Raw genomic sequence first — 55,840 nt, 5'->3', positions numbered from 1 at the left:
TTCTTAATTTTAAAAAATACTGTTAGATAAATATAAAATTTCATATATGTATATATATATATATATATATGTATATATATATATATATATATATATACATACATACATACATTCATGTTTATATTTTTTATAATATGATAAAATTTTTACATATATATATATATATATATGTAAAAAAAAAAAAAAAAAAAAAAAAAAAAACTTACAAAACATATTAAATTTTATGTCTTTGTTGTAATTTTATTTCTAAATTTTAAGATTAATCTTTATTAAGATGTTCTATTGTTTTAATCTATTTATTTATAAAAATAATAAATTACATAATATTTAACTCAAAAAATAACTATTTTATAATAACTATGACTAATGAACAAAATTAGTAGCAATCAATCATGTATCTTGTTAAATAATAAAATTTTATCTATTAAATCAAGCTAATATTTATATTCATGAAAAAAATTAAAAAATATGTTGTGAAAAAATATAAATAAAGATTAGGTGTATTATTAAAAAAAATTGTTAAAGTTATGAATTTAGAAAAAAAATTAAAAGAAAAAACATTTAACTATTATAAAAGAAGAAAAAAGTAAGAAAATAAAATAAAATAAAATAAAATATTATCAAGTATAAAGAAGCTAGAAAGTCTTAATTCAAGATTAAAATATTAAAAAATCCTTAATAAGAGCAAAGATGGTCTCACTGTTATTTTTATATATAAAAACTAGTAAGAAGACTACATGGTATTTTTCTAAAAAAATATGTAGTTGGTGAAATAAGTAGCCAACATATATAATGCCTTGTAGTGCTTATAGATCAATATTACATCTAAAAAATATCTAGGATACTACTTGAAGAAGATATTATTAAATTAATGTAATTTTATCTATTTCTATATACTTCTATTTATATAGTCAAAATATGCATCCATTACATTATCTCAATTTGTAAGAACATGGTCTATTGGAAAAAATTAAGTGACATGGTAGCATGCTCTGTATCTCTTACTAAAGTGACAATAGTAAAAAATCAAGGCCCAAGGTCTTTAGCATTCAAATTTAACTCTTAGACAAGCCACTTGTCAATTATGACTAGATAAGCATTAGAGTCTATCATAACTTGTAAAAACATAGTACAAGTAGTATTGCTACTAATACAAATAACAACAAGCATATTGTTTTCATTAACCAATTGCATCACTTAAAGACACAAGTTTCAATATTCTTGATGTGATCTATGTACAAAGTTAAACAAATAAGCTACTCATGTAGCTAATGGTACATCAAATAAAAGATTTAACTTTGACTCTTATAAAGCACCTTCATTACATGTTGCAATGGTTTGAGTATGCATTTTAGGACTTTATAAGCTAAAGAGTATATTTTATCTTTAATAATAGTTCTTCTATCTAATATTAAAGTTAGAACATAAGGCCTTACTACAAAACCAATATCTATAGGGCCAAATGATAATAGCAACCAAACTTGACTAAAGAAATTTATTTTATTTTTTTCACAACTCGAATTAAATTTTTTTACTACAAAAATTAAAAGGGAGAATATTTTTATTGAATAAAAGGTAAAGTATCTAAATACAATTTAATCAAACTATCTTTCATGCCAAAAAAAAAAAAAAAAAAAAAAAAAAGAATCCAAGAGTACAAGTATTTAGAAAAACTCCTAAACTTTATTCAAGGGCTAAATCACCATATCTAAGCAAACTCTTACAATAAGAAGTTTTTTCTTTTAAAGACACTTATAAGACTTGATTTGGCATTCTTGTCAAGTTAAGAGGGCTTCTCTACTTAAATTTTCAAATCCTAATTAACACTAATAAGTTTACCTAACATAAAAAATTAAGTGGATAAAAATCTACTAAACTAAAGTAGATTGCATCTATATGACATGATTTGGGATCTAATGTGACATAACGCTTAATAAAAGACATGTAAAATACATGGTGATTCTTTATTTAATATGGTAATTTTAATAAATAATAAATTAATTTAATCTATTTTTTAATAATAAATAAATTAAATCTTTAATAATCCAACTTATTATAATGTCAATTAGTCTTGATATTACAACAAAGTAACCTTATCTTATTGCCAACTTTACATGTATGTTTTTTTTTTAAGAATATCTACATTAATTTTTTTTTCTTGTTTATAAGACTCTTTTAATTGTATCTTTATTGTTGTTTGTATTAATGACTAGAAAATCCTTGATTAATTACCACCATAAAGAATTTAGCCATAGCAAGTTGCTAATGGTCAAAAGGCAGTAAAGACTCAAGGCAAGTTACTAAGGTAGTTGTTAGGATTTGTAGGTAGTAATTAGGTTAAGAAGAATCTAAGATTTAGTAAGAATACAGAAGGGCATAAAGTATATATCAAAAAATATTTCAATGGTAGGTGAAAGCCAAAAGTTACCTTGGTAGTAAGTTAGGTGCCATGTACTACCACCTATAAATAAAGAGTCTTGAAAGTGAGAGTTATCTTACTTCATACTTCTCTTTGAAAGCTACCTTGCTGATATTAAGTGATGAGACTTCTTACTTTGTATTTCTTCAATAGATTATGGATCCACAGACATTCATATGTGTTTATTGAAGTTGATTGAAGCCTTCGTTAGTGAAGGGAGTAGATCATCTTGTTTTTACTAATATTAGGGTTTAAGATCTCCTAACTTTCAAAACTAGATTTTGAGTTGCTCTTATTAGTTGTTTAGTGTATATTTAAGTGTAGGATATATTTTACACCTAAAATAGACGTTTTAAAATACTTAGGTCGTATTCTCTTACTAAATTAGAAGTTTGATTCACTAACTTTGTAGTTTGAAGGTGAAAAGAATCCTAAAGTGTTAAAAAGGCCTTTTATGGTATAAGATTAAAAGCTGTGTAGCTGATTATATATCCATAATGATTTAGATATCAATAAAAATTATCTTCTTGTAAGGATATTATCAGTTATATTATGAGATATAAATAAAATTTACATTACATAAATAAAAATTAAGATAATGTTGACCCCCTTAAAGCAAAGTAATCAATACGTTATAATTTATATTATTCTTTCATATTTGCAATTAGTCATGTCAATACATTCCATATCAATGATAAAGTCAAGATAATTCTTTCAAAAATCCAAATATATATATATATATATATATATAATCAATCATCTATTATTCTTAAATAAATAGGATGGAATATAATATAATAAATATTTCATAAACTAAATGGCTTTTGGATCTGATTGTTAATCATGTATTGGTAATTAAATATGAAAATTGAAGTGGTCAAAGAATATTAGATCAAAAAAGCATATTTAAATGATTTTTTAAACTATACACCTTAAAAGGTAAAATGTTTTCTAATTTCACTATAGCACATGTCTTCCACGATATAAAGAATATAAGATTTCTTTTGATGTAAAAAAATAAAATTATTAAAAGAAATTATAATTCAACAATATATGTTTATATTTATATTTACATTTGGAAATTGGTTATACACTTGCTTAGCAAATATTATTTTCATATCTTGAATTTTGTAAATCATATCATTTTCAATAAAAATATTTCATTAAATTTAGTTTTACATCGTTTTGCATTCATAATTTTTTATAATTGGATAGAGAATATGTATGGATAGCATAAATTGATCACACAATGCTCTATCTTCAATTTGCATTGTGATGCAAATGAAATTACAATGTATCATATACAAAACACTGAATTGAGTTACTATGATAACAACCAATAAAAAGATATTTACTGAAGAAATCAATTTTATTGTGGTTGTAATATCTGAAATCCAATAATACTGCCTCTAATTGCATCCATGGCCATGTAAAGCCTAATGTTGTTCAAATCATTTTACAGAAATTGTTTCTGTTTTCTAATTAGTTTTCAAAAACTACGTATGTTGCACTACATGATATGATCCAAAATGTTCATTTTTATATTGTCATAATGTGAGTTGCTACTTTACAAAACAATCAAAATTGAAAGAGGAAATTCCAGTTTGATGGATATTCCACATGTTGACCTCACAAAATGTTAAGATATGCTACAAACCCCATAATTTCACAATTGAGATACTGCTTACACAATAAACACAAAAACGTATAAAGGAGTTCTTATATGTAAATGTTTATGCATTTACTTCTCACGTTCTTCAGCAGAGACATGTTCCAGTATCAAATAGATACGTGCATCAATCAATAGAGGTTTTACACATACAATTCCTTTAACTGATGGTACAGGTGTCCAACTTTGGAAGTTTAAGCAATAAATACAAGTGAAAACAACTTGATCCTCTAAAAGAAATACTATTTACAAATTATAAACCAGCTTTTTTGACAACCAGCAATCATGTAATCCACAAACGATATTTCAAGTTCAGATAAGGCAGCGCAGCATTGAAAACTTACTAAGCTCAATAAGACCAGACCATGAGGAATATATGATGGGTAACACGCTCCACACATGGTTCCTCGTTGCTACCTACTGAAGTCAGAACTGCAGAACTTCCAATTAAAACACTAGGTAATTAAAACTTGACCAGCATGGAGCCACAAATAATCAAACATAAAAAGTCCATGGCTAACCTCAAAAACTCTGAATGGTAACACACAAATAAAGACGGAACAACTCACACCATGCGACGTTTTTGAAATTGTCTAAAAAAATTCGCAGATCATGCTCGAAAATGCAAACCCCAGTAAAATTCTCCAGGGTTGCCAATATTGTCCGCTTCATTTTAGTATAACTCCAATGCGCAATTAAAGCCCACTGCAATGGTGTGAAACACCCTAATTGTACATGCTTTTACAATAACCCATCTATCCCTACAAAATCGTCACATGTAAAATATTATGTACGTGAAAAATCACTCCCGTCTCAATCTGCACAACAGTAGACAAACCACTTCTACGTCTTGCACATACGCTACGACCTGAAGAGAAAGAATCAAACATCTGCAACACAACCAACACATAAGCTCAGCAACTGGTGTCCATACTACAACTGCACCAATGGATGACATCAATGAAAACAAACAAAAACATGTAATCAGCCAAACCAACCATTGTCGACACCTGTGACAAAGAAAAGAATCGAAATATCACCCTCAAAACCTAAGTTGCCCAAAACTCAAATCAAAGCGCATCACAATACTTACATCAGATTTCGGCTCCAAATCGGGCAGACTCCCCCAGAACACAAGGTGCCGATCGAAGCTCGAGGCATATGGGACACATGCCAAGTTCCAATCCCAGTAAAGAAACCTCCGAATCTACATGGTGCTCCCATGTACTGCTATACGACCAAGCACCAACTGCAAAAAGACAAGGTCGCGAAATTCTTAAGCACTAGCTCATCACAAAACGATCTGAATCACCAACACTCCGCTTCTCTCCTCTGCATCGTGACAATTGCAGGCATAACTATATCCTCCCCCAACTCTCCACCAATTCACTGCTGCACCGCACTCGTCGGAGGCTGAGCACCCAGCACCGCTACTACTGGACCACTAGCTACCACGCCACCGCCCCCCATCGACGTTCCTGACGTTGCGTGACCTTGGTTCTGGCCTCCACCACCACCACCACCGCCTCCGTTCACTCCATGCCTTCCATCTCCTCCACTCTGTACATTTGGATTGCTGATGTTGCTCTGCCCGTTCGACATACTCCCACCACCCTGTGCCCCGCCGCTCGGGCTCGTCATCATCACACTCGTCCGTGACTGCACAATATCCCCGAAACTGTTCAACCCCCCACCCCCCGCTTTACTCCCACCTCCCCCAACCCCCTCCGCTCGCTGCGACGAACCCTGCATCCCCCCACCGCTTCCCATCGTCGACCCACCCCTTGCTTGCGCTCCACCTTTCGCCATCCGCATCCCGTTCGCCTGCTCCTGACCACCATCTGCATGTGCCCCCACCCTCAACCGCCTCCGTTAGCCCCACAAAAACCACCGCCTTCCCTACACAACTGCACCCCACCACCCCCTACCCTTTCACTCCGCCTCTGCACCACCTCCTACCCATACTCACCCGCCTACCCATACTCACCCGCCTACCCATACTCACCCGCCTACCCATACTCACCCGCCTACCCATACTCACCTCCCTTTCCATTACCTGCTCTTCCCGCTGCCCCCGAGTTCGAGTTCCCCTGTGAATACCCCGACGCTGCGCTGTTCCGAGGGCTCCCCGACTGCTGCTGACCTGACGACGCCCCACCGCCGCTTCCATATTGTTGCAGAAATCCCGGCCCGCCGCTCGCCCGCTGTCCTCCTGGAATACCGCCACCCCCTCCTTGCTTCGTAGACTGAACCGCCCTCCCATTCGGGGCCCCTCCCCCACCATCGGAGTTCGTGCTGCTCCGCCCACCCCCCACGCCACTGCCCGTGTTCCCCGCGCCCAGTGAAAGCCCGGAGCTTATTGCCAAGCTACCGTTCCCGCCGGGAATACCGAACTGCTGCTGTTGATGAGACGATGCTTGTTGGTGCTGCTGCAGATGAGATGCATGCTGTGGTGGCTGCATGTGCTGCTGCTGCTGCATTTGTTGTTGGGAATGAACCTGCTGCGCTTGAGAACCTGAACCAGGCTGCTGCTGATGCCCAGACTGCTGGTGGTATGATGGAGCATGTTGAGACACTTGGGAATGTGGAGGGCCAGCTTGGGAATCCTGTAGATGACCAGACTGTTGGTGATGCTGATGCAAGTGTTGATGTGATTGATGTTGCTGCGGACAAAACGAATGTATTTTCAAATTACGCATCATGCACGTATAAGCAGAGTAAGTTGAAAGTATGACCGTGTAAGAACATGACAGAGTCCCGTTTTGAAACCAAAAATAAAGAAACACATGACCTGAACACCCATAGCACTTAACATAACAGCGAAGGATGGTATTGCCAGGAACTCATAATTTGGACAAGCAATCCTCAAATCGTGCAGACCGCAATGAAGCGACCCATACCCGGACATGTCACTGATACTCATTTATGAAATGAAGCAATGAAACACGACGTTGCAGCAAGTAGAGACAATGAACGTACTTGTTGATGAAGAAATTGCTGTTGATACACGTGCTGGCGGATCATCATCTGTTGTTGTTGTTGTTGTTGTTGTACATACGACGACTGCTTGTGTTGCTGCTGAAGTAACTGCTGCTGCAATTGGGGAGAAGCTCCCTGTCCCTGTGTCGGTCCTTGAGACTGACCACCCACATGCTGCTGCAGTCCCTGACTTTGTCCTGGCGCTTGGCCTGGCCCTTGCCCTTGAATCTGCATGTGGGATTGCTGCGAGCTTTTACCGGACATGCTCTGGGAAAGAAGACTAGAACCCAAAATCGAGGGCACAGGAACTCCTGAGGAGGGAGAAGATGATCGCTTCCCCCCGCCACCACTTGCACCGGCATTTCCTTTCTGTGTCAGCGGGTAAGATTTCTGAGAAGAATTACTTTTTCCTGGATTTAGACCAGAACTCTTAGTTGGCAGAGCCATCGGAGACAATGGAACTGGAACAGTACCCGAGGACACGGAAGAAGCCGCCGCCGCTGGTGTGCCCATTCTAGGACTAGACCCAGCACTTGCATTACCACCCCCTTGCGTTGCCCGATGGGTCTGCTGACCTTGCGGATTCTTCGCCATCGCAGCCGCTAACGCTTCCTGCAGGTGAGTCCCTTGACCTGCAGGAACTGCATTCGAAGCAGACAGAGGTCCTGGTGCAGGCCTTTGATTAAGCTTCATCTGCATTTGCTGCACAGGAGGACCTGACTTCCCACCCTGACCAGATGGAATGCTCTGACCCGCCTTACCGGCAACTGATCCACTCACTGCGGCGTTACGCTCTGTAAAAGAAGGCTGCGTTGACATACGCGGCGCAACTGAGGCTGCTGGAGCAGACACTCCACTCCCCTTAGATCTACCACCTCCTGGCTTCAACCCCGTTATCAAATGCGACTGCATAGGAGAAGCTCCACTGATACCAGCGGATTGCCCAGTAGGTTTCGGTGCCATGCTAGCAGTAGTTGGAGCCATGAGGTTCAAAGAAGTGCCAACCATCCGAGAGGAAGCCATACCGCCTCCCCCAATTGAATGAGACTGCATCCCACCAGCGCTGTCCACATCTCTGGACAAAGTCGATGCTGATCCAGACGATCTCTTGCCATGTAACTTCCTCTCGTCCCCGCCCTCACGCTCGGGCAAACGGCTAACGCCACCAGGATAGGCCCCATCTGAGGCACCACGACTATCCTCCACGCCGCCAGCAGCACTTCTCGTATTTTGAACAGAACGCTGCTGCTGAGCCATAACAATTTAAATTAGCCACAACACACCAACTAAAAGCGACATACAACAAAATAAAGTGACAAATAATCAGAACTAAAAATATGACGGTGTATTGTATCAAAACAACAAACAACAACCAAACCACACTACTATTAACGCACCGAATATACTCATCACTTAGGGTGGGTGGGTCAATATCGTGATCCCTTAAGATTACCTGCTGCATTTGCGAATGTTGGGCATGCGCAAGCTGCTGCTGCTGCGCCTGATGCATCTGCATGAAATGCTGCTGCTGTTGCTGCTGTAGCATACTTGCATGACCTGAGCCTCCACCCATCTGCTGATGTCCACTCCCACCGCCCTGCCCTCTCCCACCCTCCGCCACCCCCTGTATCATCGCATGCCCTTGCGGTGCCATCACTGCCGCTACCGGAGCCAATCCCAGAGGCCCCGGCCCCACTGATGCCCCTCTGTTCATCGCTCCCCCCATGCTCATCCCATAACCCCCACTCGACCCCCCCTCCGCTCCTTTTCCAACCCCTCCCCCCTGCTGCTGCACCACGCTCCCCCCGCCCCCACCTGACCCTCCACCTTGACCATTTACCCCCTGCTGCTGCTGCTGACTTCCCGCCTGCGCCTGCGCCTGCGCCTGCGCCTGTGTCTCCCGTGACTTCGACACCTTCCCCAACCCCACCATCAGATTGTACTCCCCGCCTCCGTGACCTCCACCCCCGCCGTTCACACTCGGACTCGCCGACCCCGCCGACGCACTCGGAACTGCCTGCCCGTACATTCCCGACCCACGCACCATCGACGACCCGTTCTCCCCCAAACTCTCCCTCTCACTTCCCCGACCACCCCCGTGCCCGCCGCCCTGCTGCTGCTGCTGTTGCTGCACCGATTGCGAAGGTGACTGGCTCCGCGGACCGTGCGCTCCAGACCCCGCCCCTGGAAACCCACGACCCCCTTGTCCCGCCTGCTGACCCTTCCCCACACCCCCACCCGCACCCCCACCACCTCCACCGTTCCCCGCACTCCCGCTCCCCTGCCCTCCTTGCTGCGCTGCATGCGGCACCATGTGATGCGCAAAGTACGTCCCACCCGCCGCAAACAACTGTGCCGCTGCCTGCACACACCACCACACCCCTCGTCACACACATCCCCACACCCCCCAACTCTCCACCCATCCCCTCTCCTACCCGCAAACTCCAATCTCCCCCCCCCCTCCTCACCTGCTGGGCACCCATGTGAGCCGCCGGCCCATTGAACGCAGCCGGCCCAAAAGGACCCGGGAACTGCCCGAACGGATATCCCTGCGGCTGCTGCATTATCGCCTGCATGTACTGAGCTTGCACTGCTGCCGACGTCACCCCTCCGTTGCTCCCTGCACCACCCACCGCACCCGGCCCCAATATCACTGCCGAGTTGCTCCCTCCCACCGCGCTCGTCCCACCCAACGTTCCTCCACCCACCAAGTTCACATTCGCTCCCCCCACTGTCCCTGCTCCCGCCGCACCTCCCCCACCACCACCGCCCGCGCCACACGGGCTCGCGCTCTGAGTCACGGGGAACCCCAACATCAACCCACTCTGCATCCCCAAACAACCCCATTACCATCATTTCCAACCCAGACAACCGTGCTTCCAGACCATACCATCCTCTAATCTACCGTCTCCATCAATCACTACCACACCCAACTTCATCCCATCCCCCTCCGTCCCCTCCACCTCACCCCGACCCCTCCTCGCACAACCCCAATCCACAAAACCACACAACCGCCTCCTTCACCATCACCTCACCCTCACCCTCCTTCTCGCTACTCGCACCTGCAAAGACAATGCCGCTGCCTGCTGCCCGCCGTGTTGCTGCCGCCCCGGCGATTTCCGTCCCACCATCTCCAAGTTGTATCCCCGCTCTTTCGCTCCCTGCACGCTCGCCGCTGTTGCTGCAGCCATCGCGGCAGCATTCAACCCGCGATCCGTCGCCTCCATTTTGGCGCCGCCTCCTGCAGAGCCGCTCGCAACTGCTCCGCCAGCAGCACCCATCATGGGACTACCTCCAAATACACCATCCGACGGACCCAGAGGCACGTTCAAGTTGTACGACTTCGGGTACCCCTGGTTCGGCACCGAGAAGAATGTCTGATGCCGATTCAACTGCTGCTGCACGTCAATGAAGTGTGCAATGTACACGTGCAAAGCACAGCGCTTCAATTGTGGTCGTGGAGGCACGATGTATGGCAACTGCACAAAGACAAATTCGGTCACGTTGTGTATTCTAAACTGGATCCGTCCCTAAACGATGAACTGAACTGTGTCATTCTTATGAGTTGGGAGCAGAAACTAAGACCAGGCGTGCAGTGGATGTGTTTTGCTTTCCAGCATCGTACCTGAATAGCAGGAGAACTTTCCTCAGAAAGTGCCGCCGCTGCTGCTGCCGCTGCCGCTGCCGTAGGATAGTATCTGCATCGTTTATAGATGCTGTAAGATTACAAGTAATATTGAAAACGATTTAATCCAATATCCATAAGCATACTACCTAAGTCCAGATATCATGTGAAGACTTACCCTAAGCTAGCAGGGATGCTACCAGGCATTCCTGCAGGCCAGCCAAGCATTCCCATGGACATAGGGAGTGCCGCGACATGCGCGCCCAAACCAGAAGGACAAGTGGTAGGTACAGGAGGAACTGGGACAAGTAGTTGTGATGCGGTGGTCGCAACGGCTGATCCTGCCAAAATTAGACTTCAATTAAGCATTATCTTATGTCGAATCGTAAATCAGTTTTCAGTAAATAGTCCGTAATATGAAAAATCACACCGTGCCCAATTTTGAAGGTACCCATTGCTGAGCTACCCATCGAAATTGACTTATATGTGTGAGTTCAGTTATATTTGAAAACATTGAATTCAAAGATATTTAAAATCAATTGACTCCACACCAAGACATCCGCAAATAACTTAACTACCGACCCTTCTGTACAAATCAGAATATAAATGCACAAATTAAGCTTTAGTACACTAAAAGATGCTCCCGAACACGCATGTCATGAACATTTACAATTTTAGAAAACACGGTGACTTCAGACGCTATACACCCAGACACCACACACCTGCTCGTTCTGTCCTTGAAGTCCTTCCATTTTCACCCTTCATGACCTTACTCGATCTCTGCACACCCACCTTGCTAATTTCCGACCGTTCCCTTTCCTTATCTATTTCCCGCTCTTTTGACGTGTCTTTTGCCAACTCTCTCTGATTGTCAGCCTCGCGTCGACGCTCGTTTTCGTCACGATCACGTTCCAATTCTTGTTGCCTCTGTTTCTCTTTCTCTTTCTCTTTCTCCTGTTCTTTCACTTTGTCCCTTTCTGCTCGCTCGGAGACTTCTCTTTCTTGTTCTCTATCCGCCAGAGCATCACGTACACCTGGTGTAATAACCAAATCAACCTGCGAAAACACCAAAACACCACGTCTCAACACCATTGAAATGTGTCAACAATACACATCTATTGACGATGCTCCTTCCCCTTGTCGATCATCATCAGCTTTCAGCAATCCAACGTACCGCAGGTTTCTCTGTTGCATCCCGGACATCACATTCCTCACTGTCACCGTCCTTCTCAGGGCTCGACGCATCTTCCAAGTTGGTTGGAGCCACCTGGATACACGAAACCTACAAGTCAGAGGCTACTCCAACCACCACCACCACCACCGAACCAAACTGTCACTACCAATCCGACACTGCAAATTCCACTCTCAACGTACCATGAGGTCAATTTCTCGCTTTGGTGCGCGATCCACATCTGCTGGCGGCAGAGAAGGCCTGCCAATATAAACGACATAGGGTCAGTTGTGTACAAAATTCAATAATTCGTTCACCCATATTACAAGCTTAAACCATTAATGAACAGATTGACGTGGTACTGCAAGTTCACACCTCTTCTCGGGCTCCATCTTAGTGATTACTTCCTCCACAGCAATGCTGGTGCTCAGAATTGGATCCAACTCCACTTTCGCGATTGTTCCATGGCCTGCCGACTCACTTACCAAAATCTTCTTCTCCTGAACCGGAGAACTCGTAGCCTTCTCTTCTTGCGAGTTGGAGTTTGCTACATCCGCTTTTCCACCACCAGGCGAAGTCTTCTTCTCCAATTGCGAAACCTTCTTTTCCACAATAGACTTATCCGCACGTGGGAATGCACCACCAACTGCACCACCTTCAGTTGCCGTGGCTGTAGGACCAGCAGCGGCAACGCCACTCGGTACGACTGCTATACTGTGTGTGCTGCTTGACGAAATTGCAACATTGGTAGGGCTCGCAAACACAGCGGGTGTCACTGTGGTACTACTCTCCACTTTCGAAACAATTCTGTCCACAACTGATACTTTGTTTGAGCTTTGATCCGCATCTTTCACTTGAGCTGCGCCAGTTCCAGAAGGATTTGCCACAGTACTCGTTGTATTAGGACCTGTCTTAGACTGCGGCACGGAACCTTCTTCGGTTCGAGCTCTCACCCTAGGTCGTTTACGTTTCACAACTGCATAAGAAGCACCAGTAAATGAATTGCAAATTAGTAATCGTGATTCAATAATACCTAATATATTGCAAATAAAAAATTAGGAGAATATAAATAAATAAACACAATAGTTACATAGTGCCTGGCGCTTCACAACTAGATACAGCAACAGCGCTCGTCGCAACCACGTTTGATGACAGCCTGCCGCGATGTGAATATAGATTGTTGCTAATAGTAAGATTCTAAGAATTGCAAAACTGAGGACAATGCAATGTACGGCATACCCTCTGCGCTTGAAGCCGCTACTGGAGGTGAAGGAATGGGTGAGGCGGCAGACGCTGAAACAGGCGAAGTACCCTTGACAGTTCCAACAACAGCTGCACCTGAGGCGGGAGCTGCATTCCAAACTGATGAAGCAACGGCTGCAGAATTAGATGGTTGGGGTGGTAGACTGCTTCCGGAACCGGCTGAAACTTTCCTATCTAATTTTGCTTCAAATTTCAGGTCATTATGTATCACTTTTATCTCGGTCTTAGATTCCACTACGGCTGCAGCAGGTTGCGAGAACATTCTTGCCAGGTCGAACAAGGCCTCCGCCACTTCCACTTCTTGCTCCGACACCAAAGATGGTGCTGTAACCTGACAATTTCATTAAGATAAAACACCTATTCAGCAAATAAAACCGTGCTGCAAAAAAACAAGGATGCACCTGCACATGTGCGACCTCGTTCAAAACTGCCTGACTTTACAGAGAGGTAATGTTGAAAACAAATTCACAATGCTACCATCAACTAGCAATACAGCAAGGACCAAGATGAATTGAACAAGGTCACCATTATGTTATACTCCCAAAAACATCTGCATTTCCAGCTCGGTATGTCTGATCGGTAGACACAGTTGAACTCTAAGACGCAAGCACTTGGCTCACCGCTACCTTAATTCCCTGCACTCGCATTAACCAAGTTTCTTTACAATCTTATACAAAAGTGGAATAGACAGACAAAACATTTTTACCTTCGGCAATTTGTGAGCCCGCTGTTTCGATGCGCTTGGTTTCTGCACCACCCACCAACGCCACCCCCGTCACCACTTCCACCCCACCACCATTTCATTTCCCGCTTTCCATCAACCAACATCCCACACATTCCCTCCCACCTCATCCTATATCCCTCACCCTTCATCATTCCTACCGTCCGTTTTTCCGCCTTCAATGACGCTATCGATGACGATGACACCGTGCTCGATGGAGCCGCAGCCCCTCCCCCTACTCCTCCCGTGTGCCCCGGCGACTCCGCCACCGGTGGCGTCGATGCCTCGTGCGGACGCTTCCCAATCGCTGCAGTACCACCACTCCCCCCTGTCAGCACCGCTCCACCTCCTCCCACCACCCTCTTTCCCCACTCCCCTCCCCCCTCCCCATCCTCTCCAAATCACCTCCCACCCTCTCTTCACCCACCCATACCCACCTGTGCGCGCCTTCCTTGGCACCGCTGGAAGATCCACCGCATTCCCATCCTCCGCAAACTGCCACAATCCAACGCGTCCCACACGCAATCAGCCCACTGCCTCGCATACCCCCCTCCCCCAACCTCCACTCCCTCTCTTCCAACTCCCACCTCTCTCTTCCTCTCCCATTGCACCTGCGCAACCCACTCCGCCTCTACCTTCACCCCTCACCTTCGCCTGCGGCCGCGACTTCCCCGATCGTCGCGGTATTATGGGTGGCGGATGATCGTCGTCGTCCTCCGATCCACCCATCTCTGTATCTTCCGTCGTCTCTTCCACCTCCTCCGCCGGGCTGCTCCGACCATGCACCACCTTCTCTTGCGAACTCGGTCGCTTCCTTTTGTTCCTGCTGCTACCTCCTACAATGCTCGTCGCCGCTCCGTGACTCGACGTCACCCCGCTTCCGTCTTTCTTCGACCTCTCTCGTAACCGAGAATTGTGTGCATCGTCCATCATGTCGTCGCCATCGTCGCCGCCTGCGCACCACACACAATACGCAATACCCAACCCTGTCACCACGCACTTCACCACCTCTACCCGCTTCACGCTTCACTCTTCACTCTCCACTCTTCACTCTCCACTCTCCACAACCTCCACGGCTAAATGCTACACACCATAGCATCCTGCGCCCCTCCAAAAAAATACGTGTCTCGACTACTACAATCAGGGCCATTCCACAGTGCCTATAAATGAAGCGAACCGGGTATCCAGAACTCTCAGCTGCTGGATTGGTGATACGGCAATCCCAGGAAATCTAGATCGCAGATTGTGAAAACATGTGTTGTTTCGGATGGCAATTGTAAAAGGATGGACATTGGAACAGGATTACTGGAGCTGATTTGAATTAAAAGCCATAGAGCGACTCAACTATGTTGCCACTTAGCCACTTAGAACGAATCGAAAATGCAGGTTAGTGATGCATAAGGACGTGCATTGTTCGACGGAACAAAAAAAAAGTTGGGACTTGCATGGGATCAGAAAAATGAACAAGATTCTGCAAGTCAAAAAGACTGCATTTGCGTAACGTTGGGTAGGACCTTGACCACGGTATGACTCCGATTTAGTAGTACCTTGGTAATGTGAAATGATCTACACTGCAAGATCGTACAGAGCGTAATGAGTAAACTATAAACTGTTCAGTCACGGAAATGAAAGTGAATGGCTACTGAGTGACGACATTCACTGCAAGTCTCTCTCCAAGTTTCGAACTCTCAATCTCCACTTTCTTGCGAGTAAAGATGAAGGTCGCAAGAGACATCTGAAAGTCGATCGATGCAGGTGACTCTAATAATAATGGAGACATTACCTGGAATCTCAGACAACTAGAACGTTAGCTCCGCGTCTGAGCGAGACAGGAGCTGAAGAATATGTCTGTCCTAAAACTGTTTCGCTAATCCATTAAACTCTGGCTAGTCTACTCAATTCTGTTAAATCTAGCCAGGGAGACACCGAGAGCCACTACTTAAAATAAAAGGCGGCAAGCAAAATATCTGAAAAGACGCAAAGCGAGTTACAAGTCCCATCATTATACTGAACCTCACGCTCTCGGTCAGCATTTACATTTATTTAATCAACGCAGACTTCAAGAATTCGCTTACTCTCCTGTTGTACCCGAGAGAAATAGAATCAGAACCTACCAAAGCTGCCTGTGTGCGTTATTTCAACTATCCATCCTCTACTAGTCCTCACATTCGCTCCAGGTTACTGTACTCGCGAGGGTCACAGGCGATCCTTACTACTCAGCTTGCCGCATTCAAGCAATCTGTGTCCAGAATTGACCGCGACGACTCTCACTCATCCCTCTATATCTCCTGATTCTTTTGTTGCACATGCTTCCCATAACTGTATGCCGCAATCCACTGTGCACAAGCTCTTCCATAAAAACCACCCCTCACAACTGAACGAGGAGATTCCTCCAACATCGGAAACTATCAACGCTGTGGAGAGTCATAACCGCCGGGCACCGCCGCAGTCAAACTCAACCCTAGACCTGTCTTATCAATTGAAATAAGCACGGGTATATGATCCTCACGATCCCCCCCCCGCCAACAGCCCTAGTGCGCAGACACCTCCTATGGTTATTCTACGGCACGCAAAGGTAATCTTATAAGAGGCACCTGATTAGTTGTGTGGACATGACGAGAGAACGATTCAGAATCTGGAAGTGCTGACACAAGGCTGCTCCAAAAACCAACCGCCAGTGCTCCGCTGGGGAAAACGCAAGGAGGGACGTCTTCGAGTCAAGATGTACAGGGGAAGAAGGGAAGAGATGGGTAACAAGATCGGGATTTTAGACACGAAGACATGAAGAGAAGAGAGCCCGACGGGATCAGACCTGCAACGTCTTTAAAACCGGTGCGTGGCCGCCGAGCAACAATACCACCCCCACCGCTCCCACGCCGACCCTCCCGGCCGCGCTCCATAAGGGATGCAGAGGAATGCGCTTCAGCTTCGGTTCCTCCTTCGGTAACCCCTTAACCCTGCGGCTTCGCTAACAGAGCGGGCCAAAATAAACTCCCGACGCGTCACAGGCCTGGACCACAGTAGAGATTTGCCTGCCCCGAACGGCCCCTAAGATTGATCTCCGGGCACCACGACACCCCCACAACAGCAGCTGATACTTCAAAATAAGAGTTCCGACGTCGCTGCAAATTCTCTAAGCTTGCTGGATGCGTCGCAGAATTGAAGGCAGCGGGGATAAAAATTTGGGAATGAATAACTGACAAGAAAGGTAGTAATAAGCACGTTGAAGATCACCAGGACAAGCATACAACCATGGCATCCAATAACTTCTCTTCTCGCCGCACGGACAACAGCTTCCACGGAATATTGCTTCAAACCCCAAAGACGGGGAAAAGTAAACCAAAAACAACTTGAGGTCAAGCGAAAGGCGCCGGGCAAGCAGAGAAATCACACACCAATGTCACCAACCACAACACTTCCCATCGGCCAACACTACTGCCCGCCCAGGAATCTCCTCCTTCCAAGGAAAGAAAAGGACCTACAAGAAGAGGAAACAAACAGAGCACAAGCGCCACTACCACATCATCCCGAAAACTACCGGCGAATTCCCGCGGCCACGTCACGGGAGCAGAACATCCTCTCAATTCTAACACCATCTTCCCCAGACCGCAACCAGGACGAGCAGACACCAGGCCTCATCGGAGCTGCTCCCCGCGCGACTTCCATCCTAAAAATCAATCCGTCCTCCCTTTCTCACCACTCTCTTCCCAGAATGGACATTTCTCAGAAGCGACTCCTCGCTCTGTTTTCTGCAATCTACGTAGTCCTGCTCTTTCCATACTACTCTCCTTCACCTCTATTCCTCCCTCTTCGCCGAGCTTCTCTCCCCGGCTGAACAAAACGAAAGACCTGCAGGGACCGAGAGTGAAAGACAACGTAAACAGAAGAGAAACTGCGCCACGAACAACGACAACAAACCTCGCCACACTTTCCAGACTCTATTCCCATTCCCACCATCAAACAAAAGGTGGGAGCCTCTTACGTCGACAACTACAAGAAGTCCTTCCTTTCCCGTTCTCTGATTCTATGCCAGCGAGGGGACGACGAACACCACCACCACAACAGCAGCAGCAACAACAACAACAACAACAAGCATTGCGCTTGGAACAATGACCATGCTCAACCCTCTACAGCCAACAACACAGCGCACCACCCACACCTCCCAGCGCTTTTGCTACGGAGCCGAACCGGCTATACTCAAGCTAGGTACGCCCGCACCCACCTTGATCCCCTCTCCTATTGGGCGTCAATAGGGGGGCCACTGCCATGGCATCATAATTCCATTTTCACCCAGACTAAGCAGGTAGGTAACTTTCTGCACCACAGGATAGCTGCGTGGTGGTGGGACAAGCTCATAAAATTACTGCGAATAGTAGGTTTTGCCCCCAATCGGCCTGCCGTTGGTGAGTCATTGCCCCGTCGTCACTTCTCGTGAGGTCTGCGACTGAGTGCCGAGAAGCCCGGTAGGTCTGTAGGCATTTGCCCTGCCTGGAATGAGAAACAGAGAGAGGTAGGGGGAGGGGGAGACGGAGACGGGGGGACAGCACAGGTCGCAACCAAGACTAAAGAAAAGTCCATGAGCGGCGACGAAATACGTCTCTCATTCATTGGCGCCACTCCTCTCGCTTCGATCCTCCTGTCTCTCCCAGACCTAGCCCTGGCGCCAAAGCCTCCGGCTCCAACAACAGGCATGAATCTCATGAAAACCATGAGGGCCCGCCAGCACTGCTCTTCAACAAAACTACCACCACCTTCACGGCCCTTTTCTCCTCCATTCCACATGGGAAATTAGAGTAAAACAACAATAAATAATAATATTAACGCAACCACGCTTCATGGGCTTTCTATTTTATCCTTCCTGTGCCTTGGAAGGGACCGCTCATGGCACAATCATTAATAATAATCATTTCAAAAACCCAAATCCCTCTCCTCTAGGGTAGAATTTTATAAACTACAAGAGGCCTCCTGCTGTATGCGAGGTTCTCATTGAGGGAAGCTGAAGTTAGTCTTAATAATTTTTATTTTTAGTACAGTAATGGTGGTGGGATTTTAGCATTTGAATATGGATCCATCTGATTGAAAGGGGTTGCCACCTGACCAATCATGAGTTAGATAGAATAGGGGAATTGGGTCTTTTTCGCGTTCACTTGGGGTGGGGTGTGGAGGGTGGTGGTGTTGGAAAGAGGAGGAGGGAACCATGGTTGGCCATAATTATTGTGTGTGCTACTGCTGCTTCAGGTTATTGGGGTACTTGAGCTGTGGGTAGTGCTTCATGAAGAAGGTACAGAAGATTTAGGTACTCACAAAAACAAACAGAATAAGAAAGTTTTTCTTCTACTTCTGCTGCTTCTTCCTCCTTCACACAGTAAGAAGAAAAAAGAAAAGAAGATGAAGGAAAATAAACAAATATATAAATAAACTATCCTCTCCTTTCGTTCAGTCATATTTTATAGTATTTGATATAAATATTTTTCTTACCACACAGCAATTCATTTTCTTAGTTTCTATCTCTTATGTCAGATAATGCTGCTGCTGCTGCAATGTCTGGATTGTGCCATGAGCAAGGCAGCCAGTGTGGCTGTTCACCCATTGATATTTCCACCCCCTTTCAAGACAAAGGGTTTGTTGTTGTTAACTCTTTATTGCAGTGGTGAGATGATGACCTGTCAGCTTCCCTCCCCGGTGCCCTGAGTCTGCCAGAAGGTGGGGTAGAGGGAAGGGCGTAACTTCAGCCCACTGCTCAAGAGGGCAGCCCCAGCTCATTCACCGCAAAGCTATACCCAAAAAAATAAAAAATAAAAATAAACACGCACACACACCCTCTCATCCACCAAACAGAAAGTGGACGGTAGTAGTTTCATACCCACTTCTGGGTGGAGGAGATGAGGTCAGGAGGTAGGGGGGAGAACTGCAGCCCCTTCTCCAGCTTCACATCTCAATGGGGCCCACGCTTTCCATGACCAACCCCTTTTGAGCCTGGCACCTTCAAAGTGGGCTACCTTTCCCGTCGCTCTTTCTGGGTTGGGGTTAGGTTTGGGTTTGAGGTTTGGGCCTGCTTCGAAAGTGGAACCCTGGACTAACAGACAGACACACAGTCAGAGACAGAGAAAGAGAGAGTCCAAATGTGTGTGTATATATAACCTTCAGTCCCAACTGACCCTCCTTGGACACTTGTATTCATCCCTATGTGCATTCATTCATCCGGATTTGGCTAGTGTGGAGGCTCTGTGGGGCACACAGAGAAGATAGATACACTTTGCAGTGCCCATGACTACACCCTTTGGAAACAAGCACTCCCTCACCTGCTTATATGGTGGTGGGGACGTTGAAAGAAAGGAAGAAATAAAGAAAGAAATAGAAAAGAAAGGAAGCTGTATGGTCCCAGAAGCTGAATTGGAAGAAAAGCTTCCTTGAGCTTTCAGAGCATGCCATCCTTTTGGTCATGATAAGCTCTTATCATAAATGAGGTGGGTTACAGTCATGTGAAATATCATTCATGTTTTGGCATTGGCATTCATATTCTCACTTAAATGTAGATACACAGATACATACACACCCACAGATAAACCCATGCATATATGACACAGTTATTTATAGAAGAATAATAAATAAAATAAAATAATGGAACTAAAAATGAAATGCCTTTAGAGCAATTTAGTGTGTTCAGAGAACAAGGATTATTCAATTCTAAATAATATTGTATCAATTTGTGTGGGTGTGTATGTGTGTGTTTTTTTTTTTTTTTTTTTTTTTTTTTGGTACAGCCTTCCTTCTTTCCTACTTATGGAGGGGGGAGAGGTGTAGGGATATTTCAACACAAATGAATATGGTATGGCAAAGCTGTCGGCACATGGGCAGTTTAAGATTTTTGGAACCCAGGCACACCATCAGTGCCCCCAGTTTCCAATGACCTATACTGGTCTAGCCTGTGTGATGTACAACTGAGTTCTTCACTTTTATATTTGATACATGAAAGAGATGGGAAAAACAAACAAAGAAAAAATAAAAGAGAAGCCTACAGCCACTGCAACCCTCACAGAGTCTCCACATATACTGTTATTGGGAACACAAGTCAGAGAGTATGAGTCACAGTCTTCTTCAAAGCCCATTGATGGGAACCCTAGGCTGTTCCCCTCAATAAGAATTGGAATAAGTAAACAAATAGATAGAAATGAATGGGTGGAGGGGAACCCAGGTGGCCATGTTTTTTGTGCATGTGCACCCAGGTTCAGGATTCCTCAAGCACACAGTCAACAAGGCAGTGAATCTCAGCCTTCATTCAACAATAACAAAAGGCTTTGTAATCCACTTCTCCATTTACCCTAGGAAACATGTATTATTGCCAGTTAAAACAGAGATCCAATGGCTTTCCCATCCTGCACAAGATGGTAATTTTGAAAACCACTTTGGAAAATAAACAAAAGGTTGCACTTTTGGAAGTGGTGTGTGCTTTCAAATCCCATCTTACACTAAGAATTAGGGACCAGAGTTTGAATGACATCAATGCTTTTCACCACCTATTAGTCAAGGTTAACACTTCAAGTTATTTCAAGAGGGGGGAAATGAGTGAGTGAGTGAGTGAGCTAGTGAGCCAGTGGGATGAGTTCATTTTGTGGCCTAAAACTTAGTTCAAAAGGTATCCCAATTCGAAAGGGTGCCAAAATGGCTCAACAATTAAAAATGCCGTGATGAGGGGTCTTTCCCAATCACATCCTTTAAGCAGAGGCTGAGAGACCCAATCCACAAGTGACAACAGGGAATGGGTCCCACACTGACAGCCACAGCCGCATCGGTCCCAAGATCCATACCTGACCGCACAGGTCTGGCTTGATGGCTCTGGGGCCAATCTGGCTTCCGAACCACGAACCAGCTTAGCCCTGGTCACCGAAGCGGTGCCAAACCCTGAAACGAACTTTCGTAGATGCTGCACGTTCTTTACCCTTGCCCCCACAGTGTCGGCCAGTTGGTCAGGATAGGTCTTCTGCTGCATGTGTTCCACCGAAGCAAAAATCAGAATCAGGGTCCCCACTTGACCACCGGGTGGACACCCTAGAATTGGTGTAATCTAGACCCCACATCGTCGAAACTAGAAAAGGTACCCAGGAGACGGGGAAAACGAAGAAATGAAGTAGGTCTGGGGCTCATGGCGGAAGCTACCCTTGGGAGACGAACTCCAACAGGGAATTAGTGGCGTTCAAAATGCCATGGTGTCTGTTGACGTTGCTGATGAATGTCAAAACTGACTGATGTTTTCTGGGCTCGACTTGATATAAAAATGTTGCAATAAAAAGTCTGAGCATACACTGAAATCGAGGTTTAGCTAGATGACGAAAAACGATCATTAACAAAAAAAAAAAAAACCTTGACAAGTATTTGGGTAGCCTTACGATATTAGTGTGTCATTTTATTCAAATCCAACCAGAAACACCCAGAAGTGTACATTGCTGAGAGCCTTCAACATTTCGACTCTTCATTGCATTGGAGCTGGGATATTGTAGAGATTAAAGTTTGGGACTTGAGCAAACCCTCGTGTCAAGATTATTACAGAGCTCTTTTAACAACTAAATGATAAAAAGGGGAGAGGAAAGGGGGACAATGAGTCATAAACCAACAAGCAAACATACAGTTAGGAAATTATGAGCTGGGAAACCTTCTGACGTTCAAAGTGTCACTTCAATATCCTCAATCTTGAATCATCATAGGGAAGTGAAGATCACGTGTCTTCGCTTACTCTAGAACAGAAGTATTATTGATGAAAGTGGTGATGGGAAGAAATTGGATGGTCCGCTAATCAATAATCCATCCCTGAAATGTTTCACTTAGTCATGAAAGTTAGTTGTTCACTTCTACTCTGTGCACGCTTTACAGACTGGATACTGGTAGTATCACGGTGATTCAAAGAAAAATGAACCCGCCTCAAAATGGCTCGATTTGAATCAACACACCGAAACATTCACCATGACAGAGGCGTTTCTGACAACATCATAACGTCATTCTACTCCGAAATAAACAAGAAAACTTGGCATCCGTGAAGTTAAAGACAACTTCACAGACTCCTCCACGTAATTGCGGATTCAACAAAGCACTAAAGATCAAAACCAAAATTTGAGTGGAAAACCGCGGCTCCATTCAACAGTGTGTTGGGGCACAACATAATGAAACATCTCCAACAGGAAAGTAAATCGTCGGCGAACGTACAAACACATCTAAATCAACAGCGTCGACCATGTAACAAGGTGTTCTAAACCTATGAGTTCGTGCGTTATCATGTTATCATCATACTAAGCCAAGACAGGAAAAATGCAACACATTGAGACAGCACAAGTCCATGGAAGGAAGCCGCTAGATAGAATGCAACCCTGTTCGCGCGCAACAGGAATCAGTCAGTTCGGGTAATGGAAGACAGATTCGTGATAACCCAAGTGGGGGGTATCCTCCATAGCCAGACACTTGAACCTAATACAGCCTGAAGCCCTAATCTCAAAAACATCCCTTTCCTATGTGCTGGTTACAAAGCGTACAGCAGAAGAATTTGTTTGATCGTTGCTCTCAAGCCCCAGACGAACATTAATGAAAACACAAACAGGCACGTACGATCAGGTCTAGGCTTTCCAGTACCGAAGGATACACAGGGTCCTTACCTGAATCTTCGACTACAGGCTTGAAGCCACAAGCTCCAGAACCGAAAGCATACGCCTGATAAGCACCATAACAGACACCCATAGCTCGTTGCTGAGGCCAAGAAATGACCAAAAACCGTCACAGCCAATACAATGACTGCCCCCATGTCTGACCCAAGCTTCACACTTACACGCCTCAGTGTGGTTGTGGAATAGAGAGCTTGATCATCCACGATTTCTATCGGACGATGAATGCATCAAGGGTGTCGTGAAAGCCCTTCCTGGAAGCTGTAAACCCTTTCCAAGTCGTCACGAGAACGGGCAAAAGGGCAGAAATCGAGCAAGAGGGGATGCGACAAAGAAAGCCTCCAGCATGGCAACCCACAATTCCAAACCTCCCTTCACCTTATCTGTCGAGATTTTAGTGCAAGATGAGGACTTTACGCCTCTCAAGTGAGCAGGGATAAATCCAAACCTACAGCACTCTATTGTTTGATGATATTTGGAAAAAAAAAAACATCAACAACAACAACAACAACAACAACGAAGAAGAAGAAGAAGGTAAATCTGTAAGAATCTTGTGTTATACTTGGAAAACCTGGCCACGTGTATTGATCCCTTTCCAGCTGACCGTCCTACCACTTGGGCACTTTTTACCTTTTTTGAAAGCACAAGCTTCCAGTCAAATTTGAAAGCCCTGTGAGGTGATAGCAGTAAAGTTCATTTGTCAAAAAGAAAGAGGAAAAAAAATACACAACAAGAGGACAATGAATTGGTTTTGATTGACAAGAGAACTGGGCATGCCTGTTGCTGGAAATGAACCATTTGGGGTTTGTGGGTTCCTGTGGAGAAAATATGCATGAGCCTCAATTCAAGCAGGCAAAGTATCTGACCCCCTTTCATCAAGAGATTGTTTGGGTCCACTTGTGATGAAAGACTTGACAATGAATGGAAAAGACATCAGGCATGGGATGGCATGGCGTTTTGGATGCTCAAAGATGGAATTCTTTCTTCACAGCAAAAACCTTTTGGGTTTGTAAAGAATTTAAAAAAATATTCTCTTTTTTGATGGTGGTAGCAGTGAAGAATATCTACATAAGAATGGAGAAAAAGATGGGGACAGTTTTGTGATCCTGGATGAACCCTGTGCTCACACACCCCTACCACACCCCAATAGAAGAAGGGGTGGGGACAAATAAGAGTGGGACTTGAGTGATTGAGAGGATTGATGGGTTTTGCTCTTTGCCCCAATGGAATGAGGTGCACCCTTTTGCCAACCCTAAATTTGACATGTGCAACTTAGCATGGAGAGGACAAAGTTGCTCCAAAGCATGCAATCTGAGGTGGCATCCTATGGGGCAGCTTTTAGGGAAACTGGAGAAAGAGGACCCATGTAATGTGCTTTGATAAGATCAATGTAATGCATTTTGATATGATATACCCTTTGCAATTGCACCAGTGTGCCTTGTTGATTAACATATTCTGTAGATGAAAGGCAGCAGGCAAGGGACAAGGCCCAAGTTTGAAATGTGATAATGGATTTTCTATTTTAACCAATCATCCTCCTCAGATGAGAGGGGGCAAATAGCAATTAGGGTTTGAGTTGAAACCTTGTACATGCAAAGATTTATTATCAAGGGGTTTTGGAATCAGGATTAATTTACTTTTTTTAATTTAAAAGATCATAGTCCAAAATTAAACCAATAAATAAATCGCATCTTTAAAAAATGATAGATATCACAAGTTTCATGTTGACTTTAAGAAAACAAAAATAAAATGTGTTTGGTAAGATTTGAATTGTGGTGACTAATATTTGAAGAAATCTCTTTCTGTTGGCTTCCCTAGTGGATTGCATTGATGAGACACACTCTATATTCCAAAATTATGTGGCTTAAGAAAGTTTGTTTCTAGCAGCAGACAAGCTTGTGTGGCAGATGGGACCAGTGACAGGGCTTGCAGCACTAACCCTAGTCTCCAGGTTTGGAAGCATGGCTGTCCTGTCACAGCTAACACAAATGGCTCTCTTCCTGGGAAATTTAAGTGTGGTAAAAATTGCTTGGCCAGAAGGAGAAATAGCTTGTGGAAGAAACTCCAAAACTGTGAAGCATTTCTCTAATATCTTTGGTCTCATGAAAATGTTAATGGGCCAAATTTTGGGTGGATGTAGAAGAATGCAATCAACATTCTGAAGCCTACCATGATATAAAAAAAAAAAAAAAAAAAAAAAACTTATGACATGGATGCACTGTCTTAAAATTTTATGTGTGTAAATATATGATAAAGCGATGATGACATTAAGATGACAAAATGTGTTGCAACAAATTCTAACACATTTTTATAGTATTGGATGGGTCAGATTGCCCCAAGCAGTGTTTGAAGATGGAACTGACACAAAGCTCTTTGGCATGAAGGATCATAAAGAAAGCCTGGTAACATGAACCTTTGTAAGCATGAGGTTTGAGGCTTTATGACCAAGTTTTGGGATGCATTACCAAATTTGACTTTTATAACCAACCTCAAAATATCCGTCCAGATTGTCATTCTCGTTATAGACAATCTGGGTTTGTGAATAACCAAAACTAACTTGCATGCAAAACAATTCATTATTTGGAAACTTTAATGCATGTAGATAATATTAGAAAACTAGTTCAGTTCAACAAGCACAAGTTACAGCAAACCTCAGCACCCTTATTGATGTTCCCAATTAAAAGCATTCCCTCCCCCCTCTCAGTTTTTGCTTTAATTATCTACTTGTTTCATTTTTTTTGGACCGTGTTCAATGGAAAAGGGATCGTTAGATTTTTCATAGAATGTTGTGGAGACTCTAACACTGGAGTGAGAAGGAAGTGTCTGGTTCAAGCCATTGACAAGAGAAACACGGAAAGGGTCAGACGATGGGCAGTCTAAGAATAGGCTGCAGCATTGGATGAGTAGTAGGGGAGATCTGGGATGACCGGCCACGATGGACCATCAGATGAAGTCAGGAAAGGGCAACGTCCACAGCTTCGTCTTGCTTACCAAAGTTGTGGCTGCGATCAGCCCACTCGCAGGAAAGCCAGCGGCATCGGAGGGGCTATGGCTCCCTCTCCGAACATGCAAGAGGCATTTGTGATGCCAGGCCTTCGCCTGCAGTATCCCACCCTCTTTGTTCTGCTCTGGTCGTCGTCGCATTTGGGTGGGCGGTAATTTATCCAAGCCCCACTGTGGAGGCACTGCCGTCAGAGTCAGCGTCACTTAGGGTGCGCCTCGCATCACTGGATCATTGCTGGGAAAGGGATTGTAGCTCATGCGATCAGTGCACTGTGAGCTGCGGCAAAGAGGAGGGGGAGAATTCCCAGCGATTAGATCGGAGGCGCTCACGTTTGACGGTATCGCTCCGAATAAGAGATTATTGATTGACCCAGTCAGTGGAGCTGTACAGTGCGTGCAGTACTCCAGCGGAACAAAGCCTCCACCGAGCTGCGACTGCAACTTGCATCGCTTTTGTTCTGTCCTCGCCATTAGGGTACTTTCAGACTTGCTGGCCGGTTGGAGCTCTGCACATCACTTTACATGTCGGATTCCATCACAATCTCCTTCATGTTGCAGGTGGGGCTCATCAACGACGAGCATTATTCATCCTTTCTGCATCTTCCGACGAGCAGAAGCTTCTTGGACGCGATGCCTGACACTTGGAATCACCAAAGCCATTTCTCCTCGCACGCGCTGGTTTGTGTTAGCCATGGTGAAGTGCTCACTGCTCGTCAGAAACGGTGATAAAGCACATGACTGTATTGAGATTTATCATTGGGTTGTAGTGTCTGTCGCCCTATGGGGAGGTTGGTCCCGACTACGGTAGTCTTCCAAGGTCTTCGAAAGTCCTTTCCGGCATTTTGGGTTAATGATAGCCGCTGGGTGTTTTTCACTCGTAATTTCCTTTGAAATACGAGTCGAAGATGACCAAGTAGCTCTGGTGCAGCACCCGCTGTAGTGTGACTCAAGCCAGAGGCATTTCCTCGTCAAACAGGGGGCACTATTCGCAAGTCGTCTAATAAAGTTGTGTACGCCGACGTCCATCGCAGCTCAGCCTGAAAAAACTCTATCTAGACCATTCGTCAAGGTCCTTGTCCAAACGTCATCCCTCCCGTCTGTGCGCTCCAACTTTTCTGGAACGTCTGAGTTTGGGCATTGCGGTCAATGAGGTGGTGCGACATTTGTGTCTTGCCCATACAACTTCCCCGTTCCCTCTCGATATCCCCGAGAGAATTCGGCATGTAACAAATAGATTTCTTCTATGGTACCCTGTAACCGAAGTGCTTAAGCAGTGTTTAAAAACTGTTGAAGTGCCATCGGATCATGACCACAGCTAGTTTCTCTTGAATCGGTTGACAGGGTCATCGCCGAGCACATCCATTGATTGCACGAAGGCCGAAAACCTGAGCAGGCAGGAAGATGTCGTTTGTCGATTTTGGCTGTGCATGGCACTGGACTCCTCTTCCTTGCCCCTCCCTTTCTGAAAATCTGTGGTTCAGACTTAAGATTGTGACGCCGGAGCCTCGCACTCAGAGCTCATGCATCCAGAACTGTGGATGCTTCATTTGATCATGCAACACGCCTGCTCCTCTCAACTCTTCCGATGCCCCCCCCTTCGACAAGGACAGAATATTTCGACAACCACCGTAATCCTCATTTTCGATTGACTCGCCCAGTAAACTCGTCACCAGAATGATGATAACTTTGGTGTAATTAAATGCGGTTCCAATGCAGAATTCGAGGTCAGCAACACTATGAAAAACCAGCTGTGCATGGATTTTTTTTCATTCAATCTGAAGGAGGATCCGTTGTGTAGATGGATTCATTGCACGTTGCACAAGGAAAAGGCGTTACACTAAGACTTTTGCACGGGAGGAAATTACAAGCGAAGGATTCAGACAAAAAGCGACTCTGTGTGTACAGTGTCAGTCATAAATGAGTATGAATTCAAAAACTAAAGTAAGAAAATGCATGTACTATAAATGATACCATAAATTGGCGAAGATAGCAATTACAGTGGAGTGTATTTGTATAATGAATAAAGTCAACTATACATAAGGATATTAAAGGAAAAAAAGATGAACATGAATACAAAATCGTAAATGGATATAATAGTCTATTTATATGCTACTAATTCTAATTATATTTCTAACACGTTTCTATAATTTGAAGTCTGTAGATTCTACAGATAGCATTTGAATCCAAATAGCTTCAATACAAGTTTATAATTCTATTATGAACATCAATATTGAAATTAATAGTTAAGAGCATAAAAGGAGTTGTATAGAAGTATGTAAAAGTAAATTAATTTGATACTATCATAGTAGATAACTACTTAGAAGCTTTATAAATATGGGTTTGACTTTACAATCATTTGTAGGTGATTGGTAAGTTAAAACATAGCCAACAAGTTGGCCATGTGGCACACATGTTAGATGTCTTATAAAACATTTCCACATAGTTTTTATTTATTTAGGTAGTATATATAGAGACAAAAGTGATATTTTCTTCATTCTTGTAAATACATCTCTTGCTTATTTTTGACATTGGTCATTCCAATTCCTTTTTTTAAGTATATGTTTTTTAAAATTTATTCTTTGTCATCTCTCTTTGATAAACAACTTATTTTGAATATTTATATTTCTCAAGTTCTTATCTTTGATAGACTTATAAGAATATACTTATAATATTAGAGCTTTGTCTTTCTTGAATAAGAGTGCATTGCTCATATTTTTTAATAAAATATAAGTATATTAAAACTTCTTTGTTATCTATTTTTAAACTAATATTATTCATAATTTTTATTTTTTTAAAGATATAATTTTTTTTAATAATTTCCTATTTCTTATTTGAAGTAAAATTATATTTTTTAAAATTTATATAAATTTATTTTTAGTATTATTATAACAAAACTTGTTTAAACAATAAATATAATGTTGCAAATGTAAGGACAAATGAGGTAGTTAATACTTACAATGGATTATATAAATTTACCACCACAATGAACAATAAAATTAGTTAGAAGTAAAGATGCAAAGATGTTTGGATCTAATTTAATATTAGCACTAAATTATATTACTTCTCTTGTAGTTAACACTATTTAAATGCCATCACAAATGCTAGAAAATCAAAAGTTGTCCTATATGAAAAATGTGATGGTATAAGATCAAAGTTTTGAAGATTTATTAATCAAGTACAATTGGTGATTGCACTTTAACCTCAAAGTTATCAAAGTCCTAAATTTCAAGTTTAAATTATTATAATATTACTCTTGAATTTTGCTTTATCATCATTTTTATCTTATTTTAAACAACCTAATCAAATTTCAAAGAATTTGGAGATTTTTTTGGCTAAATTTTATTATATGTATAAAAAAACATGATACAATTTGTATTGCAATTAATAAGATTCACATTTTATATTATAGCAATTCTTCAATATTACTATTTATTTCTCAATTTTGATAACTTGCAATCAATATGAAGTGAAATGATGTTGCATTTATTATCAATTTCTTTATAGATCATAGTATAATAAAAAATAATTAATCCTAAACTTACTTAATTTTCAAATATTGAGCCAAATATTTTATTTCGCCATAATTTGTAATAATCATTTTTAAAAATTTAAATCTAAGAATCCAATAAGTGTGCATCAATATCTTCATAATTCTATGATAATACTAATATCTTTTCAATATAGACATTTAAAAGTTGAAAATATGCAAACTAATGTGGGATGTTTTAAATTCCTATTTTAGCAAGAAAAATATCAATGTTGTGAAGAAAGATTATACTTATATTGTAGAAAACCTAAGCTTATTTCATAAATTTGTCAAAAAAAGATAATGTATTAGAAAATCAATTTGTGTAACTACAATAGAATTATTGTAGCTAAAATCTTGTACAACATCTAATGAAGATCTTATTTTCTTTTCAAAAAAAATTCTTTAGTTTACAATAGATTTTTTTATTATGACCAAAAAATCACAAAGTCTCTACCTACTTAGCTTCAAGAGCTTTAACTTATTTTTTAGATAAAGGTTTTTTTAAAAGACAAAGTATATCTATAATGAAAAAACAAAAGCAATCATGTATAAGTTATAGATGATTGTCTTTTATTTTTTAGAGATATTACATATAAAACTATTATTATAGATATGACAATAAATGATCATAACATTTTAATAATATTTATAATTATTATATCTTATTTTAACTTAGATAGTTTAAATTTATTATACTTAAAAAAATATAATACTTGGATAGATTATATTTTTCATAATCTTAATTTTTTTCATAGTATATCAAAACTTTTGTTAATGAAGAAGTGAATCATAAGCCTACTACAACAAAATTATTATTTATTGGAGTAAGAACTTTTATATATGTTATAAAAGAAAGAATAATATTTGTTATATATACTATACATATTTCAAGAATGAAAAGATTTCAAGCAACATTCAATCCAATACAAAGATTAACAACACATATTTGAAAATAAAATATCCTTTCATATAAGTATTTTAGTAACTACTCAATTATTCTTCAAGAAAGAATTCAACAATCATTTTGAACTAATTTATACTTCATTGCAAAGTGAGTTGGCTATACTCAAAGACTATATTGACAAAAACTTTGCTAAGAATTTTATTCATCATTCAAATCTCTAATAGAAGCTCTATCTTGTTTGTAAAAAAAAAATAGACTATGTTGAAATATATATATATATATATATATATATAATATTAAATATTACTTATTAGCTAAAAATATAATTAATATTTAGATGTCCTATCTAGATACTCTTATCTTGTACCAAAAGAAAAAGATGAAGGTTATTATCAACAACAAAATTTGTTATTAAAGCAAAATTAATTTTATTTTTAAGCAATAAAATTAAAATTAAATTTTAATTCAATATTTATCAATTAAATTTATTTAAGTATATCCTTAGATTTTTTTGTGCATGGTATAAAGAGTAAGCCTTCTACTATTGAGTTTGAATCCAAGGAAAACCTTCTCTATCTTAAATAATACTTCTATATTACAAAAGATGAAGCATAATTATATGTGTTCATGCTTTTATGGTTTTTTTAGCTACATGACATCAAAGTCCTTTATAAAGAATTTTTAATGGATCTAAATATAAAAGATTATTAAGTAATTTTTTTTCAAAGTCAAAAACTCCTTGGTATTGGCTTTATAGACTTCCTTTACCATAACTTATGCTTAAATAACTATGATCTTTTATTTCTATAGATTTTTTAAGCTCAATCTCTCATAACTTTATATTTTTTACAGTAGGTTTATTATTGTGTTATGTAAAAATTAGCTTAAAAATTCACGAGGTATGTAGATGTAGAAGAATTTGACTTAACCTTAAAATTAGAATTAGAACCGAAAAAAATGCATGAGATATTTTAAAATATCTTTAAATTTTTTATATAATTTAAACATTTTTCATAAAAAATCCTAATTAAATCTGAAAGAGATTACAAAAAAAATAATAAAATCCAAAAATAACTATAAATATTTTTTAAAAAATTACTTAAAAGACTCTAATAAATATAATTAAAAAAATCATAACAAATTTTAGTCAAATTTTAAATAAATATTGTAATAGATTTTTAATATAATTAATTTTTATACTAATTTTTTTATCTTAATTCATAATTATTTGCACATACCAACTTACAAATTAAAAACAAGCATTCAAAATTTTAAGACAATCTAAATTATAGATTGAGAGAAATAGCTTTGAATCTGCTTAAATGTTGATTGTCGTCTCTCTCCAATCTCAATGTAAATCTTCTAGCCCATATATTTACTTTATAGTCCCTATTGTTATTTTAAAAAAATTTATAAATATAAAAAATTAAGTCAATTATTAGTAATAAAGAGAAAATTTCTAATCCAATTGGTATTCCTATTGGAGTCTAAGAAATCCTGATTGACCTTCAAAATCTTATTTCACATACTTTGATTTACTTAGTATTTATTTATTTTTTATTTAAATTTCAAATTAAATTCAAATCTATAAGTTATATTAGACAAAACTACAGTCACAAACCTACAAAAGTTCATCTATTGATTTGTTACAAAACTTATATAATTCACTAAAATTAAATCATTTTTTTATATAAAACAAAATAGCATCACTTCAAATAATCCAAATTTTTTAAAGCTTTCAAAAAGTCAATATGTATTCAAATCGCTCAAAATTAATGCTAAGAAAATTTAAATCAGGTTTTTTTTCCAAAACCACATTCCAATCATAAAAAAAACGCCCTATCTACTATAGATGTGCAATTTTGTGCTTCAAGGTCTAATTTGAACCATGGTTATAATTAGATATCTATAGATATTAATTTTAGATTTATTTAAGTGATATTTTTGAATTTCAATTTATAATATTATTTTTATCACCTATCTTCTTTTGCCTTATTTATAGCCCTACAAATTAAATAGAAGCACTTTTTAAAAAAAGACAACATTAATATGTATTAATTTTACTATTTCTTTAACTATTATTTATATTTCTAAGATAATTTGCTACTATGCTTTAAATTAAGCTTTTTCATAAGATATTACTTTCTTCTCTCTTTTATCTATTATTCATGTTACTTTACAACATTTTTTTATGAAGATTGTACATCTTGTATTGTTTATAATAACTATTATATATATATATAAAAACCAGATTTGTTTCTTAATAATATTTTTTGTTATCTTAGAATTCTAAGAAATATTGTATCATAGAGAAGAATTTGTTTTGTATTTCGATTTTAGAAAATCCTTTCAAATATATTGAGGTAGAAATAAAATTATATTTGGTCTGCTATCTTCATACAAATAGGCAAGCAAAGCAAGTGATTTAAGTATTGAATAATTATTTGTGATGTATTATTAACTTCTATAAAGATGATTGAATAATTTTTTTGCCACTTTTAGAGTTTGTTTGTAATAACATTGCAAATTCATCTATTCAACATTTACCTTTCTATGTTCATAATAGTTATTATTTACAATTTAATACTTTTAAATTTTCAAAAATTAATAATTTTGAGGCAAAAGTTTTGGAAAATGGATTATTAATAATACATTCATTAATAAATGCATAATTAAATAAACATTATTAAGTAAAAAAGATCAATGCCGATGTCTTGTACAAAGAAAAACTCATTTTTATATTAAAGATTATATATGATTACTTTTTTGTTATTTCAAGTCTATATGTTTTATGAAAAATTAAATTACTATTGACTTGAATCATTTTAAGTTTGTAAATGGATTAAATTAATTCCATATCAACTATACTTATCAAAATCTATAAATATCCATTTTATTTGTTATATATATTTTTTAAAATCATAAAAAATAATAGATATACTTAAAATATATATATAATTTTTCATTATAGAAGTTGATAATAATCAAGAATTTAAAATAAAAGAAAACTTTGACCCAAGTTGGTGTTGTAATATATTATAATATTTCTACATTGGCTTTGATAAGATAAATATACATGGAAGCTATCTAAGAATCTTGTAAATAAAGTAAAGAAGGTTGATATTTTCTGTAACAACATCTATCAAAATCAAGATGAGAAATTCAAATACTGTTTGTTGTAAAGTGGATGAGGCTCAATAAAAGAATTCATTTTATCTTCTATCATTATTTGTTCTTTTTGTATATTATGATGGAAAATCAATAATTAATAGATTTAATTCAAAATCTATTTTTTATTGAATTATTAAATATAGTATTGAAATTATGACAATCTTTAAGACAATATAATAGAAATAAAGTCCATCTAAAATGATATATCTCTCAAATAAATAATAAAATACAAAATATTTGGTATCATGACATTAGTAGAGATCTTCAATGTTTGGTGATGTAATTGAAGATAGGAACCATTTTTGACGATATTATTTTCATTTTACTTAAAAAAAATTATGAAGACCTCACAATCATTAAATAATTGGGTGGTCTTTTTACTTTGGTATGAAACATTATCAATAGTTGAGAGAATCTATCAACTATCTTCTCAAAAAACAAAGATTAGAACATGTGGAAAATTTAATTTAACGTGTCTTGAATTTTTGGAATATTTGATCACTATTCCTTGAAGAAATTATTGTTAGAAAGAGAAATTATGTTATAAAAAATAATATTGGCATTAGTAATTAAGAAGATAAAAAAGAATATTTAGAAGTACCTAAAATAATATTAATTTGATAATATCTTAATGAAAAGATTTTTGAAATTTTCTTAAATATTGGATTTGATTTTATAAGTGATTGATAGGTTGAAAACATGGCCAAAAAGTTGATTATGTGTTGCACATATTAACTACTTATTTTATAAGTTAGCCACATATTGCATATACTAATTACTTGTAGTACAAGTTGGCTAGGTGGTGCATATATAAGAAACTTGTTTCGCAAGTTAGACACATATTCTACAAGTTAAAAACAGTTTAGTTGATATATAGAATGTTGTTATATAGTTTCTTAATTAAATAGTATATATAAAGATAAGAATGAGGTCTTCCTCACTTTTGTAAACTCCTTTTTTACATCTAGTATAATTTTAAGAATCTTTAGTCTTTTTTACTTTGAAAATATTTATTTTTAATTCCTTCTTAATTATTTTTTTCATAACTCTTTGATATATATATATATATATATATATATATATCAAAAAAAAATTCATTAAATTTTTTTAACATTCCTTGTACAAAAGTCTCATATTGATCTAACAAATGTTTGATTTGGATTGAAGTCAAGAGATTGCTTCATGTACTTAAGAAGAAAAAATCATTGTGAATTCAACTAAAAAGTCATAAGTCTGGATATATGCTTTTGATTATTATCATGTTGAATAATCACATTTATAAAATTCAAATGATATACATGTAACGTGTGAAGCAATTGATATTATTACACTTCCATACAAAGATGACAATCCATTGTATCCTCAATTTTGCACATCATGTTAAGGCCATCCACACACATGCAAATTTACATCATCATTCTTCTATGTTCACTGTTTCAAGTGCTCTTTTTGCACTCAAAGAATTTCAATCTTATATATAGAATAAAAAAAACTATCAAAGTAAAACGAATTTATGTTTTTTTCCTAAAGAATGCAATATATTTCTAATCATCATTTGTTCAAACCTTTTATATTTTTGCAAATTTGAATCTTGGCTTTAATTGACTAAATATAAGCTTTGACGTCTTCTTCTTAACTTTAGACTTTAAGCTTATTTGATGTAACATCCTTTTTATAATAGAATCAAATATAATAATGTATGATTTTTTTTCTCATGTAGATGGCTACCTTGGATGTTGTATAAAAGCCATCAATAATAAATACTTATATGCTAATTATTTTATTTGCTAATATACTTGTTTTATTCCAAAAAATATAATTTTTATCATTCAAGTCACTTGAACATTGTTTAGAAAATTGCAAAAATAAATAAATAAATAAATAAAATACTTTCAAATTTTGTACAATCTTTCATGTATTCTTACCTTTCCTTAGTCTTCCAAGAGCATTAACTACTATTTGATGTTTTTCACTTTGATAGGCATACATTACTAAAGCCATTTTGTTATGGTATGTATTAGAGGTATATAAGGTTATACAATTAGAACATATTATGATATGCATATTCTCAACTAAGCTTAAAAAACTACTTTTGAATATAATGTTTGTTGTTCAGATTATGTTAATCCTCCTCAATTCAAGTATAAGCAAAATTAAGTTTAAAATAAAGGTAATTTAATCAACATATTTCTTTTCTCTAGTTGCATTGTTAGACTTGTATATTAATTGCTACATCATTTTTTATTATCTTAGGAGCTAATTTATTTTTAAATATTAATTTTTAGTTGAAAGTGAGATTATTGATTTTATACTTAGTTGTAACTGTGAGTGTATGTATGTATATACACATGCAAATTCTCAAAAACTAAAATTTCAATTTTTAAAGTATTTGGATCAATATTAAAATCTCTTCGGTATATCAAATTGATAGATAGTTTTCTGAATGTAAAGTATTTTATCTTCTTCTTCTTTTAAAATAATAGGCTTAAATAGTAAAAAATAATATTTAAGGTGATAAATTATATAAATCGTTTTGACAAAATAATTTTAGCCATAAGTAGTATTTTTAGCACTACAGTCAGATAAAATGAAAAAAAATTTAATTCAAAAAATTTACAAAGATAATATTGCATGTTTTAAAATAATATAAAATCTACAATTAGCTTAATTTCTGAAATAATTTATATAAAAAAATAAAAAAATAAAATCATTCAACTATAGATTAAAAGTTACAGATATGGCTTAGATGTAGAGAACATTACAGTGACTTTTGAATGGAATTAACATTTAATTAGAGAATATAGTTGCATTTTCTAAAGTTTAAGGTTGCAAAATAACTCTTATTAATACTATTTTTGTTACTTCATGTATATCAATGACTTGGTGGTCCAAACATTATTTACAGATAAAGAGGTATCACTATCACGTGCCTTTATGTTTACAAAACTGTATTTTGCTCAATTTAAACAGATTTGATTCAAATATGTCATGCATTTAATATGTAAAGCTTTGATGTGTTATGATCTGATTTTTATTTGCACACAATATAATGGATTTCATTTTACATTTGAGTACTCTTTTCTTCCACCAATTTATACACCTTGAAAGGAAAACAACATACTTTTGGGTTAAAGATTGGTATTATTTTGTTTTTTTAATTAAAAAAAAAACAATAAATCAAAACAGGTATAACTATAAAATTACAGTTGAATAGTGTATGTAAAATTAGATACAATTTCAGTAATTTAAATCTTTAATTTTAAATATGTATTTTGTATAAATGTGAAATTAATATTGTTATATCTGATGTAAATATATCAATTATACTTTGACAGTGGATAAATATACAAAGTAATAACATCTTATAATATATGATATTTGTAATTATAATGAATTTACCTGTGAAAAAATATCATAAATATTATATTTTTTATGTATGATTGTGTAGTAAATTTTAAAATAATAAATAAATTTCAATTAAAAGCATAGAAATAGTATTATCTTTTTCATAGAAAAAAATTACATGCTAATTATTTTATTTAAGTTTATAATATATCTTTTTTAATACAACATATGCATTCATTGGGTAAATACAAATCTTCTTTTGCATAATTACAGGTATTGTATAATACTAAAATTTTAATTTTTAAATTTGATTTTTTTTTAAAGGGAAACTGTAGGGCTATCTATTACAACAACAACTTCCCTAAAATATAAATTACAAATCAAGTACTTGATAAGCTTTTACAACAGATTGGTCATAATGACATATTTAGAGTTTCCCTTAATATATGACTATTGTTTCAGCTGCATAGTTTAATTGTATATGAAAATTGTATTCAATATATATATATATATATATACATGAAATGTTATACTATTATGTATATTTTTTTATAAAATAAATTAAATACATGCATACTTTTAAATTTGCTTGACAAACTCAACTAGATTCCAACCTAGTTTAATCATTAATTTGCAAGTATTGTTGATCAAAACACTATATCAAATCCTTGAATAATTCAAATTCATTAGGCATTTAGATTGAAGTAATCAAAATAAATTGTTTTTAATAGTTAATTTGGTATACACCTAAAGAATAATTTATATCATAAAAAGTGGATTGAGTATCATGATATAAGACTTAAAGTCATAAATTTGGATGTTGATTTTGTTTTTATAAGCAGGTAGGTCACAATTCTTGTGATTGGTTATTTCAGGATGTAAATTTTCTGACACAAAATTAACAGATGAGATTTGTTTTCAAGAAAATATAATAATTGAAATTAATTTTAAATAATTAAAAAGCTAAAATAGGATTAGTATATTTGTTTAAGTTGGATGAAAGTTCCTGTAACTAATAGTTAAGGCCTGAATTTTTTTATCATGATAAAAATCAATTTCGTAGTGGATTGTAATAGTTAAAAGAAGTATTTTTTTTAAAAAAAAATATGGTTCTTGAAGGCGTTAACATAAAACACTAATACAATTCTTAAATTGTAATATTCTTGTATTGATTTTACATTTTGTTAAGGACTTTTTAGATTTTAAATGTAGATTTTAAAATAATTATTGTGAAATAAAATAGCTTTATTGATTGAAATATAATGTGGAGCATATTTCTATAAAACTTGAATAAATTATTACTTTAAGAAATACAAAGTATACAAACCACTCTCATGCTTAATTTTCATTCAACAATATAATAACATTAGTAAGAAGTAACACAAATTTATATATATATATATATATATATATATGTACAAACAATAACCCACATTTTTTTTCAATAGTCAAACATTGACTTAATATAAGTTCTAGAAAAAAACTATGCATATGGTAGAATACACACTTGTTAAACAATTTAGTTATTTATCATCTGTAAAATGTTATAGCTAATACAAAAAAATAAAAAAATAAAAAACTATTCAGGTGACCTTGATCATTTGCATGACAATTACATGGAAAAATATGTGAAATGCAATAGTTAGATAGGTTTGCACAACCTAGTTCACAGTTGTTTTGCAAACTTGGTGCCAACTAACAATCATTGCACACAGTCTGCACCTCCTGTTGATGGGTATAGCTCCATCATCAATCTCTCAAATCAATGCAACATTTGCATTACCTCCTCTTAATTTAACTATGAATAAACTTACAATTTTGGAGGATTAAAAAAGTAAATATTTAAAACAAGCATTGACGAAATCAAATTACTTGAAAGTTGTATCTGAAGAATGACCAAAATAAATAAATAAATAAATAAACCCACAGTTCCTAGAGTTCGGTATCAAACTAGCTTTTTCAATAATAGTGTGGTAAAACTGAATCATTTCTTGTTGGCACGATGATATTCCTATCTGCAATACAGTTTCATACCCAAATATATCAAGTGGCATATTTTTCCATGTGCAAGTCACTGCATACTTATCCTTTAGCTTTAAAGATACTGAGAAAAGATGTTTTTTAAACAAAAGTAGAAAGCGGCAGGGTAAGAAAAAAGGGCCCCATTCAAACTCTCTGGTATCCACTTCGTGGCCTATCCACTAGTGCCACGTGTCGAGTGGACTATATCCTTTGTCCAAAGCTCCACTTTATGCTTTCCTTTTTGGTTTTTCTATTCCAACCGGTGCAGAAAATCCACCTGGCACTTCCTACCCTGGTTCCTACCTAGCAGACCTATTACCGTGCTGAAACAGGATTCTCATTCCTACTAAGCAGCCCTGTTACCACGCTTTGATAGGACTTTAAGGTAATAAAGTTTTGTTAGTCTGCATGCGGATTGGCTGGAGTCCCTCTACAAAAAAAAAAAAAAAAAAAAAAAAAGCCGCGTTCAGACTTTTTGCCACGTCACTGGGGAGCAATCGGGCTTAGTGAGAATCACGGGACGATCACGACGTGTGGATCGGACGTCTCCTATCGTCGGAATTTTGACCAGAATGGGAAAAGGATGAGTTACCTCGTGAAAGGAGACCTAGATTCCAGTGGTAGACACTGGACCTCAGGCCCAGCTCTGTGCATGAATGGTGTCGATGGATGATGGCCATGGAACATGACCAAGCATGACCAGGGGTGAGGTGGAGGGCACATTCCCTCGGATCGCGTGTCGCTTCGTCACGGAGCGCCGCCTCCCACGTTGCGAATGTTCGAATTTTTTTGGATGATGGATGATGGATGATAGCTGATATCGGGTTAAGGGATGCACCACGATGTCCGCCTTATTCATTCATTCATGAGGATGGATGAAGAAGGCAAAGGGTTTACATGGATGAGAACATTGTTGGGTTGTCCATTGTCATTGCTAAAGTTGTCAATAGACAATATTAACTTTCTCAAAATGTTTCTCCACGTAAATGTATATGCATTTATACACATATATGCATAAGTTATATTGGGAGGTTAAGTCAAGTTATCCTTGTCTTTTGATGAAACAAAACATTATTGTATTGCTTGTGATACATGGCTTTTGAAAAAGTACATTTAGATTGAGATTTACTTTTTTGATTATGTTTCATGTGCACAAACACTTTCCCATATAACATCTTTCAAAGGTATATGTTTTAGGAGGTTGTAAGTTGATGTTCTGTTTGTTGATTATTCATGAACCAAGAATAGTTATTAAAGTTTTGACTTGTTGCACAATATGATTATGTTTGTGTGTATGTGTGTCTGTGTGAATGATTTTCATGCAGTGATAATAGTGTACATATAAAATTCCAACTATGTGCATTGAACATTCTTATAGAATTGCCCTTCTTCACAGTGATTTGGGATTTCAAAGTTATAATTTGTGTTTTAAGTGTGTTCTTTTCACAAATTAATTTAATTGGATCTTTGAAGTCTGCAGAAGAAATTTTCAATATTATGAAAATTTGGTTTATGTGTTTGTTCCTGGAATTATATTATACTCCAATTCTGTTTTTATACAGATTTTCTAAAATGTTTGTGGGTATTATTTTATTTTTGTTTGTTTTTGTTTCTTTATAGTCTGTGACTGTGTCACTCCCATTCAGATAAAGTATTTATATTTTTTTCCACCAGTCATTGAGAATAGAGTTCAATCTTAACATGAAATAGACACAACAGAAACAAGGTGTTGGTATGAAGGGTAAATTGTAGTCATATTAAATTATTTGTCCCAAATACTCTCTTATATACCATATACAAATAAAATAATAATAATAATAATAATTGTTTAAAATGTGCACCTCTATCTATCTATCTATCTATGTACACATGCATGTGTGTGGATACATTACTTCATGTTTATTTTTTGTTCCTAGGTTATGGTTTTTACTCAAGAGAAATATGTTATTTTTTGTATAATAGTTGTTATAGTAGAATGTAAAAACAAAGTGTGTAAGAAAAGTTTACAACTTTTTTTATTATTCATATTCCTATATTGTTTGTATGGGTGGGAATGGTACATTAGTCCACAATAAATACAATGATTTAAATATGTGATTCCCATTTTACACAACTCATTTGTGTTTTATAAAACAATTTATAGAACATGGTGGTTTACCTACTTTGGTCCAAAAGATTGTCACATACAAATGGATGGTGTTTTTCTAGCATACATAATCTTCATTCACTCTTAGTGTTGTTTGGGAGGATTTTTTGAACTTTGATAATTTTTGTTGCTTTTCTTGCACATTCTATAAAAGATTGTCTCATTTAATGATAAAATAGTAACTATAAAAGTTGGTTTTTAAATTTCAAGGATACAAGATGTTCTTCTGAAAACAGTTGTAATTTTTGCTGATGAATTGGAAGTCTTGAACCCATTTAGGTAGGAAAGACGCAAACATAAAGTTGAATGCAATTTATCAAAGCTTTCCATCATAGCAGTAAACAAATGAACTGAGGAGGGATGAAACCATATTAAGAAAAGACATTTAACAATGCTTGTTGCAAATAGCTTGTTCATTCACCCTTACAAATGTGCATATAAAATTGATTTCTCTAAAGTTATTTTTGAAGAAACATGCTATTGGATAAAATGCTTCCTTTAATTTTCCAGTGATCTTTAAACTACTCAAAAATGAAAGTTTAAGATAATTTCACTCTTACAAATTTTAAGATATTTTAAGATAATTATATACATAATTTTAAATTTATTTGAATCTTAGAAGACAAGGTGAGGAGGTTCCCACCATGCCTCAGTGGAGGCACTGGCAGGAATTGGGTTTGCATGTGCTTGAAATGAGTGGGAGTTGGGCCAAGCTGGGCTGATGACATGGCACTCAGCCCATGAACCACCTCATAGCAATGGACAAACCTTGGAGACTGGGGCTCTGAATTCAGCCAACTAAGCCCCACATCCATCATACAATTGGTTGCTGATGTGTCAGTCACTGGTAGTATCTGATTTCAACTTCTTATTTTTTAAAAGAAATCACAAGTACTAGTTTGAAATGAGTTTAATTTACATGTGAAAAATGGTTGGTGCATGTGTGTAAGTTTTTCACAAATTGGAATTTGAGATTGCACTCCATCCAGGTGTTTTTCTGTTTGACATGTACAGGGTTTACCTGCTGCATTGGAACCATGCTTTTATGATGGTTATATCTTTCCTTATGCTCTTAATGTTGTCAAGATTTCATAACATGAATTACAACAAAGAAAATCTAATGTTAGTAACATCTCCCTTCTAGCAAAAGAAAGATCTTATTTACTTTCGTGGTCGACAACCCATTTGCAATATCCAAGTAAGAGATGCACAATTGACTGGTCATATAATTCTTATTATTACATGCAAACATGATCATGGTTGCACGAAGGAAAAATTATATCCTAAACATGAACCACAGTTTAATTTGTCTGATATAGTGAAAGCCTTATTTTTCCTTATCTGTGGTGCGCTTTAAATTTCTCGTATTTTCAAGGCAACCCACTATCCATTGTTCATACTTTGTTCCCATTTTGTCTAGTTGTATGCAGATGAAGCCCATGTACCCCACTGAGGAGAACAACTCAGAAGGCTGGGGCACAAGGGCACCATAATGGAGAACAGCAAGAGGTGGGATTGGGAACACAAATATAGTACTCCGCACTCCATTGCCGTCACAAACCACGGAGGAGTAATTATGAGAGGAGGTGACTCCGGGTACCAACAGGAAATTCAGTTCCCCCCTGTGGCAGGGACAGAAGAATAACCTACACGTTCGTAGGGGTAGGCTTGGAAATGGAGGCATATAGGGTTGGTAAATCACGGAGATAGGTAGCAATGCACCGGAAGAGTCCACTATTAAAAGATGCTCAGGAGACGACGGTCCATTCCTTGGCAGAATGCCCGGAACGGTAGTAGAAGAAGGCGATTCCTTTTCCCCTCTATATTCGTATTCAAGCATGGCAAAAATGACGAACCCTTTTTATCTGACTCTCTCTCCCACATCAACAGTGTGAACCCACAATTGTCGCTCAAAGAAAGGCCAACTTGTTTACAGCGATCCTGTATTTAGATATAACCATGTAAACGCACCAACCCTGTCCGAGGGTTTTTACGTTTTCCGAGGTGTGGAGATGGTGCTGTAGGGGTTCAAATCGGAGGACGGAATGCCGGACCAAGCACCGGACCTACGTGACTGGCACTGTGCCGAGGCCTGGAATTTCTCCGCCATTGGTGGCTTATTTCCGAACCGGAAGAAGCGTTTTCAGTACCTATTTGGCGGAGGAGTGTGGGGCCGGGCATTCAAGCGTGGGAAGGGGATGAGGATGGAAATGGGGATGGGCATGGCCATGGTGGAGGAAGGGAGTGAGGTTGGGTTGCCACTAGCGGGAAGAAGCGAAGGTTGGACGGAGTGCTTTGCTGCTGCTGCTGGGCCTCCCTCCGTCTTCTCTTTTTTTTGCAACCGAGGAATGGCAATGATCCTCTGTGCCTGAAGACGAACCCTCGTGTCGCTGCATGTGCTTTGTCTGCGAGATGACCTTTTTTCTTCTTTCTCTTCTTCTTCTGCTTCTTCTTCTCCTCCCTCTTTCAAGCTTGTTGTCTTGCAGGTGATCTCAGTCGAGTAACTTCATTCAGAAGTCCGGACGATGAGTGGCCCCTGATTAAGCTCTGACCACTGTTGTGATGTGATGCGGTATGAGGGAAGAGTGCAGGCATCTGCGAGCATAGGGTTGAGAGGATGGCTAGGGCCGGACTTCGCAGGTTGGAGAAAACGCGAACTACAGGGGGGAGGGAATGCTTTTTCTGGGAGGGAACGGGTTAGAGGAGGTGGAGTGGCCGAGAGGAGAGGGAAGGAGACGAGACGAGACGAGAGGGAAGGAGAGGAGAGGAGAGGAGAGGAGGGATATGTGTGACTGTTATGAGAGCACAACTTCCGTGGAGTGTTGTGGTATGCCGTCGTCTTGCCTGGTCTCTCTAAGGCGTTGTGAGGATTGCGACGATCTGTTCTAGTTGCACAACCCCTGGAATGCGTGGGAGCTTGGCGCCGCGGTGGCGGAATGTATGCAAATTTTTGTCGTGTGTGGCGGTTTGTAGACCTTCGGGATTGGGCGGAACCAGGACGATTTGGAGTCTCGTGGTTAGTGATATTGGGGTGTGCGGTATTTTAATCTCTTTAGACACCTCCTTCGTTCCTGTGGTTTGTTCTATAGTTGTCTCTTGTCATCTCTGGAGTTTGGAACGATACTGCCACTCTCTTTCGATTGGTAGCTCGTGTCTCTCTCATTCGCGGTGCCTCCCTCAGAACTACGACAACGTAAAGATTTTTGAACAGCCGACGAGTTCTCTGTTTGGGAGTGCAGTGTTGCTCATCGATTCATTTGGCTGCGAGTGTAAACTTTTACACGTGTGTCCTTTATGGTACCCGCCGCAAGCTGCCAGTTGTTGTGTGTTCCTTTCGCTGCCTCGAAGCTGAAGTGTTAAGCGGAAGCTAGAGCAGGAGCGGAGAAAATAGCAGGAGGTGGCTTGATCCTCCGCAGCCATCATGGAGCGCGGCCGCGAGGGTCGGCGTGGTAGTGGAGGGGGCGGTCTTGTTCATCCTCCCAAACGACCGCGCACAGGTTTTAAAGACGCTGCAGGTCCGGCCTTGTCTGATTCCTCATTTCTCTCCCTGGCGTCGCTTTTCAAATCTCGATCTTGTTCTACATCTTTCTTCCTCTTCTCTTCTGATTATCTTGAAGCGCGGGCCTTCCTTCTTGCCACTATCGTTGCAGGAACCTGGTAATTAGATATATGTAGGATTGAGTACGTGCCTGGGAAATTTAGAGACGTTTTTATTTTTCCTTCCCTGCCGCAAGTTGGATTCTCTTGATAATCTGAGAGCTATTCCTCTGGATTTAATGATGCACTAGTTGGAGGGCCAATCTGCGGCAGCTGGTAGTGTGCCGAAATGGTCAGTCCCATGACTCTTATTGATTTCGATTACAGAGAAGTATTCTTGTTCAGCGGGAGGGATTGCGCTTTCTGGAAGAGCTTATGCATATTAATTCTCACCTTACAATTACCGGAAGCTCACACAGTGAATTAATCTGAAGCTTTAGAATGGTTAGCGAAGGATGAAGGTTGAGAGTTGTTACTGTCAATCTTGCGAGTTAAATGTCTGATTACGGTATAGTGAGCAGTATGATTTATCATTGTCCTTCGCAACTACTGCAACAAGGTGCGAATGCGATAATAAATTTAGAATAAACAGTTGAATTTGTGTCGCTGAGGCAATTTTGATGGCTGTGATACCATTCCATACGTGTGCTCCAAGACTGTAGGTGGAGTTATGTATTGCTCGACCTGTTCACGAGAGTGAGGTCCGGCGAAATGACAGAAAAAGAATAATCAAAGGCTGCGTCCCACGTTTCCTCAGAGGTTAACCCGAACCTGCTGTGAAGGGCAAAGGTTAAGCGAATTCGAATCTAGTTTTAGGATTCCAGTAAAGCTGACATCCCTCCCAGTCTTTCAGGTCCTCGCTTGGAATTCGTCTCTGGCTACCTCAGAAATTCGGAGAGTTGCGGAGGAGTTTTATGTAATCCATGGTTGCTCCCTTTCCTACTTGCCCACAGGCTGTATAGCTATTTGGGGTTGATTTGTTCAATTCTACATGCTTCGGTCGCATTTGTTGCGCGTTGGGTAATGGAGGTAGCTGAACTTCCGTAGGCTACTCGACCGATAGCATTGTAACTCGGATAAACTATGTCCTATTTTCTTTCTTCTATACTTGAGCACGTCACACTTTTCCGTAACTTACCTGTCCTGTTCCTCCGAAGGCATTGCTGAGCGGCATTTTCGTTTCATTCCTGATCACGATACGGTTCACTGTGTGTGTAGCCCTTGCTTGTGACCAAGTCCTGTAGTTTTGTTTCGATCTTAATATTACATCCTCTTTCGATTGCCATCCCAATTGAGATATAGTCCCTCAATCTGCGATCTAGATTTCCTGGGATTGCCGTATCACCAATCCAGCAGCTGAGAGTTCTGGATACCCGGTTCGCTTCATTTATAGGCACTGTGGAATGGCCCTGATTGTAGTAGTCGAGACACGTATTTTTTTGGAGGGGCGCAGGATGCTATGGTGTGTAGCATTTAGCCGTGGAGGTTGTGGAGAGTGAAGAGTGAAGAGTGGAGAGTGAAGAGTGAAGAGTGGAGAGTGAAGAGTGGAGAGTGAAGAGTGAAGCGTGAAGCGGGTAGAGGTGGTGAAGTGCGTGGTGACAGGGTTGGGTATTGCGTATTGTGTGTGGTGCGCAGGCGGCGACGATGGCGACGACATGATGGACGATGCACACAATTCTCGGTTACGAGAGAGGTCGAAGAAAGACGGAAGCGGGGTGACGTCGAGTCACGGAGCGGCGACGAGCATTGTAGGAGGTAGCAGCAGGAACAAAAGGAAGCGACCGAGTTCGCAAGAGAAGGTGGTGCATGGTCGGAGCAGCCCGGCGGAGGAGGTGGAAGAGACGACGGAAGATACAGAGATGGGTGGATCGGAGGACGACGACGATCATCCGCCACCCATAATACCGCGACGATCGGGGAAGTCGCGGCCGCAGGCGAAGGTGAGGGGTGAAGGTAGAGGCGGAGTGGGTTGCGCAGGTGCAATGGGAGAGGAAGAGAGAGGTGGGAGTTGGAAGAGAGGGAGTGGAGGTTGGGGGAGGGGGGTATGCGAGGCAGTGGGCTGATTGCGTGTGGGACGCGTTGGATTGTGGCAGTTTGCGGAGGATGGGAATGCGGTGGATCTTCCAGCGGTGCCAAGGAAGGCGCGCACAGGTGGGTATGGGTGGGTGAAGAGAGGGTGGGAGGTGATTTGGAGAGGATGGGGAGGGGGGAGGGGAGTGGGGAAAGAGGGTGGTGGGAGGAGGTGGAGCGGTGCTGACAGGGGGGAGTGGTGGTACTGCAGCGATTGGGAAGCGTCCGCACGAGGCATCGACGCCACCGGTGGCGGAGTCGCCGGGGCACACGGGAGGAGTAGGGGGAGGGGCTGCGGCTCCATCGAGCACGGTGTCATCGTCATCGATAGCGTCATTGAAGGCGGAAAAACGGACGGTAGGAATGATGAAGGGTGAGGGATATAGGATGAGGTGGGAGGGAATGTGTGGGATGTTGGTTGATGGAAAGCGGGAAATGAAATGGTGGTGGGGTGGAAGTGGTGACGGGGGTGGCGTTGGTGGGTGGTGCAGAAACCAAGCGCATCGAAACAGCGGGCTCACAAGTTGCCGAAGGTAACAAGAATTGGTGTTCTGTGGACGCAAATGAGATTAGTAGTGGGAAATTGTGGGGTGTTGGGAGTGTGAGTGTCGTTTGGGGTGTTTGCGAGTGGGCACAAGCTCGATATCGAAGGTGGTGATTTCTTTTCTTTCTGTTTTATTTTGACGGGGGATGGTGTAGTACAATTTCCTCCGGATAACCCACACAACAATGCTGCTGGTTCATGCTGGTTTGTGTCGAAAAAGCTGTCGGATGAATGTGCTGTTAGGACTCTGGCTATATCCATCGAATTACGGGTTGCTTGAAGCTAAATCATTGGGCAACTTTTCAAAATCTGCAGGTTTCAGCACTTTGTTTTATATCGGAGCAAGAAGTGGAAGTAGCAGAGGCCTTGTTCGACCTGGCAAGGATGTTCACGCAACCTCTTCCTGCCGCTGTGGAATCCAAGCCTGAGGCGAAAGCTGCTGACTTGCCGAAACTCGATCCAAATCACGAGACGAAAGCATCACCTTCTTCTGCAAGCATTGTGACAGCTCATGTTTCCAACGGAGCTGCGGTCGTTTTATCCTCCTCCATCCCGACCCCTGCATCAGGTCCTAACGTTAACGGGAGCGTGAAGGGTTCTTCACCTGGTGTACTCTCAACGCCTTCACCCATTCGTTCTCCACCGTTACCAACAGCGGCACTTGCTGAGGGTACGCTTCATTTTCGAGGGGTTCTGCGTACATGCATCTATGTCGAGCGCTTGGGCAGAAGTGTTGGTCACGATAGTCCTTTTGAGTAATATAGAGTCCTTCATCTTGTTTAAGTGACGCCGGTTCTGTTTTGTTTGGGATGATTAAAGGTAGCATCGGTAACTACTACTAGTTCAACGTACAGAGGATTGTGGCCATGAGAGAGCCTGCCGAAGGACTGTAAATCGAATGAGCATTTCTCTGATTGCCTCCGAGGTGAACTAGTGGTTACTTGGTGCCATCATTTAGCCCGTGGAAAGTTGCACGGGTGTTAGGAAATGTGTGAGATGAACCGTATTTATGGTAGTTTTTTTTTTGTTGTGCAGCCGCGAAAAGAAAGCGACCTCGAGTGACAACTCGCACAGGAGAAGGTGGGTTGACTCAGTCGAGGGCAGGTCCAACCGCAGCTAATGCTGCGCTGAGCTCCGTTGGAAGTGGTGCAGCTCAGGCGAAGGATGCGAACCAAAGCACAAGTCAAGCATCGATTCCAGATGGAGGTGCCGTGAAAACGGAGAGCAGTGGCACAGTGGCACCCCCTGTGTGTGCGAGTGCTGCGAGCGTGGCAGTCGCGGCATGCGGTATGGCAGACACATCGAGTGTGGTGGCCACGACCGGCGCCACAGCGGTGGAAGGTCACGATGGTGCAGTGGGTGGAACAGTCCCTCGCACGGACAAGACGGGTGCGGAGAGGAAGGTGGTGGAATCGGACAAGAAGCTGGGTCCGAGCAGTGGTAACGCAGAAGTGGCCAGCTCGATCTGTGAAGAGAAGAGAGAAGAGGGATCCCCAGTTCGGGAGAAGAAGGGCACGAAGAGTGAGTGTGCGGACGTTGCAGGTGCAGTGAAATCGGAGGTGGATCCGATGCGGAGCACGAGCGCTGGTGTGAATGCAGTGATCACGAAGGTGGAGCTTGAGAGAAGGTACATATAGAGAGCGTTTGGGTGGATTGTGATGCAGCGAAATGCGTACTGAGGGGTTGCATGTGGAGCTGATCCGTTTTGGAGTTGGTGTGTCAGGTCTCCGGCGGCAGGTGGTCCGAGCGACGCAGATCGGGTACCGAAGCGAGAAATCGACCTGATGGTAGGTTAAGTGTGAAGTTTGTGATGTGGGATGAGAGTTGGTCTAGGTAGATCAGTCGGTGGCAGGGAGAGTAGATTCTGAGGGGCAGGCGTTGAATGCAATTACAGGTGCCTCCAAGTAAACTGGAAGGAGCATCGAGCAGTGAGAAGGGCGGCGAAAGCGGGAATGGAGACGAGGATGTTCGGGGTGCAACAGAGAAAGCTTCGGTGCGTGGGAATTGAGAAGGGTGATGATGATTGAGTTGGAAAGAGGCATGATTTGTGGATGTGGCGGTTTGCATTTGAGGTGGTGATGAGAGGTTGTGTTTCGGCGTTTGTGGCAGGTCGACGCAGCAGTTGCAGCGGCTGCGGACAGCGCTTCAGCGGAGAGGGAAGGAGAGGGGCGGGAGTTAGAGCGCGCAGAGATGGAGAGGAGGAGAGCGCAGGAAGAAGAGATGGATAGAGAAATAGAGAAAGAGAAGGAGCGGCAGGGTGTAGGCGAACGATCTGAAAGAGAGCAGCGACGTGAAGGAGAGAGTCAGAAAGAGGTAGCCGAGGAGACGGTGAAGGAGCGCGAGAAGGAGAAGGACAAGGTGGAGGAGCGGGCGGAGGCGAGCAAAGCAGGAGTGCAGAGGTCGAGCAAGAGCACGAAGATGGAGAATGGGAGGGTTCAGAAGGCGGAACGGGGAGGTGCGTGCACAGTTTGTAGAGGCGGTGTGTCACTTGACTGAGTAGTGTTGGTGTGAGAAACGCGAGAGCAGGATTTTTTGAGTTTGCGCATAGCTGGCGTTGTGAAAGTAGAGATGAATGCTGAAGAAGGGGGTTGCAAGGGGACATCTGCAGGGCGTACTGGATATAAACGACGGTGTAGGTTAAGGTAGCTTGATGGGTGCGCGGATTTGATGAGAGGAGGATGTGGAAGGGGTCTGCTGGGGTAGGAGTTGTGTTGGTCGAGAGTCGGTGATTGAGGTACATGGTTGGGTGGGATTTGACTGGGGACCATTTTGGGGTGGAACAGGCAATGGGGCGTCTGCAGCGACGTTTGTGGGGTGTGCAGCTGGCGGTGGTCCTGATGCCGCAGGGGTGGGCGGGAATGTGGCGGTTGTGCCTATGTCGATGGGGATGCTGGGGTGGCATGCAGGAATGGCTGGGTGAGTTTGATATATGGGTGTTGGGGTTAGAAGGCATGCGACGGGTGGTGTGGTATTTGGAGAGTCTGATTGTGGAGTGTTTGGCATTGCGATCTGAAGAATGTGGGTATGATGCAGGTACTATCCGGCGGCGGCGGCGGCGGTGGCCACAGCAGCAGGAGGTGTTGGCGTGGACAGCTCTCCAGCAGTGCAGGTATGAGAGTGGGGAGAGCGAGCGAGAGAGATGGTGTGAGGGCGGTGTGAGTTGAGTTTTGGATGTGGATGGGGGATCGGGGTGACGATGCTTGTTCGTGGTTGGAGTCCAAAGGAAGGCGCGGTTGTGTTAGACGGGAAGGTGGACGTGTGACGAAGGATCGTGGGGTGGAGTTCGGGGCAGCGCGTGATTGAGTTTGTGTGTGTGCAGGTGTCTTACATGGTGCCTCCACGAGCAGCATGGAAGCGGTGCGCGCTGCACGTGTACATTGCACACTTCATTGACGTGCAGCAGCAGTTGAATGGGCATCAGACATTCTTCTCGGTGCCGAACCAGGGGTACCCGAAGTCGTACAACTTGAACGTGCCTCTGGGTCCGTCGGATGGTGTATTGGGAGGTAGTCCCATGATGGGTGCTGCTGGCGGAGCAGTTGCGAGCGGTTCTGCAGGAGGCGGCGCCAACATGGAGGCGACGGAGCGCGGGTTGAATGCTGCCATGATGGCAGCAGCAGCAGCGGCGAGCGTGCAGGGAGCGAAAGAGCGCGGATACAACTTGGAGATGGTGGGACGGAAATCGCCGGGGCGGCAGCAACACGGCGGGCAGCAGGCAGCGGCATTGTCTTTGCAGGTGCGAGTAGCGAGAAGGAGGGTGAGGGTGAGGTGATGGTGAAGGAGGCGGTTGTGTGGTTTTGTGGATTGGGGTTGTGCGAGGAGGGGTCGGGGTGAGGTGGAGGGGACGGAGGGGGATGGGATGAAGTTGGGTGTGGTAGTGATTGATGGAGACGGTAGATTAGAGGATGGTATGGTCTGGAAGCACGGTTGTCTGGGTTGGAAATGATGGTAATGGGGTTGTTTGGGGATGCAGAGTGGGTTGATGTTGGGGTTCCCCGTGACTCAGAGCGCGAGCCCGTGTGGCGCGGGCGGTGGTGGTGGGGGAGGTGCGGCGGGAGCAGGGACAGTGGGGGGAGCGAATGTGAACTTGGTGGGTGGAGGAACGTTGGGTGGGACGAGCGCGGTGGGAGGGAGCAACTCGGCAGTGATATTGGGGCCGGGTGCGGTGGGTGGTGCAGGGAGCAACGGAGGGGTGACGTCGGCAGCAGTGCAAGCTCAGTACATGCAGGCGATAATGCAGCAGCCGCAGGGATATCCGTTCGGGCAGTTCCCGGGTCCTTTTGGGCCGGCTGCGTTCAATGGGCCGGCGGCTCACATGGGTGCCCAGCAGGTGAGGAGGGGGAGGGGGAGATTGGAGTTTGCGGGTAGGAGAGGGGATGGGTGGAGAGTTGGGGGTGTGGGGATGTGTGTGACGAGGGGTGTGGTGGTGTGTGCAGGCAGCGGCACAGTTGTTTGCGGCGGGTGGGACGTACTTTGCGCATCACATGGTGCCGCATGCAGCGCAGCAAGGAGGGCAGGGGAGCGGGAGTGCGGGGAACGGTGGAGGTGGTGGGGGTGCGGGTGGGGGTGTGGGGAAGGGTCAGCAGGCGGGACAAGGGGGTCGTGGGTTTCCAGGGGCGGGGTCTGGAGCGCACGGTCCGCGGAGCCAGTCACCTTCGCAATCGGTGCAGCAACAGCAGCAGCAGCAGGGCGGCGGGCACGGGGGTGGTCGGGGAAGTGAGAGGGAGAGTTTGGGGGAGAACGGGTCGTCGATGGTGCGTGGGTCGGGAATGTACGGGCAGGCAGTTCCGAGTGCGTCGGCGGGGTCGGCGAGTCCGAGTGTGAACGGCGGGGGTGGAGGTCACGGAGGCGGGGAGTACAATCTGATGGTGGGGTTGGGGAAGGTGTCGAAGTCACGGGAGACACAGGCGCAGGCGGGAAGTCAGCAGCAGCAGCAGGGGGTAAATGGTCAAGGTGGAGGGTCAGGTGGGGGCGGGGGGAGCGTGGTGCAGCAGCAGGGGGGAGGGGTTGGAAAAGGAGCGGAGGGGGGGTCGAGTGGGGGTTATGGGATGAGCATGGGGGGAGCGATGAACAGAGGGGCATCAGTGGGGCCGGGGCCTCTGGGATTGGCTCCGGTAGCGGCAGTGATGGCACCGCAAGGGCATGCGATGATACAGGGGGTGGCGGAGGGTGGGAGAGGGCAGGGCGGTGGGAGTGGACATCAGCAGATGGGTGGAGGCTCAGGTCATGCAAGTATGCTACATCATCAACAGCAATCGCAGCAGCGGCAGCAACAGATTCAGATTCACTCTTCTCAGCAGTCGCAGCAGCTGCAGGTGGGATTTAGTTGAAAACGCTTTATTTTTGTACTTGGAATGTTTGTTGGTGTGTTGTGATTTTTGTTATATTTTATTGTGATGCCGTTAATGGTGTTCGTTATTTCTCGATAAGATTTTCATCCAAGTAGTAAATGTTACTGTCGGGAAGTCTTCACAGCTGTGAGTTGTCATGGTTTTGGTTCTTGTAAGCTCACTGAAGCGTCGCCTGGTTTCCCCTCAGAAACAGGCTCTGAAAGGCAAAGTACTGCAGCAGCCTCAGCAACAGCGTGGTTTGTCTTTTATTGGGAATGCTGCTGGAATGAGCGAGGATAGCCGCAGCGGTAGAGATTGGTGTTTCTCGAGCAGTGGCAGTCGCGGCCGGGAGCGGGTGATTGCGGGTGAGAGGAAGGTTCAGGGTAAAAAACCTTCTGGGACTGGGTCTCCTCTCTCAAGGGACGCTGAAGGGGGTTCTTGCTTGCAGTCGTCAGCAATGGGTTGCGGCGGGTTGGGTTCTTCTCGGAATCAAATTGGGACCACCTTGAACCTAATGGCTCCAACAAATGCTGGTATTGCCTCCAGACCTGGTGTGCAGACGTGTCCATTGGGTGCAATGAGTCCTTTGCAGCAACATACTGTAGGTGGAGTGTCGAAGCAGGGTGGTGGTAGGTCTAAGGGCACGGGGGGCTCAAGTCCTGGCGCAGCGATGTTGCACCAGGCTACGCAGTCCTCTTTTTCAGACCGTCTAACTGGAAGTGCAGGGTCCTTGGTGGGAAAGGCGCCTCTTGCCCAAGGGTTGAGTCTTGCGGGTCAAAGCATTCCAACAAGTCAGGGTGGGCAGCACCCGCAGAGTAAGATAAACCAGAGGTCAGCACAGGGAGTTCTTACAGGTTCCTCAGCGGCATCGACAGCTCCAGTTCCAAATCTTGAGGCAGTGCTGGCTGCTGCGATGGCGAATAACTCGCAGAGCCAGCAGGCGCTTCGAGCATCGTCAGTGAGTGCGGCCGGAAATGTGGGGTGTACTTCGAGGATGGGGGCTCCTGCGGTGTCACTGGGTTCGATTTCGATGGGGATATCGTCAAAGAGTTTAGGGCCGAACCAAGTGAAGAGCAGCTCGTCTCAGAAGTTGCCTTTTCCCATTCCTCAAAAGGTGGGTGCGGGTGGAGCTCCAATGAAGCGAGATTCGTCTCCTTTGTCGGTTGGCCCCGTTCTTTCGATGTTGGGTCCGAGTTTTTCGGCTCAAAGCCTGTCTAGTAAGAGCTCACAGCAATCACAAGTGCAGATTCAAGGGCTAACTCAGAGCTCGCAACAGCATATTGGAAGTCAGTCACATGGCTCTGCACAAGGACAGGGACCTCCTCCCCAGTTGCAGCCGCAGCAGAGCAAGCACTCATTGACTAATCCGCACCAAACGCAACAGCAGCATACGGTACATCCACACATGTTTCATTAGCAGCAACAACACGTGCGTTGTATGCGTCGCTGGATGTTGTCTTAAGTTGTTTGAGATTCATTTGAATATATGTAGAAAGGGCGAATCCATTTTCTCTTGGCTGTGGGCTAGTGAAGTCACATGTGCGGTGTTGGGTGAAAATGGTGCGCCTTTACCACGTGCTGCATTTGTTGTTGTGGACGGAGGTGCTATTCCCAGTAGGTTATCCGTTGGAGCAGGCTGCTATGGACTCTGCGAGCTGTTCATGGTGAGCTAGTCTCCTATGCTGATTTCGTTGTTGCTATGGTTGCAGCATCAGCAACATCAACACTTGCATCAGCATCACCAACAGTCTGGTCATCTACAGGATTCCCAAGCTGGCCCTCCACATTCCCAAGTGTCTCAACATGCTCCATCATACCACCAGCAGTCTGGGCATCAGCAGCAGCCTGGTTCAGGTTCTCAAGCGCAGCAGGTTCATTCCCAACAACAAATGCAGCAGCAGCAGCACATGCAGCCACCACAGCATGCATCTCATCTGCAGCAGCACCAACAAGCATCGTCTCATCAACAGCAGCAGTTCGGTATTCCCGGCGGGAACGGTAGCTTGGCAATAAGCTCCGGGCTTTCACTGGGCGCGGGGAACACGGGCAGTGGCGTGGGGGGTGGGCGGAGCAGCACGAACTCCGATGGTGGGGGAGGGGCCCCGAATGGGAGGGCGGTTCAGTCTACGAAGCAAGGAGGGGGTGGCGGTATTCCAGGAGGACAGCGGGCGAGCGGCGGGCCGGGATTTCTGCAACAATATGGAAGCGGCGGTGGGGCGTCGTCAGGTCAGCAGCAGTCGGGGAGCCCTCGGAACAGCGCAGCGTCGGGGTATTCACAGGGGAACTCGAACTCGGGGGCAGCGGGAAGAGCAGGTAATGGAAAGGGAGGTGAGTATGGGTAGGCGGGTGAGTATGGGTAGGCGGGTGAGTATGGGTAGGAGGTGGTGCAGAGGCGGAGTGAAAGGGTAGGGGGTGGTGGGGTGCAGTTGTGTAGGGAAGGCGGTGGTTTTTGTGGGGCTAACGGAGGCGGTTGAGGGTGGGGGCACATGCAGATGGTGGTCAGGAGCAGGCGAACGGGATGCGGATGGCGAAAGGTGGAGCGCAAGCAAGGGGTGGGTCGACGATGGGAAGCGGTGGGGGGATGCAGGGTTCGTCGCAGCGAGCGGAGGGGGTTGGGGGAGGTGGGAGTAAAGCGGGGGGTGGGGGGTTGAACAGTTTCGGGGATATTGTGCAGTCACGGACGAGTGTGATGATGACGAGCCCGAGCGGCGGGGCACAGGGTGGTGGGAGTATGTCGAACGGGCA

The 55,840-nt window shown here is 41.9% G+C and overlaps 3 protein-coding genes across 10 annotated transcripts in view; 1 reads left to right on the top strand and 2 right to left on the bottom strand.

Annotated features, from left to right (window-relative positions):
* Positions 1-4,668: 4,668 nt before the first annotated feature.
* Positions 4,669-17,980, bottom strand: LOC112273210 (uncharacterized). Of its 5 annotated transcripts, XM_090244988.1 has the most exons (20): positions 16,660-17,979; positions 16,442-16,532; positions 14,496-14,800; positions 14,285-14,342; positions 14,009-14,154; positions 13,833-13,874; positions 13,103-13,457; positions 12,239-12,839; positions 12,067-12,124; positions 11,867-11,959; positions 11,415-11,748; positions 10,871-11,033; positions 10,693-10,765; positions 10,130-10,546; positions 9,536-9,892; positions 8,521-9,429; positions 7,068-8,315; positions 6,130-6,751; positions 5,182-5,929; positions 4,669-4,978 (listed from the first exon to the last, which is right to left on the bottom strand). In XM_090244988.1, the coding sequence occupies exons 3-19, from the start codon at positions 14,778-14,780 to the stop codon at positions 5,475-5,477; spliced, it is 6,216 nt and encodes a 2,071-aa protein (XP_090101114.1). In that variant the 5' UTR covers positions 14,781-14,800; positions 16,442-16,532; positions 16,660-17,979; the 3' UTR covers positions 4,669-4,978; positions 5,182-5,474. The 5 variants fall into 5 exon arrangements, with proteins under 5 accessions (XP_090101114.1, XP_090101112.1, XP_090101110.1 ...); XM_090244986.1 differs by lacking the exon at positions 16,442-16,532 and having other exon boundaries at positions 10,871-11,027; positions 16,660-17,980; XM_090244984.1 differs by lacking the exon at positions 16,442-16,532.
* A 3,183-nt stretch (positions 17,981-21,163) lies between these two features.
* Positions 21,164-23,838, bottom strand: LOC112273424 (uncharacterized). 2 transcript variants are annotated; one of them, XM_024502187.3, is made up of 3 exons: positions 23,489-23,838; positions 22,005-22,139; positions 21,164-21,831 (listed from the first exon to the last, which is right to left on the bottom strand). In XM_024502187.3, exons 1-3 carry the CDS (start codon positions 23,632-23,634, stop codon positions 21,783-21,785), a joined length of 330 nt encoding a protein of 109 aa, XP_024357955.1. In that variant the 5' UTR covers positions 23,635-23,838; the 3' UTR covers positions 21,164-21,782. The 2 variants fall into 2 exon arrangements, with proteins under 2 accessions (XP_024357955.1, XP_024357956.1); XM_024502188.3 differs by having other exon boundaries at positions 21,164-21,828; positions 23,489-23,781.
* A 28,966-nt stretch (positions 23,839-52,804) lies between these two features.
* Positions 52,805-55,840, top strand: part of LOC112273423 (uncharacterized) — a 4,159-nt gene continuing 1,123 nt past the window's right edge. The window contains exons 1-5 of one of the 3 annotated variants that reach the window (XM_090245011.1): positions 52,805-53,080; positions 53,304-53,628; positions 53,821-54,488; positions 54,805-55,423; positions 55,588-55,840. The exon at positions 55,588-55,840 is cut by the window's right edge and continues 453 nt beyond it. In XM_090245011.1, the coding sequence (XP_090101137.1) occupies positions 52,814-53,080; positions 53,304-53,628; positions 53,821-54,488; positions 54,805-55,423; positions 55,588-55,840 (2,132 nt within the window). In that variant the 5' untranslated portion in view covers positions 52,805-52,813. Of the gene's footprint in view, positions 53,081-53,303; positions 54,489-54,804; positions 55,424-55,587 lie in introns of all 3 variants that reach the window. The other 2 variants (XM_090245010.1, XM_024502185.3) reach the window with 2 other exon arrangements.

The sequence above is a fragment of the Physcomitrium patens genome, chromosome 20 (assembly GCF_059467195.1).
Source record: "Physcomitrium patens ecotype Gransden chromosome 20, ASM5946719v1, whole genome shotgun sequence".
Classification (NCBI taxonomy): domain Eukaryota; kingdom Viridiplantae; phylum Streptophyta; class Bryopsida; order Funariales; family Funariaceae; genus Physcomitrium; species Physcomitrium patens.
Note: the sequence above shows the minus strand (reverse complement) of the source record. Positions and strands in the feature narration are given on the sequence as shown.

Bases quoted from the DNA above. Each gene is read 5' to 3' on its own strand.
- LOC112273210 (XM_090244984.1), bottom strand. From the start codon at position 16,747: ATGGAGCGCGGCCGGGAGGGTCGGCGTGGGAGCGGTGGGGGTGGTATT. The intron at 10,766-10,870 runs GTAAGTCTTCAC...TAAACGATGCAG, and splicing joins AGCATCCCTGCTAGCTTAGG to ATACTATCCTACGGCAGCGG. The intron at 5,930-6,129 runs GTGAGTATGGGT...GGGCACATGCAG, and splicing joins AGCAGGTAATGGAAAGGGAG to ATGGTGGTCAGGAGCAGGCG.
- LOC112273424 (XM_024502187.3), bottom strand. From the start codon at position 23,634: ATGGGGGCAGTCATTGTATTGGCTGTGACGGTTTTTGGTCATTTCTTG. The intron at 22,140-23,488 runs GTAAGGACCCTG...GTGTATGCTCAG, and splicing joins GCCTGTAGTCGAAGATTCAG to ACTTTTTATTGCAACATTTT. The intron at 21,832-22,004 runs GTAGCTTCCGCC...GAACACATGCAG, and splicing joins TTGGAGTTCGTCTCCCAAGG to CAGAAGACCTATCCTGACCA.